This window comes from Podarcis cretensis, assembly GCF_951804945.1.
Source record: "Podarcis cretensis genome assembly, chromosome: 1".
In the NCBI taxonomy this organism is placed as follows: Eukaryota; Metazoa; Chordata; class Lepidosauria; order Squamata; family Lacertidae; genus Podarcis; species Podarcis cretensis.
Window position 1 is genome coordinate 35,559,865 of NC_137170.1, and position 72,089 is coordinate 35,631,953.

The 72,089-nt window shown below is 44.1% G+C and overlaps 1 protein-coding gene across 2 annotated transcripts; it reads left to right on the plus strand.

Annotated features, from left to right (window-relative positions):
- The first annotated feature begins 1,480 nt into the window (after positions 1-1,480).
- On the plus strand, positions 1,481-42,197 carry EGLN3 (egl-9 family hypoxia inducible factor 3). Of its 2 annotated transcripts, none has more exons than XM_079955202.1 (5): positions 1,481-2,160; positions 30,824-30,943; positions 34,090-34,226; positions 36,604-36,677; positions 38,443-42,197. In XM_079955202.1, the coding sequence occupies exons 1-5, from the start codon at positions 1,552-1,554 to the stop codon at positions 38,478-38,480; spliced, it is 978 nt and encodes a 325-aa protein (XP_079811328.1). In that variant the 5' UTR covers positions 1,481-1,551; the 3' UTR covers positions 38,481-42,197. The 2 variants fall into 2 exon arrangements, with proteins under 2 accessions (XP_079811328.1, XP_079811329.1); XM_079955203.1 differs by lacking the exon at positions 1,481-2,160 and adding an exon at positions 3,349-4,339.
- The last annotated feature ends 29,892 nt before the right edge of the window (positions 42,198-72,089 follow it).

Here is a 72,089-nt window from a genome sequence, read left to right on the forward strand (position 1 = left end):
ATAGAATGGGATTAACCGCACTGTACTAGACACAGTTGAATTCAAGGCTTGTATCAGAGGCAGATTTAGGGCAGGAAGAGTGGCTCCCTGCCCCCCTCCCGCCCCGGGCTCTGAACTGAGGCGTGTGCTGCAGTGCATTGCAACTATGATGTAGTGCACGTGCAGAAAGGAAGGCACACTGAATTTTGGCCTCACACAAGGTGCTGCTGAAATTTGAAAGACCCAAGTCTGCCTGTGCTTTTATCCTAACACTATGGGGTTTGCTTGTTTATTTGTTTGCTCTTGTACTGGGAGGTGTCAGGTTTGTTTCCAGTGAAACAGAATTGCTGTCAAGAGCAATTGTTGCTGCTGGTCTAAGCTTGAAAGCATAGCAGTGAACTCCTAGGGGCTGAGGTCCCTTTGTCCTCCTCCCTCATAAAATATTGGCGGCAGCTGCTCTCTCCCCCAAGTTGATGGGCATTGCCATTCAAATGGTGTGTGTGCTGCATCTTGTGATTGATTGTGAAGAGCGGGGCTTACCTGAGCCCCCTCAATATTTATTCAATTTGGCACTCCTGCTGGAAAGCCAAGAAAAGTCCAGGAATCTAATCAGGAGTACAGCTGATGCTATAAGGAAGAGAGTGACTCTGCCTGTGCAGAATGCAGTTCCATCTACTAGACTAGGGACACGATCAAGGTGAGCTCAGACCCTCCAAGTGTCCCTATTTTCCAGGGACAGTCCCGGATTTACAGAAGGTGTCCTGGTTTGATCCTGGAATGCCCTGCATTTCCTTAGGACGCCCCTATTTTCACCGGGGAAATGTTGGTGAGCATGTCTTAGCCTGATAACAGTCGCGCACCTTTCTTTTGAGAACCAGTGAGCCAGCCACCTATTTCCATTTAAGCAAAGTCACAGAGAAGAACCTAACAACCACCAAGCACTTCGTCCTGCGTTTAAAGTGCACTTTCTGTCCAAACAAACACATGGGGAACGATTCGTTGCAGCAGCAGCGGTGACCCCATTATCTTGATTTCCAGAACGGGACAGGCCAGGACTGGAAAAGCGGGAAAAGTCAGCACCAAGCCCAGGTGAATGAATGGAGCCAGCAGCCGCGGCCAGCGCTTGCGAGCTTCCTTTGTGGCTCCCGCCCCTCGTTCCAAGCCGGAGAGAGGGCACGTAACAATCCCAGATCCCAGTCTCTCCCTGCACGTCCGGCACTGCCCGGGAGCTTTTTCGTGCGCTGCGTTGGATCCCGCGTGTTCCCAGCGCGTGTCCTCGAGGGACGGCTGGATGAGGCGGCGGCGGCGGCGGCGGCGAGAGAGAGAGAGAGGAAGCCAGGAGGGCGGGAAGGAGGGAGGCGCTGGGCGGGGGCGGAGGCGCCGCTCGCTCCCCGTGGTACGTGTGCACGCTCCCGAGCGGCATGTCCTCGCTTCTCGTATCCGGCGGCGTGTGGCGCGAGCATGGCATTTCCCGCGTGGAGCTCGGGCCCGGCCAGAAGCGGCATGCCGCCGCCGTGGTGAGGCGATGCCGCCCCGCCGGCCGGGAGCGGGACCTGGTCTTGCGCGCAAACCATGGCCTCCTCCGGCGGGGAAGCGGCCCAGCAGCAGCCCCCGGCGGCCGCCCAGCTCCGCGGAGACTCAGTAGAAAGCATGAGGAGAATTTTCATCCGCCACCCGCCCGGGAGCCGCCAGGAGGGGGGCGGAGAGGAGCAGCCTGCCGGGCCGGCCGCAGGCCCCCTCGGAGGCCTCCTGGGCCCCGCTGCGAGCCCGGCGGAGGCCCCGGGCGTCGAGGGCGCTTCGCCCTCCGCCGGCTCTCCGCCTGGCAGCAAAGCTCCTCTCCGGGAGCCCCGCAGAGATGCGCAGAGGCTAGTCTTGCGCTACGTGGTGCCTTGCATGAACGCCTATGGCTTGTGCATAGTCGACCACTTCCTGGGGCACAGGATGGCCGAGAAAATCTTCCAAGAGGTCCTGGCTTTGCACCTGAGTGACAAATTCCAGGACGGCGCCCTGGCGAGCCAGAAGGCGGGCGGCGGCCGAGCCATTCGCGGGGACAAGATTTTGTGGGTTGAGGGCAGTGAGCCGGGCTGTGAAAATATAGGCTACCTCCTGAAAAGAATGGATAAGCTCATCATGTACGCAGATGGCAAGCTGGGGCGCTACAAAATTAGAGGAAGACACAAGGTTAGTAGTTTGCAAGCCCCGACCGAAGTTCACTCCGGGCTCCTCCGGAGTTTCTGATCTCCCTCTCTGCCATTTCATGTACTCTTCCGAGTCTTAACCACGCAATTCCTGGCCGCTCTGCTACCAGCTGCAAACTCGGGCTTGGCTTTTGGTCCATCCGCTCAGATCCTAACCCTAGTTCGATCGCTTTGTGAAACAACTTTAAACCGTGTAGCGTTCACAGTCTGGCAGCCCACGTGGGATTTCCTATATCCACGAACTGGAGAGGTAGTAGCGGGTGATTGTGTATGGCGGGGGGGGGGGTAACCTCACTACGCTTAAAGACACAGTTTCCTTTTTTTTTGCTTTTCCCGCCTTCATCAAAAGTTCCCTAGAGTTATTAACCAGGATTTGTGAGCTACAGTTTCAAGGAGAACAAATTTTCTGAAACACTCGTGCGTGTATATACATATATATATAACCCCGAACATCTTACTTTAACGTTTATACAGTACTGGTAGTTTCTGAAACGATAGTTATCTTGGCAGGCTAGGAGAGTGGCATATTTTCCTAGCTTTTAGGAGAAGAGGAATGAGGTTTAGAATCCAGGTGGTGACAAGTCAGTGAGTGCTTTTTAAACACATCATCTGTAACGAGAGGCTTTTGAAAGCCGGGAACTGGTATTCCGCACGCATGATCTTGTTTGCAAAGCGAATTCCAGCTCTGCAATATGTTTTGTCAGCAGATGATCAGGTGTGAAAAGGGGGGAGGATGTCTTGTAGTGGGAGAGGGAGAGAAAGAAAAGAGGGAGATAAGCACTTGTAACCTCGCTCCCCATCCCTATAGCATTAAGTTGCCAAGAGAAACTCAACTGGCACTTAACGCCCTTATACCCCCCCTCCGTTTGTTTACATTGGCTTGTAGTATGTGACCGTAGTAGAAGCGTACATGCTGGGGGAGAATTCCTCAATGGCGGAGACCACACCCACTCCGAGTTGTAGGCGGCGCATGACGAACCATAAGCCGCGCCTCCTCCAGACACGCGGCTTTTCCTCTCCGCCCTCTCCCCCACGCCTTGATTCCAGCCGTGAACCCTACGCGGGTTGGACGCTTCCGGCGAAGCCCCGCCCCGCCTCCCTTTTGATTGGCTGCCCTCACGTTCCACAGGGCTGCGGGTAGGCGCGGGGAGAGATTGTCCCCGGGACGGGGCTCCACCCACGTGGCGCTCGCCGCAGAAGTAGGAACACATTCTGCACGTAGCAGACGTATTAATCAGAGAGGGGCCATCTGCTGCCTCGGTGAAATAAATTGAAAGGAGTTTGCAGGACTCGGCACCAAAAAAAAAAAAAAAAAATATTAGGGGGAGTGATCACATCAGCAATTGCGGGGTGTTCACACACTGGTCACCCCCGGCCTTAAAACTGGTAGAAAAGAGCTGCTTCAGCTTACTTTTCCAGAAACTGCCTCTCTGCCAAGGCGCTGATCCCCCCCGGTATTGGGTGGAGGTCAGTCCGCGGAAGGCGTGCAGCCACCGTTCACTTCATTAGCAAGCCTTGTGTCGCCCAGGGGCTGGGAGAACCCGAGAAAGGTGGCTGCCGACTGCGCTGAAGACAAAAGTACGACTTTAGCCAAACTTTTGGGCACGCCGGTTTCTCTGACTAGCCGGACACTGATTTGCTCTGCTCGCTTCTCCCAAGAGTTAGGCATCGCTGCTGGCGCGTGTGGCGGATTCAGAGTGTTAGAATCGCTGATAGAAACCAGGTCTCCTGGCGCGCGCTCCGCCGCTTGGCTTGCGGCTCTTGACTTTCTGCTACAAGGGGCGAAATCAGTCGGGTTCATTAAAATGCCACTGGGACATATCATGAGATTAGACCTAGAGAGAATTGCCTTGGACTACATAGTGCCTTGTTTGCATGACATTGGTTTTTGCTACCTGGACAATTTTTTGGGCGACTTGGTAGGAGACTGTGTCCTGGAACGTGTGAAGCAGATGCATTATAACGGGGAGCTGCAGGATGGCCAGCTAGCCGGCAAGCGCAACGGCATCTCCAAAAGACACTTGAGGGGAGACCAGATAAAGTGGATCGCAGGCACTGAAGAGGGATGCGAGGCCATCAACTTTCTCTTGTCACTGATAGACAGACTGGTTATGTACTGTGGAAGTAGACTTGGCAAATACTATGTGAAAGAGAGGTCCAAGGTAAGAAATTCAAATGGGGGAAAATAGCTACTAACACTTCTGATGTAATGGGGACTTTTAATTTAGGAGCCATTCTTGAATGTTTGGGTTGTAAGGGGGTTAATATCCTTATTTGCTTTCATACTGATGCTGGGCTTAATCTTTCCATCATAAACTGCAAAACACAGGTAAGCGATACCAGGGATGGTTTTTATGATCCTCCACCCCAAGTTAAAATCCTAAAAAAGTTTATTGTGAATATGCTCCTTTGGAATCAACTGGATTTACTTACTGGTTTAAGAATTTTTCACTTTTTCAGTGCAGCATGTAAATGGCTATAATTCACACTGGGGCAGCCAATTTGGTTTAAGTGAGATTATAACAGTGTAACTGGCCCTCTTGTCTCCTCCTAGAAGTGGAAATGCAGGGTGTTGCATTTGTGAGGAATTTGTTTTTTAAAAAATATTACTAATAAGAATTGCAATATAGCATTGATTATACACCTTTAGAAGTTTCCTAGAACTACATTGGCAATTCAAAATGATTTTGAATGGTGCCAAAAGTTTGTATAAGTCCATTGCCTAATTAGATTATCCTTGCTTTCCTGTCACTTTCCACTAAGCTCCAGGTTGGGTTCTTGTGGTGGTCATATGCTGAGTGCTTGTCAGGCTCCTGAGCAGCTTAGCTTGTCTTTAGAAAGGTAATAAAGTTAATCCCTAATTTATGCACATATGTACCAGCAGAGGACACTGCACAGCTGAGTAAATAAACAAAATCCACAGCAATTAATAAATTAATTTATGCTGAAAAGTGACCGAAGTGTGGGCCCATGCATAAACTCCTTTTGGTTTGCATTGATCAAACTGATTGCACAGCTTCAACCTTCTGTTAGCAATCAGTTTCATACAATTTAAGCCTTTGCATGTCAGAAGTAAATCCTATTGAGCTCAGTGGAATTTCAACTTACTCCCTGGTTAGTGGAGTTAGGATTGCAGCTGTGGAATGCGAAACATATCTGGAAGTGACAACAAAAATCCTGATTAATGGCCATGAGAGGACGTTCTGTAACAGTAGTTAGATTGGTTTCCTTCTTCCTTAGTTTCAGACTTCATTGAAATCACTAGATAAATTATTTCATTGCTTTTCCTTCCTTCCCTACCACTCAAGAGGTAAAGAAGTAAAATAATGTCATGCATATGTTCAGTTGAACAAAAGCAGTTTTGACAAAAGCCAGCACATTAGCTAGTTTTTGAAAAGTTGTTTGGGACTTTCTTCCTCACTTCTGTGTTGCTTATTATTCCAGCATCCTTCATGCTAATGAATGAATAGTTTTACTAGAACTCAACTTTAGGTAGTGACTAAACCTAGCAGTTCGAAAGCACCTCCGGGTGCAAGTAGATAAATAGGGACCGCTTACCAGCGGGAAGGTAAACGGCGTTTCCGTGTGCGGCTCTGGCTCTGGCTCTGGCTCTGGCCAGAGCAGCGATGTCACGCTGGCCACGTGACCCGGAAGTGTCTCCGGACAGCGCTGGCCCCTGGCCTCTTAAGTGAGATGGGTGCACAACCCCAGAGTCTGTCAAGACTGGCCCGTACGGGCAGGGGTACCTTTACCTTTACCTAAGCCTACAGAAGTATATCTGTAACTCTGCTATAGGCTTAATTATTTACGGTGCAATCCTATGCCTGTATGAAGTAAGTCTCATTGATTCAAATGAGGCGTACTCCCAGGTAAGTGGGTATGGGATTAAAGTCTTTGGGTTGTGTGCAACTAACTTTGAATTAGAGTAGACCCAGTGAGCCATTGCTTTTAACATCAATGGGTCTACTCTGAGTCAAAGTTGACTACAACCCCATGAATCACAAATAGGACTTGCAACAGAATATTGCAGTGTGGACTGGGTGTATTCAGAGTTCCAGACAACAATGGCCTTTTGCAAGACACTTCATTTGCCCTGGTTTTGTCTTCCCAGTCAGCCAGTGTGCTATGGCTACCAAGCATGCTCAGTAGGCTAGTTGGTGGTTTCCCCTCCTCTTACTTTTTTGGGGTGATATTTTACATTTTTGTGTTTCAGCAAACCTTGGGACTCTTCTGAACCTCTTATGTATTGATGCATTTTGGCTACAGTCTAATGAGTTTGCTGTTAGCATATAGAATTCTTAGATTTGCTTATGTTTATCACAGAAGTAGAAGTTAAACTGAGTTAAAAGTGATCAACCATCACTCTGACTGCTAGTAAGCATAGCCACAATCTGTGTACAGTTTTAGCTATCTACGTAAAGCTGTCTTAAGGTGGTGATTGTACGCATGCTTACTAGGGAATAAATCCTGGCTGAATTAAATAGGACTTGTAAGCAAAGATGCTTAGAACCGTGGAGCACAGGAGATGGAACATCATGGGGGAATGAATATGGAAGAGAAATCATAACACACATTGCACACATTGGGAAGTTACATACTATATTCATGTTAGAAGCTGATTTAAGCCTCAGTCTTGAAAATAATCTATGGCCACAATGATTCACACACTTAACCTGGAGCCAAGTCCCATTGAACTCAGTTGGACCACTTCTGAGAAGATGTGCATAGGATGTCACTGTAAGTTTATTTACTTAATTGTATTTATATTCCACCACCTTCTCCAAGGAGCTCATGTTGACACACATTGTCCAAACTCTCCTCCTCTAATCCTTGCCAGATCCATGTGAGGTGGGTTAGGCTGAGAGGCAGTGACTGGCCAAGGTCACCCAGTGAGCTTCATGGCCAAGTGGGAATTTGAACCCTGGACTCTCGGGTCTTAGCCTGACACTCTAACCACTATAACACACAGGCTCTCAGTTTAAGATTGTTGCTTTAGGCTGTAAGCTGATAACATACTTGGTGTAAGTCCCATTGAACTCAAATGAGGAAGGGCTATAGCTGTACCTAGGGGTTGATGAAACCCCTGCAGGGTCACAGACCCCTGTGTGTGTGTGTGTGTGTGTGTGTGTGTGTACATACAATATTCAACTGTCTGGTGTTTGAGTCCTACCACACTACCTGGAGTGGGATGCGGGTGGCGCTGTGGATTAAACCACAGAGCCTAGGACTTGCTGATCAGAAGGATGGCGGTTCAAATCCCCACGACGGGGTGAGTTCCTGTTGCTCGGTCCCTGCTCCTGCCAACCTAGCAGTTCGAAAGCACGTCAATGCTGGCCACATGACCCGGAAGCTGTACGCCGCCTCCCTCAGCCAATAAAGCGAGATGAGCGCCGCAACCCCAGAGTCAGCCATGACTGGACCTAATGGTCAGGGGTCCCTTTACCTTTACACCACCTGGAGTGCCCCTGCCCAGCTCAGCACCTCTTTGTCCTGCAGAAGAAATCTGCCAGGATCTCCTGCATAAAAAGCTGCTGCTGCAGAAGGGACAGAATAATACTAGAATAAGGCTCTTCGTTGCCTTTCTGAATTTTTCTCACGTCAACTTGGTTTATAAAGTCTGGACTGACTCTGCTTCTGTATAGGGAGCAGTGCAAGCCTAGTCTGAAGTATGTCCCGCTTGGAATATAGGAAGTGGCTTTATACCTCGGCCCATCTAGCTCACTATTATTTGACTAACAACAGCTCTCAAAGATTTCAGGCAGGAGTCTCCCCCAGCACTACCTGAAGATGCAGACGTATGCATTAGTTTTCAGTAAGGTTGATGTCAACTTTCCCAGTTGCATTATGCGTTCGCGTTTTGCATGTCACACAGAGTCTTAGTAGTAGTAGAAGTGAAGAGGAAATCCCAGTCCGGTTGAAGGAAGTCCTCTTGGCTGCTTGAAATCATGACAAATCAAAGTGAGGTATTTATATAAAACTAGGACTAGCAACTAATCCTTATGGTAAATGTCTGCTACTCCCAAGTATTCAGGCCAAAGAAATATTTACATGCCGGCATCATTTCAGTCAGCAATTACATATGAAAGGCAGACAGTTTGAAACATCGTGCTGCTAAAAGTAAACACTACTGTAGTTCAGGGCTGCAGCCTAAAATGCGCAGTACCTCACAAGGTGGTAATTTCCACAAGCAGACTATCTAAAGTAGAATTTAACATGAGTGTGAATGTTTAATCTCCTGTTCTCACCAGTGACACAGTGGTCCTGCCTTCCAATGTGTGCTCCATGCTATCTATATCACAGTTAGGTTTACCTTCCCACCCCCTCCCCGGTACTACCATGCAATTTGTCATTGTTACTTTGAACTTTCAGAAACTCTGGACAATAATCCAAACCAGGCTTGGGTACTCCTCCCTGTCTCTCCCCTTTCCTTCTCATGCTCTCATTCTCTATCTATCTATTTATTTAATTTCTATGCTACTCTTCATCCAGGGAACACTGGGCAGTTTACAATATAAAAACACAAAAATACATAGCATAGTAACAAAAAACAGTAACACACACACACACACACACACACACACACACGTTTAAAGGGTCATAGATGGTTTAATTCAGGCATAGGCAAACTGGGCCCTCCAGATATTTTTTGGGACTACAACTCCCATCATCCCAAGCTAACAGGACCAGTCATCAGGGATGATGGGAATTGTAGTCTCAAAACATCTGGAGGGCTGAGTTTGCCTATGCCTGGTTTAATTTAATATGAAGAAGGGCTTCAGATGATAATTGCAGGGTCTGGGTCAGTTCATATCGGTTACTCTAACCATAGTTTGCCATGATATTCATATTGGAGAAATGATGGTTTATGTATTGTTTTATTTATCTATGACATTTAGAGTCTAATCTTTGCCAAATGGCCGCAGGGTGAAAATATATAACATCATTAACACACAATACAACAATAAAAAATCCACAGCTACTGCAAAAGTCTTTGGTTGTTATCAGAGTATCAGTAGTATTGGTGTTGATGCTAAGCACCAAACTATAATTTGAAGTCATGGTTTGAAGCAGGTTTGCAAACCATGGTTTGTTGGTTGATGCCATAGCTAAACATACTTGCCATAGTTCATTGGTGGAGCATCTGCTATGCATGCAGAAGGTCCCAGGTTATGTCTCTGGTTAAAGGTTTTCAGGTTGCAGGGCTGGGGAAGATCCCAAAGAGCTGCTGCTACGCAAAGTAAACAATATTGAGCTCGATGAGCCAGTGCTCTGAATCAGTACATGTCGCTTTTATGTGTTATGTGTCCATTATCCCATCATTACCATCAATTTCCGTGGAGCTGCTTTGGAAAACTTATTGGTTGATTCATAGTGGTTTATGTTCATGTCCACAAGTGTGTCTAAGGCTTGACCTGATAAGAAAACAATCTTTTTCAAGACTGTATCATTGTTGAGTATTGGGAGCTTAGCTTGGTGAGCTATATCTGTGCCTTTTCTAATTCCCAAGGCTTATTAACCCATTTTATAAACCTTTGCATTGCTCTTTTGGCATATTACAGCAGGAAAAACCTCATTGCACCTGTGATACTGCAACGGTCTTTGACACTGTACTGTGCAGCTGTTGCAGTACCCCAGCACATGTGTGTGTGGGTCCAGAGGTTGTCTCCAGTGATGTTTCTCCATTGACAGAAGGCACTTTGATCCAGCAGACGCTTCCCTCAGCTGCAGGAGGAGGCTGGTGATTTTCTCGAATTCCCCTAATCGCTGCCTGTGTTCCAAAAACATGGGATGCTTCAGAACAGCATGGGAGGTGGTGCTAGGGATTGTAGGGGAGCAGGGAATCGGCAAAAGTCATCTCCTTCTCTGTTCCACAGACGGAAGTCTTCACTGGTGTGAGGGGCAACATTGAATGCATACCTTGGAAATAGGCACTTAAGCACTTGTTTATTGCAAGTTTTTTTTGTACTGCCTTTCACTATAAAGATCCAAAGCATAGCAAGTCCTAGAGCTAAATGATCAGTGCATATTTCTGTGGACATAAATATATTTTGTCCAAAATCCGAGGTCAAAGCTTTCTGTAAATGGAAAGCACTTCCACCAAAATGAGATAATGATATAAAAAGGTAGAAAGTTTCCACCCCAGAGAATATTGAGCAGCAGCTTGTCTTCGTGCAAAAAAGCCACATATTTTTACTCAAAATCAGAGTGAGTTTGTTGGCACAGAGTGTGTAAGAAAAAAAGTGGGGGGGGGGGGCTGGCATGACTAAAAAGCAGGGTGTAAACTGTTACATTGATTTAATCACTTTGTATTTATTCTGCTCATTTTTAATCTAGGTATTTTTTCCTTAGGTCAGAATTGTTAAGTTGTTGTTCATTGGACCTCTTCATGTGACTTTACAATTTTTGTATAAATTTTTAATCTGTTTATTTCTATCATTTCATTCCCTGCTTGGGGACTGAACTTATCCATTGAAGAGCAGGCTATGAATACTGTCCAGTAAATAAATAAAGGTGATTGTCTCAAACAAGCAATCCTTCAATGCATATCTGATGGGGTACTGGCTGCTTCAGATGCCCTGCCGAACATTTGAATGAATTCTCAAGCGACATCTGTGTTACAAAGGCCTGCTTTGTTGGCAGTGCAGATGGACTTGAGGTGAGCATGATGCACACATTCTTGTTCAGATCTGTATCGGCATGTACCTGAAATGACTCTGGCATGTGAGAAACAACTAATGCAGCATTAAGTCCTGAAAGATCCCATAGCCTCTTTGCGGTAGTCTACTTCTAGTACTCCTCTTAATATTGTCTTGAAATGGTTCCTCTGCTGTCAGGGTACAGGAAAAGTAATGAATATGCACAGGGCTGGATCTGAGAAACCATGGCGTGATGAAGCAGAACAGCCTCTGCACAGCTAAAGTGGAAGATTGGAGGGGAGGCAAAACCTTGCTCCATACTATACTGCAGTAATTTTGTCTGCCTGCACTTTCAGCTGGTAGAGTAGGAAGGTCCACAGTGGAGAAGTGATGCTGGCCTCAAACCATTTAATTTAGTCAGGAGGATCTGCCCCATCACATTGTGGGTTTAGACTGCTGTTAGTTGCACTTGGGTCCCATTGAAATCAGTGAGACTTCACTTGCACATGACTAACTTTTCACGTTTGATGGTATCTAAGTGCGACTAAAGTGCATCTAAAGCTATGGTTTTCCCAGTAGTGATGTATGGAAGTGATGTATGGAAGTGAGAGCTGGACCATAAAGAAGGCTGATCGCCAAAGAATTGATGCTTTTGAATTATGGTGCTGGAGGAGACTCTTGAGAGTCCCATGGATTGCAAGAAGATCAAACCTATCCATTCTTAAGGAAATCAGCCCTGAGTGCTCACTGGAAGGACAGATCCTGAAGCTGAAGCTCCAATACTTTGGCCACTTCATGAGAAGAGAAGACTCTCTGGAAAAGACCCTGATGTTGGGAAAGATGGAGGGCACAAGGAGAAGGGGACGACAGAGGACGAGATGGTTGGACAGTGTTCTCGAAGCTACCAGCATGAGTTTGACCAAACTGCGGGAGGCAGTGGAAGACAGGAGTGCCTGGCATTCTCTGGTCCATGGGGTCACGAAGAGTCAGACACGACTAAATGACTAAACAACAACAAGTGCGACTAGCTTAGCCTGGTTCCAATACATAATGACTCTGTCTCACTGTTGCAGCTGTATTTATCTCAGTTAAGGAAGTCAGGAACTACTATTACTATACATGAAGTCACATAAAAAACATGAGTTCCAGAAGTGCAAACTTATTCCTGTTCTGGGCCTGAAGCATAAGAAGCAGCATGATTTATTACTGGGTTGTTGAAGAGCACCGCCTTTGGAACTATAATTGTTTATTATAGGTTACAAAGGATTTTGATGATACTTGCATAGCAGCATGCTTTGCAATTAGTTTACAATGGAACATCTGATGAAGACTGCCATCCTGGAGAAATATGCATAATTTGTCTTTCTTTTTTTCTAATGAAATGCACATGTTTTGGCATAATGGCCGGGCTCAAATCTCCTGGCTAACTGTCAGCATGCCCGGTGTTCATCAGACTGAGTCGAGAGCCACTGGAATTGTAAATACAACAGACAAGTCATTTTATGATTATCGGACAGAGGAATTCAGCTTTGGCAGAGATCCTGGAGCAGTTGCCATAGCTGTGTCTCAGAGCTGATCTTTAGATCTATGTTTATCAAGCAAGATTAGTTAGCCTGGTTGATTATATACAGGAATAGGGTTTTTGTCGTCTTCTTCTCCTTCTCCTTCTTCTCCTCCTCCTCCAAATATTTGAGGCATTAAAACTCTCTGCAATTTGACACACCTTTATTTTTTCCTCATTCCAACTGCATTCTCAGTTCTTTTATGCAACAGCACTCCTTTTATATGACTATATTCCACATACAACTTTCCAAAGTAGGTCTTGGGTTTCTGTAAGGTGATTTAGAAGGCAGGGCTGGCCTTCTCAGGGGCAGATGCTGAGGAGAGGTGCTGGAGGACTGGGTTGTGTGTGCCACAGGAACTGCCTTTCCCCCTAAGCTAGCCTGTTGCCTTCAGGTGTGGTGGAGGATGCTGTCCCATTGCCAATGTTGGAATAAGATTCTGCTGGTCCCATTGGTTTCTATACGTAGAATGTGGGAGGAAGGCGCCTTTGGGAAGCAAAATGCCATTAGCCAGTTTTGAAAGACTGTTTGATTTGGATACGGGAGACATATATTCAAAATTTTGAACTGCTATGAAGTTGTGTTCAGCACAATGCCAGTATGCATGGTATTTAATGTACATTGCATAAGCAGGTTTCCTGCTCCATAGGCTGGACAGATTAAAAGAAAATGGGAAGAGAAGGCAGGACAGTGAGAATAGCTCAGTTGGTAGAGCATGAGACTCTTAATCTCAGGGCTGTGGGTTTGAGCCCCGCATTGGGAAAAAGAGTCCTTCTTTGCAGGGGGTTGGGCTAGATGACCCTCATGGTCCCTTCGAATTCTACAATTCTATGATTCTAAGGGTAGCAGGAAAATACGTGCAAATCCACTTCGATGTACCCAGACTTGATTTCTGTAGGAGGCAAGGACTAAAAGGAGTAAGCCACAGGTTTCACAGAAAAGACAAGTTTTGAAGAGAAAGAGAGAGGTTGATTCTAAACCAGGCTTCCTCAACTTCGGCCCTCCAGATGTTTTGAGACTACAATTCCCATCATCTCTGACCACTGGTCCTGCTAGCTAGGGATCATGGGAGTTGTAGGCCAAAAACATCTGGAGGGCCGAGGTTGAGGAAGCCTGTTCTATATTCATGACCTAGGAGTGAATTTCCATCATAAGAATGAGTCTTGGACAAATGTGCTCCTCTCATCTTGGCCTTTCTCACAGGTTATTGTGGAAGATGTATTCAGTTATAATTGTACAAGGATCTGTACATTTGCAATAGAAACGATGAATGGATATAATCCACATACATTGTCTGTATACTAATTTTAAGGATAATTTGTTCTCTTTAGATTTTGTTCCATGGGCACAGAACTACTTGGAGGGCACACAGTGAAGTTGTTGTTGTTTATTGAATTTAGTTAGTATCTGAACAATCAGATTTGGTTAATGAAGAATGTCGTTCCAGAAACATTTGTGTGAACCATGATAGTACATGAGCCTGTCACCCACTTAATGTGAATGAATGAGGGCAGTGGTGTAGAAGAATCCATTTGCCCAAATATAACCATCTAATTTCGGGGTGTGGTGTCCCCAACTTGCTCCATGCCCACCAGAATGTTCCTTGAGGATAACTAAGTCACCAAGAGTCGGACACGACTAAACAACTAAACAACAACAACAACAACAACAAGTCACCAATTGTCCCAGCATTCTTGGTACCTACTCCCACCAAACCATGCTTGGACCTTTTATTACCATTCCATCTTACTCTACTCAAAAACATATGGCCCTCCCTCCACTCTGATCTAGGATATGGAGCAGTTTAAACATACTCACTGCTCTTTCTTTCTGTTCCTATTGGGTCCAAGCTATAGGTTGCCTAAGTTGCTTCAGCTGAAGCATGAAGTCACTGGACTATTTCTATCTGCTTCACTGCTTTGTTTTAAAATCAGGTTGTTAATCAGGTCCCCTAATCGGTCACATTGTCATTGACGTTGCCAATTCTTCTTTTCTGCTTCCTGTAGAAAGGTATTGTGTAAATTGCTTAAACTGTATGTGACCTTTTCCTGTGAACTAAACAGAGAATATGCCTTTTGCTCATAGTCATCATAGACTCCTGAATACTTGCAGGAACTGAATTTTCATATGTCCAGGAGAACTTCATTATGAAAATATAATGACAGTATGTTTCTAAATCCACAAGGAAATGCAAATGCAAGGGGGTAGATTTGCAGGGCAGAATTTTCAGGGTGAGTGCATCTGCATTTCTTCCTTCACTCCCTTTCCCCAAGCCATTCCCTTAGCCACGGTCTTGGTAGTCTTGTTTCTAGTTTTGGAGCTCAGCTGGTGGGGGGCTGGTTCTTCCAAGATCTGTGTTTGATACACTGCACAGCCCTTCCCAACAGTCATTGGCGGAAGGAGGTTGAGGACTCTCATTCACTGGAGGTTTTTAAGCAGAGCTTGGATGGCCATCTGTCTTGGATGCTTTAGTTGAGATTCCTGCATTGCAGGGGGTTGGACCAGATGATGGTTTGGGTCCCTTCCAACTCTACAATTCTATGAAGGGCTATCAAGTACCGTATTTTTCGCCCTATAGGACGCACTTTTTCCCCTCCAAAAATGAAGGGGAAATGTGGGTGCGTCCTATGGGGCGAATACAGGCTCTCGCTCTCCAGGCTTCAGGAAGCTCTGCGCAACCCTCCGGAGCCCGGCGCCAAGATGTGAGGAAGCCTCAGCGCGCCCGGGCTTCGCACAGCTGTCCACAATCCTGGGTAGACGGGCGCGGCTCCCTAGGCTTGCGGCTAGCAGGCTCTTCTGGGGGTTGGGGTCGGGGGAAGCTCGGGCTTCCCCTGCACCAGCCCCGTGCCTGGGGGGGAAATAATTTTTTTTCTTTATTTCCCCCCCCAAAAAAAAACTAGGTGCGTCCTATAGGGCGGTGCGTCCTATGGGGCGAAAAATACGGTATTTATTTTCATGCAAACTGTCCCTGGTATTCAGCCTTGGCAACTCCAGACAGACCTGGGAGAAGTTCATTGTCTGAAACCTTGGACAGTTTCCGAGTGTACAGAGTAGCACAACTTACATGTTAGTAGAATATGATTGTCATGCACTTTTACCCTCAACCATGACATTGCTCCTATCTGTGTCATGCACTGTGTCTGTAAAGAAACCCTGATGTGTGTGAGCTGCTTCTCAGTTGAGGCTCCACACCACTGGGGCATCTTCACAACCAGGTGCTCTGATCATGTGGAGCCCCCTACTCCCAGGGAGCTCATATTTTGGTTTTTGGTTGTTGCAGGAAGCAGGGCTGATGTCAGGGGTGTGGCTAAAATGTGGCTCTGCTCCAAGTCAACATGCCATTGAAATCCACACAAGCAATCTGTGGATAGGTCTAATATTGCTCTAGGTGGACTAGTGGCCTGATTTGGTATAAGGCAACTCCCTATCCCTGTGTTCCAAAACCAGTATAATTTGCTTATGTGTTTTAATGCAATTATTTTCACCCCCAGAAATGTGTGTTTTTTAAAAAATGAATAATGCATTAAAATGTCCCTAATGAATGGAAAGGCACGGATGTTCATTACACTGATTGATGCAGGCAAGTGCGTCTGCTGAAAGGCAAACCTGTTTGTTTGCAGAAGGAATTCCAGGTGTCTAATTGAGTTAACAATTTACTTTGGTATCTTTATTTCCTTCTAGAATCAGCTGCTTCAGTAAATGTCATTCTTCAAAAGCTTATGGGCAAGAGGGAATGAAAACGCCGGTCTTGCTAGGGGCTCCAGTTTATGCATAGATCTTCCATCTTGGGTCAGACAGAAAATTAATCGTATGTTAGCAGGAAGTTAAATTAATGAATAGTTCTGCTATTATAGGTTCTGATTTTGCAGTCTGTGTTAAAAGTATGGATGCTGTTGGCAGCTTGAATGGAAAGCTGTGCCAACCCTGCTTGCATTGCTTTGCATTGGTGTTCCTGTGCCTATTGCCTGTATTTTGCTTCCTAAGCAGGGGTGCCAACTTATAAAAAATATTGGGGGGGGGCGGGGGCCCATACCGACTTATAAAAAATATTGGGGGGGCCCAAGACCTCCAAACCGCTGCTGCTGGGGGAACGAAAGGGGCGAGCCCCGGGCTGCCCCAACCTTAAGTGAACCTGTGAGGGCCCGCCCTTTGCGGCAGCCGATTGGCTGCCGCCGTGGGCGGTGAATATTAATGAGCTAGGGGGAATCCCCGCTTCTCGCGGGGCTGACGCCAGCCCCGCGAGATTGTTGATGGGTCGAGAGCCCGCAACCCCACCCCCTCTCTAGATCGGGAGTGGCTTTGTTTTAACTCATTACTGAATGTATTTTAAAAGGTAACTATCGTCAAACAAGGAAAATAAAAAATACCAACATAATTTTGTGATTTTACAAAGCATAATACAACTAATAATTTTCTTAAATTATTGGGGGGGCAGAGCCCCCCCAAACGAATTTTTGAGGGGGCTTGGGCCCCCTCAGGCCCCATGGAGTCGGCGCCTATGTTCCTAAGCTCTCTGTCCCTGATCCACTTCTTGCCCCACAGCCACTTCTTGTCCTGGAACCCCTGCAGAGAACACCCACTCCCTGTCTGAGACCCTGGAGAGCTACTGCCAGTCAGTGTCAGCAGTACAGTGGTACCTTGGTTCTCAAACTTAAACCGTTCTGGAATTCCTTTGCAAAACCAAAATGTTCCAAAACCAAGGCGCGCTTTCCCATAGAAAGTAATGCAAAATGGATTAATCCGTTCCAGACTTTTAAAAACAACCCCTAAAACAGTAATTCAACATGAAATCTTCTGTGTAACAAGACCATTGATCCATAAAATGAAAGCGATAATTAATGTACTGCAGTCACACAATAATCAATCAGTCAGTCATTGCCTGAACTGGGTTCCACACAGTCACAAAAACAAAAGAGACACAAAAACACAAAATAAATAGCAAAACCAGACAGACCTCATCGTAACACTCAAAATGGAAGTTTGGAACTCAAAACGGAAGCGTAGCACTCAAAATGGAACACATTCGGCTTCTGCAAAAAGTTCACAAACCGGAACACTTACTTCCGGGTTCCAAGTTGTTTGAGTACCAATGCGCTTGAGAACCAAGGTACCACTGTACTGAACTAAATGGACTAATGGCCTGACTTAGCTTCCTATGACACCTTTTTTTTTTTTAGCAACAAAAATAATTCTTTAGTTTCGTTAATTAAAATTAGATATTATACAAACTAGTAGTGAACATGCATGCATTGTAGTTTGCATAAGTGGATGTAGGCACACCCTTAGCTCACTGACTTTGATCCAGAGAAATGCTCTATTTGGTTCCCCATTACTTTTGCCTTTGTTTTTCAAACAGTGATATCTTATGGGCGGTGCTGCTGCTGCTGTTTGGAAAACAAAATCTGCACCCCCTTCCCATTTGGGCCAACTCTTCTTCTTGCTCTCACGGACGTGCTGGAACACAGGCGTTATTTCGTAACAGGTTTCGTTGAAACTGCTGCGACTTCCTCCCATGTAAATGGGACTTAATTCCACTTAATACGTGCTGGATCAAGGTCTGGTGCAAGCACTCATTTGTAGCAACGAAAGCAATTTTTTGGCTATAAAAACCGATTACTGCCAGCTAATATTTTCATCAAAATAATCGCTTCGCTGATTGCAGTGTTTAGTTATGACTGTGTGCTTGGCGGCATTCGACTTAAGACTAGAGTCTGCTTTATTGCCTGAGATACATATAGGTAATGCTGCTAATTGTATTTGCAATAGCGCCCGGGATGTTGTATAGATGAGGGACAGCATTGTACGAAGCACTTCACAAAGAGATTGGGAGATAGATAGGCAAGCCGGCATGCTTTGTGCTCACGGTCTGATTCTGTGAGCATTTAAACAATTGTCAGACACTTAAGTATGAAGCAAGGCCTTGATGTGATAAGCTCTACCTCGCCTGGGGGGGAACTTCTGCTTGTTGAGACCTTGGCTGATAGCAGAGCTTCTTGAAAGTTCCCGTAGGCCTTCAGGGGACTCTCCTGTGAAGTGTGGGCTTACGTGGCCCATGGAAACAAAAGGTGAATGTCGTAAGTAGGAGCTTCATTCCTTCTTACCCACATAGTGTAGTCTAGTCCATTTTGAAGGTTCAGTTTGCTTGGGAGGATGAGGCATATTAGTCCTTTTGGTGCCATCGTGAAAACCCACCCCCAGTTTACAGGCCAAGAAGCAATGGTTCAGAAGAAGCATCAGTGAGCACAGAGTGTGCTGTTCTAAAGCAGACTTAGTGCAGGCTCCAGAGTTCAGTGAGCTATAATAACTGCTGGCAGTTTCTACCGTGCTTCTTGTACCAGCACCCAACCAGCACTATTTCAGAGCAATTGGCTTCTTTAAAAGAGGATTAGACAAAAGGATAAGGCTATTAATGGCTGCTAGACACAATGTTCAGCTTCCATTGTCAGAAGCAGGATGCTTCTTCTGAATGGTAGTTCCTGGGAATCACAAGTGCGGACAGCACTGTTGCAGGCAGCGTTCAAAATTCACCAGGTGCCAGGCACATTTTGCACTTGGCTGCTGGCCACTTGTGACCAAGTGAAGATGCCCAGACACCAAGGATGATGCCATATGGAGGTCCGTGCCTGGGGATCCTTGGATCTTACACCTCCTGTATAATTATATCTGCACAATCAGAATGAATTTCAGGAGCCCCAAAGTCTTATTGAAGAATGCATACAACTTTCAAGCCATCAGGCTCAAAAATGGCAACTAGGCATTCCGTTTTGGCAATTGTAACCCTGGTTGGCTGTTGCGAGAACAGGATTCTGGAGTTAATGGGCCATTGGCCTGATTCAGCAGGCTCTTATGGTGTTTCTTCAGACTTATCCCCCTTTGCATCCCATATCACGGGTCAGTCAAGCTGGCCTTGGGCACTCATTTGAATTGCCACAGTTCCATTTTCTTCCGAACTCAAAGGGGAGAATGGGAGCCTTTTCCACTGGACTCACCTTGTAATATTAGGAATGTGTGGGAGAGATGTTCTCTCCACCCAAAAGAAGAGCTGCTGGATCAGGCCACTGGCCCCTCTGGTCTAGCATCCTGTGGGAAGTCTTGTGGATGCTTTGCTTGACTGCTGCTTGTTCTAATGTGATATCTCTTTTTTTAACCTGAGTATGGCCTGTTCTCAAGTGCACATGTAGCGTGAGCACATAAAACATAGTCATCTTTGCTGTCAGATGGTGGCAGCATCTCTCCAGGGTCACTGTCCAAAGGACAAAATGTGTGTGTGTGTGTGTGTGTCCATTGGCAGGGGGAAACTATGTTCCTTCTTGGGTTGAGAGATTAATCCTCTTGCTTTCTTCGTGTAGCAGTTTCCGACATGATCGATGAACTAGGAAATAATCAGGATTCCTCCATGGTAGGTTATACATCTTAAGACATTTATTTCCCATTGATTACACAGGTAACACCAATGTGCCATTGATATAAATCTCATTGCATTAGCAACAGACTTGACCCCCTATCTAGTCTAGAGCTGGATTTTATAGCATGGCTCGAACGCAATCACTTTTCAAGTGAGGTAGGAGAGGTTTATTATTAACAACAAGCAATATGCCCGTCATTATGACGTGTAAAAAGGTCTTGTTTAGTTCACAGAGGTGACTTTCACCCATTTGCATTGTTTTCCCCCTTTATAGGGGAGAAAGTAAAGGGGTGTCCTTGAGAATGATCCCAAGCCTGTTTCTAACTGCATGGCCACAAACATACCTTTATCCTAGGTTCTGCATGGCCACAAACATACCTTTATCCTAGGTTCTGTTTTGTGGTCACACTAGACTCTATAATAAGCCTCATAATCAGAGACCAGTATCACACTCTAGAGACTAGACAGTAATGCTTGGGCTCTTGATAGTCCTCTGTTAACCTAACCTACCTCACAGGGTTGGTGTAAGATAAAATGGATTGGGGGGGGGGGAACCATGTATTCCTCCTTAATTTCCTTGAAGGTGGGATATAAATGTAATTGATGATGATGATAGGTGGCTGGTAGATCATTTTTGTTCTTTCTAACATTCATGGAGCTGCAGAAATGTGCAGTGTGTGTCATACAGAGATCAGATGTTATTTGGATCCTTCCCATGTAAAGATATAACTGGTAAAGTAAATCCCATTGAAATCAGTATGACGTATTTTCAAAAGAGGCTTATGGGTTGGACCTTAAGAACATGGATGGAAAAAAGGCAAATAATGATGTCGGGGCTGGAATATGAGGGCTGTGGAACCTGTGGTCTTTCAGGTAATTTTAGACCCCCCCCCAACTGTCATCAGCTCCAGCAAGGGATGGCGGGAGGCAGTCGAACAATGCCTGGAAGGCTGCAGGTTCCCTATTTTTGACTGTTTGGAAGACTAGCAAGAATGACGATGTGGTGGCAGAAAGTACTAGTGGACCAATATACGACTCTCAAAAACCAGATGGGTTTTTGTGGAAGAAACTGAATTTTAAGGAAAAAAAACTTTTAAGGAAAGTGAGTTAGAGTTGATTAATGTTTGTTTATGTAAACTCATGTACTTTTCGTACCTAAGCTTAGAAAGAAAAAAGCACACATCACCTCAATTGTGCCCATTGCCTGTACAATGAAACAGTTCGATTACTTTACGCAGAGAAGGGAGGCCCAGTCCTTTCCCAGCAGCTTCTTCTGTGGTGGCCATTCTCAACTGCACAGGTACATACGTTTTGCCATTTAAAGCTCAGGAACTTGGATCCACCTTTAAAAATAAAATACAAATTAACTGTTAGCCATGTGCATCATGCAATTGTTGGATGGAGCATTTTCCTAGAATAATTGCGGAGGCTGTGCAAATATGAACTTCTGTGGTTTCTTGTGTGCACTTTACTATGTGCAGAATTTGGTGTCGGATTTTGGTATGTTCAGTAATCTTGGCCTGTGGCTAAAGTACTGTTTCAGGTATCATCCAATCTTGATTTGCTTTTGAACTCTTGCCACTAGCTTGTTGAAAAATCGCTTACTTTCCCTGGGTTTTCACCTCTGAAGTGATTAATGATAATCAATCACAAGAAGCCCTTGGGAATTACTTTGTACTTATATTGCTTCCTGAATCTGAATATTTCAAAGTCGAGCAATTGGATTGTCATTTTGTTCTTGCGGGTTTGTTTTTTCCCTTTGCATTTTTGTATTTTTCCCCTCCAAGTTTCTGCTTTGCTGAATTAAGACTCTGTGCATGTTCCATGATCCTACACATCTGGAGAGTGATTGGCATGGGGTCAACAGAGACCTCTTTTCTTCACTCTCTTCCTCACCTGGCTGTTAACTGTGTGCCCTGAGCCTTCTAGTGATTTACTTCCATGGCATCCACAGGTGAATCAGGCATGACTTCATTTCTTAAAACAAAACATAAGAAATCTTTGATAATTTGTATTAACTGGGGAATATTCTGTAACAAAAAAATTGCCATCATTTAGTCACTTTCAGACCAATTGTTTCCACCCACCCCATATATTAATCTGTACTGTTACCTGCGAGCATCTGTCTCATGGAGAACTACCTGGTGGAGTTCTCCTATGGAAAATGACCTAATGGAAGATACTCTAGTGATGTTTCAATGACATCAGGACATGGGGCCCCTTCCAGGCCTGCAGTTCTACTCAGAAGCAAAATGAAGCATGGAAATCTGCTTGCAATGGCTATCCCCTTCTTCCTAAGTAGAAATGCTGCCAGGGAATGGACCAGACATCACAAAGCATCTTCTTCCTCCTCCTCCTGGGTGCATCTGCTGGTGGGAATGGACCCAGCTACAGTCTGCCAGTGGAGCTATACCTCTGACCTACCAGCAGATCCACCTTCAAGGAAGCACTGTTGCTATAGTATCCCCAGGTAGGGCTGGGAGACTGTCCTGTCTGGCTATAGCAGCAGCTCTCCAGGATTCCAGCGTAGGCTACACTGATGAGCTATTGATCTGACTCAGTATAAGGCAGATTCTTAGGTTCCTGTGACTGGAGCTGCAAATGAAATAATTGGCTGGGACCCTCCTCAGGGTAGCACTTAAATGCAAACAATTCCTGTGCTGGTTTTTGTTGTTGTTGTTGTTTTGTTTTGTTTTTTGGTGTGGGGTTTTTTGGGGTTTTTTGCATTTGTGGATTGCATAGATTCAAAGAGGTGCAGGAAAGCTTATAGGATCAAAGGGACAGTGCATACTTACCCTTTTTAAAACCAGACTGAAAATCTCTGATGCTTTAGTTTCAGTTTAGTGATATTTCTGATAAAACACACTTTTCCTACTTCTTACAGATGTATAGCACCATCTTCTATGTCCCTTACACTTTACAAAAAACAGGCAGGACAGGTCCTTGTCAAGTGGGACTTTTATCAATTAATTACTGTATTAATGTTACTAGAACCAGATCAGGTCCAGTGGTTTTTAAACATAGAACCTCACGTTGCCATCTCTAGGTATGCATATTTACTTTAAATGGCACCCCAGAAGGCATTAATTAATTGATACATCAGCTGTGCCAGTATTCTGTTGGGTGATTAATAAAACAGAATTATAAAGTTCTAAATGCTTGCAGGGACTGCTGAAAAATTCAGCAACCACACATTTCCCTGCTGCTGTATAGATATAACTTACACATATATAGATATACTTAAAATAACCTGAAGCAGATTCCTTTTAAGGTTCTGACTCTATTCCGTGTTGAAACAGGGAGAAGATCACATACCTTTTAAGCATTCTTATACCACCTTAACATCCACGGCTTCCCTCAGAGAATTCTGGGCAGCATAATTTTGTAAGGGTGCTGAGAGTTGTTAAGAGATGCCCTCACAGAGCTACTGTTCCCAGCACCCTTAAACTACAGCTCCCAGGAAGCCATGACTGTGGGTGATATAAGAATGCCTTTTAGATGTTTGGTGAGGATGTGACTCTTGGAAGTGAGGAATTGGCAAACAGTCCTTAGAGAAACACCAACCCCCACTTAAATAGACTGCTTCCTGGTACAGTGGTACCTCAGGTTACAGACACTTCAGGTTACAGACTCTGCTAACCCAGAAGTAGTACCTCGGGTTAAGAACTTTGCTTCGGGATGAGAACAGAAATTGCGCCGTGGCGGTGCGGCGGCCGCAGGAGACCCCCATTAGCTAAAGTGGCACTTCAGGTTAAGAATGGACCTCCGGAATGAATTAAGTTCTTAACCCAAGGTACAACAGTATTAGGGAAGGCCCGTCACAAGTTTTCCTTATACAGTGAATATTCTTTCCAAACCCATAAAGCACTGCAAACAAGGTATAATGCACTAAGGTGTCTTCAGAGCAGATGACTCAGGCAAGTGAATGCGCTGCAGCTCAGAAGGCCATCATTCTGGGGTCGCTAGTTGATCTCGTTGGCTCAGGGGCAGGATAGAAGCACTATTCATGCAAGACACCATTCTCTCAACCTCAACCACCCACCTGTGACGTTAGGAAAACGACACTGGCCAACACCACAAGGTTGTTGTAAGCACTGCTGAGGTTAAGGGGTTCCACAGAGGATGCTCTGAGGGCAGTCCAAATCCAATTGCTGGATTTATCTTTTAAACCAGGACTGAGGAAACTGTGGCATTTCAGTTCGTACTGGACTCTCATCCACCCCAGTTAACATGGCCACTGGTCAGAATTCTGCCCACTCTCTGGGCCACTCTTCCATGTGCTGTTCATGATGTAGAATGAATGGAAAGCTTTAAACACCTCCTGAAGACCCACCCATCTCTTTATGCAGGTGTTTTCTGGCTCATAAGATTCTTCACACTGTTCTGTTTTATTATTTATTGACATTGAACTGAATGTTTTCTTGATGGCTTTTCTGGATTCATGGATTGGTTGAATTTATATACCACCTTATACCTGGGGGTCTCAGGGCTGTTTACAGAATAAAATCAAGATATAAAACCACAAAATACATAATAAAAATAAAAATAACAAAACACATTTTAAAAGGGCATAGGATGTTTTTACCAGTGCATTTCTTTGTATTTTGAGTTTTAAGTGTTGTATCCATTTTTCTTTTCTGCTTAATTGTCTTACTTTGTTGTATGTTAACCGCTTTGGGATTTTGCATATTAAGTGGTATATAAATTAATAATAATTAAAAAAAAACTATATCAACTCACTGTATGTATCTCCTTGTATTCAGCTCTGGAAGAATGCGAGAGGCAAGGGAATGAAAGGGTTTTTTGTGTGTACGTTCTTGTCTGGGGATAGTAGGGTGGGGAGGGGGGAGCTTTCAGCAAGAATCAGAACTGAGAAGCGCTGTATGTTTTCTATGTGCTTTTCCTTCCCTCGACCGCTTCTCTGTGAAGTGTACTCTAGAGTGAAGTTTGTGTTTGATTGCTGATAGCCTCACGCTCTGCACGTAGCACTGTCATTAAGCCATCATCTAGCTGGCAAGGAGCCAGATCACACACACAGCAGTTTGAGGAAGTCTCCCTGAACCGAAAGAGCTTCCACTGAAACATGTGTGTGTATATAGACATACATATATATTATATATCTATATACACTGATGCACCCGGAGTGTTTGCTCTTGCTAATTGGAGGCTGGCTCCTGACTCCCCTCCCTCTCGCACCCTGCGCAGGAAAATAATTAGTTTTCAACAGCCTCTTGCATTGTCGGCTTGTGATGGCATGGCTGCTTTCTGTGTCCAGTTGATCAGTTCTTTAAAAAGGGAAAACAAGAAGTTTGAATGTTCAGGAACCTAGGAAGGAGCCTAATGAGAGGACAGGAGGAGTTAGGAGGCTTGCAGATAAATATCCATCACAATATAAGTTGAAGGGTGGAGGGGCAGGAAGGGGCTAAAGAGTAAGACAACACCCTTCTCACAAAAGAAAGATTAATTGTTTTGATAATTAGAGCAGACTGTGAGCAAAAATCACAATTCTGTGGCCTGAGCATTTCTCTCAGCCTTTATCTCCCCCCCCCCAAAAAAAAAGCCTTCAGACTTTTGCTCTGTGATGAAAATGCAAAGTGAGAATACACAGCCAGGTTGAGGGGGCAAACTTTTAATTTTTTATCCATTTATTTTATTCATTTCTAACCCCTGAAATTACATCCCACCCACCCCCAAGCTCGGGACAGGATCCTGCCACCAAGTTAAGAGATGGAGAAGATCTCTGCCCCCTACCCCACCCCTGCCCTTAAATTCACCTGGAAATGAACCAACTTTTCTCAAGAAAGCCAGTGAGAAAACAGGTCATTTCTCCAGTCAATCCTGAGGCCTAAAAAATGGGGGGGGGGGCATTCTTTCAGTTTAAACAAAAGCAACAGGGGAAAGTGGAGAAAGTGCTTTGGGTTGTTTTTGGGCAGGACAGGGTCTTTCTCAGACACAGATGAGCTTACATTGTTCCATTAACTTTTGTGGTGTTCCATCAGCCTCAAAATGTGTCTTCCGAGGAACGGACGCCCTAGGAAAGTGGTGGACTCTCATTCATTGGAGGTTTTATAACACAGGTTGGATGGCCCTTTTGTCATGGATACATGAGATTCCTGCATGGCAGGGCATTGGGCTAGATGACTCTCTGGGTTCCTTCCAACTATACAATTCTATGATTGTTTAAGCCTTCATCTAGGGGTTGGTGGAAAGTATATAATGTTTCAGCCCTTCTCCACTCACATTATGCTGCCTGAGCTGTCACTTTTTAACATAAGGATTTTTGGGGGTGCGTTATTCTAATCATTTATTCATATACATTTATATATTTAAATATATAGCCTACCTCTTGGTTTTGGATCAGAAAATAGTTATAGTTTCCCATTAAAGTCCCATTGCAAATTCAACAGGAAGTTGTTTTTTAAAAACCCAGTGTAATAGGTGCAAAACCCTACCCCTTAAATGACATAAATCCAAAGCCATTTGGAATAGTGTCTTGCAACATTTTTCTAGCTGTGCTGATACAGTTGATTGATAACTCCTAGTAAAAACAGGAAATGTGTGCTTCCCTCTTAAAATCTCAGGGTAGGATGCGTGCCTCCTCCAATTTTATTCCTGCTACAACCCTGTGAGGTAAATTAAACTGAAGAGATAGTGATTGGACCAAAGTTACCCATTGAGCTTCATAAACTTCACAAATATATTTATGGCATAAGCTTTTGAACGCTAGAGTTTGTGTCTGTGGCTTAGTAAGGTTTTGAACCTGTGTCTCTCAAGGTCCTCTCTAACCACTACACCACCTTGACTCTATGAGGTTTCCAGCTGCTCATCATTAACTGGGCTGCATGTATTATTATTATTATTATTATTATTATTATTATTATTATTATTATTAAGAACCTGATCTCTTGAGAGCAAACAACATGCAAACCATGTTCCAGTAAGGCTAATCCATGCCTCTTAACAGACTCTCACGCATGTATTCCCTTCCTGATTGGCTCCTACACAGGGTTAAAAATGGTTCACGCACTTTACGATGATCCTTGCAGATTTGGATCTCAGTGTGCAATCGCCACACCAGCTGGTTCACTTTGAATGCACCTGTCATCTGTTCGGGGGAACTGAACTTGAGGCCCTCCTCCAACGTGTAATCAGCACAGCCAAGGTTTAGAGTGCCAAACATCTGTTCAGCTAGCAACCTATGCAGAAACATGTGAACTGGATTTATTATAAACCTATAATTGCTGGTGATTTTATCTTGCTTTTGATTAAAAGCAACATACTGTCTGTTCCATGTTGCAAAACGGCCAGTGTTTCTGTTTTTATGTATATGTGTCTAGAACAAATAAAGCAAGGCATCCACTACCAATTAATTGCCAGTATCTTTTTTATCATTATTTTGCTTTGCTCTCTGTGTTGCAAGCATTCTTCGATGAATTTCGACCAGAATTGGAGAGAGAGGCTTGTGTAACTAAACCACCAATTGAGTTTTTATGTGGCGGTGGGGACGAAAAGAAGGGTGGAAGAGTAGTTTTGCCTGCTGTTTCCTTTCTTGTATTCTAAATCCAAGGGTTTAGAATATGAATCCAATAATATCTCTCTGGGCAGGATTGTATGAAGTATCGTTGAATGGACATGGCACTATGCCAAGATAGTTTCCTTTGTATAGCCGGTGAGCTGTATGCTGCCCTATATTGGCCCAAGATATCCAATGGTACATATATCAATTTATTCATATTTTCACCAATCAGTACAAGCAGATGAAAACCACTGGGTAAGACAGCTTTTAATATTTGATGTATTACTGTATTTTAATATTTTGTTGGAAGTCGCCCAGAGTGGCTGGGGAAACCCAGCCATATGGGCGGGATTTATTTATTTATGTTTTTAACCTGTTACCAAACTACTGACAATCAAGTCCTCCAATCTACAAATCTATATTATCTGGTGAGAGAACATTTGGGGTAATGGTTTAGATGGAAATATCATGTGTTTGAAGAAGATAGAGAATACATAACAAGTTGCCTTATGCCAGGTCAGGTTAATTGTATACTAGCTCAGTTTTACCTATGCTGACTGGCAGTGGCCCTTTAGAGGCTCAGGCAAAGGTCTTTCACATCACCTGCCACCTCCGTCTTTTAACTGCAGATGCAAGGCATATCATAGAATCGTAGAGTTTGAAAGTGTACCAAGGGTCAACTAGTCCAATCCCCTGCAATGCAGGAATCTCAACTAAAGCATCCATGACATATGGCCATCCAACCTCTGCTTAAAAACCTCCAAGGAAGGAGAGTCCACTGCCTCTCGCGGGAGTCTGTTCCACTGTCGAACAGCTCTTACTGTCAGAAAGCTCTTCCTGATGTTTAGTCCGAATCTTCATTCTTGTAACTTGAAGCCATTAGTTCAAGTCCTACACTCTGTAGCTGGAGAAAACAAGCTTGCTCAACCTTCCATATAGTAGCTCTTAAGATATTTGAAGATGCCTATCCTGTCTCCCCTCAGTTCCCATTTCCATCAGCCGTTCCTCATATGGCTAGGTTTCCAGACCCTTGATCATCTTGGTTGCCCTCCTCTGCACACATTCCAGCTAGTCAATATCCTTCTTAAATGGCAGCACCCTGAACTGGACACTGTATTCCAGGTGTGGTCTGACTGACGCAGAATAGAGCAAAACTATAGAACCTGGGAGCACCTTCATGCAGTGCATGCACTCTTCCACTGAGCTATGGTTACTCCCATTGCATCTTACTTCAAAGCTTCCTCACCAGGTTGTGGCACCACCTGCCTCCGACCCAGTGGCTTCCAGGTGAGCGGTGGTGCCCATTCCCCCACAGAGAGGTGAGGTGAGAATTTCCCCTTGTAACTATGGACACCTGCCTCTCCAGATTAGGAGACACTTGGCCTCCAGCAAGTGGTGGTAATTAAGATAATCAGGAATGACAGCCTCCGGCCTCCGATATTGTTCCAGTTGTAAAAGCAGACTGAATGAGTACGTGCTGTGAAGAACCTCCTTTTCCTGCCCACCTGGAACGCAACATGCATTCTCCCTTGTTGTCTTCAGTTGCGCTTTATGGTGGGTGTTTCAACTTTGTTGGTCTGGTAAACTAAGCAAAATGAGGACTAACGGTGTATTAAAAATATTCAGAACAAGAAGTGTAATACAGTATGTTTTGGCCAGTTCTGCAGCTCAGCCTCAGATAGCAGACACATAGACCATGTCAGTGCAGTCTGATAGATTTGGAAAGCTCAGCAAAAGAGCCAAGAGCAACCTCAGGCTGTGGAGTTTTGCTCCCTTCAAGGCGTTTAGATATAAAGCATCCTGAAAAAAGGATACTGTATCACTTGAGCACTTTAAAAGAAAATGAGAGTATATGAGAGAACAGTATGTGATTAAGGTACCTGTAATAAGTGGCTGTGGGGAAGCATTTAGAAACGCTTCTTCGGATAAGGGACATATGCCAAACTTGGGGGCAGATAATGAAAATGGAGATAATCTTTAGAGCATCACCATTCAAGCCTGTTTCCTCACAAGAAAACATGGCCTGTTGTTATCCACACCTGGCCAACTCTCAGTCCTGTACTCTCAACTTAAAAGTTCTCCTTGGAAAGTCCCAGTAAAATGAAAGTGAACTATGCAAGTGCTTCTGCACACCTGCCATTCATTTCAATGGGATTTGTTCAGGAGAACTTCCTAGTGGATTGTGTCGTTTGAAAATCACTTGAATAACTTAGGGCTGAGAACTTGACATTAACACAGAAATATATATACTAAACCCTCTAGTTTCTGTTATCCCCAGTAAAAGCAGCTTTGGAGTAATTTTTGGAGGATAGAGCTATTGGCAGTTACTAGCCTTGAGGGTTGCATTCTACCTCTACTTTGGAGGCAACCTGCCTCTGAATTGCTGGGAATTTCAAGTGGGGAGAGTACTGTTGGACATGAGTCCTGCTTTTGGGCTTCCCATAGGCATCTAGTTAGCCACTGTGAGAACAGGAAGCTAGACCAGATTGGTCCTTGGCCTGGTCCAGCAGGACTCTTTATTATGTTCTAATGTGAGTAAGAAAAACTGTATGCATGATAGGCTTCTGCTGCACATTGCCCCTTCATGCCACTTCCCTCCTCTTGCTCTCCTTTAAATGCATCACAATTTTGGCGGTGATGGAAAGGTAGTTGCCGCTGTCAGTACAAGCATTTTCATGGCATGTCTACTTTGGCCCCTTGAACCCTAGCACTGTAGCACCAGAATGGACTAGAAAGTGACCATACACCAACAACCTGTGCTTACATGGTGCTTGCTCGAATTTTGGGTGGGGTGGGTGTACATGTGCAGCATTGGGGCAACCATTCCTACACTAATTTCTGCAGAATTTTTAAAATGTATTTTTAAGGTCTCTGCCGGCACTTGATTGACTATTCCTCAGTTTCACCTGCTTCTAATCTCCAGCTTAAAATTATTAACAAATCAGTTGAAATGAGAATGAGTTTCACATTCTTCATCCAGGAGCATTGCTTCTTAAGAGCCTTGATTTTACAGGAGAATGGGGTGTGTGCAAATAATCTTGTTAGCACCTACAGAAATCAGTCTGTGATCAGTGGGTGAAAAGCTTGGCATTGTTGTTTGGGTCATGGCAAAAAAGAGTAAATAGAAAGTTTAAGAAAAAAGCGGAAACATTATTTGGGGGGGGGTTGTTTATTCATTTTTTAATTTAAAAAATCTGCACTTAATTCTATTGGTATCTGCAAATATTTTATCCATTTCTCTTCTACATTATCCCCTTATTGCCATTTTATCTCGTTCATATTGGTTTTCTCATCTCAGTTTGGTATCCTCTTGATTTCAGTTTGTGTTACGCGCTTTGCTTGCTTCTGTGTCAATTATCATTGATTCCCAGGGTGGGGTATATGTTCCTCTCAACAGTTTTATGGAGAGTGCTCTATTGATGTTTGCTGTTTATGCATTTTAAGTATTTTCTTCAAAAAACAAACAATAAAACATCCATGAAGAAAAATCTAACCAATGTTCATTCTCTTTGCATTTCATCGCTTAGGCAATGGTAGCCTGCTACCCTGGAAATGGAACTGGCTATGTGCGTCATGTAGACAATCCCAATGGCGATGGGCGCTGTATCACCTGTATTTACTACCTGAACAAGAACTGGGATTCGAAGGTAAGAAGACAGTGATATTTTGAGAGGCCCTCAAAGTTTGCCTTCTGCATTGTACTGCTTTCTTACTCTTTAACACTGTATTGAACTGTGTAGAATGTCTTCAGCCAGGAGTAGCAGGTGAGATGGGCAGTGCTGTGGACAGCATTTTTGTTGCCAGGTGGATTCTGTGGTGCAACTTAAGTGCTCTGACATCGCTGATGCACTGCTCCACCCCACCCCAGAATGTGGCAGTGCCACCATTGCCATGAGGTGATGCCAGCTGTGATGCTTCCCCTGCCATCCACTCCTGGCCTAAGCCAGACTTCCCCAATTTAGCACATCCAGATGTTTCAGATGACAACTGCTCTCAGCCTCATCTGGCACACCTAATGGGAGTTGTAGTCAAAAACACCAGGAGGGCACTAGGTTGGGAAGCAACTGAACCATAACACCATTTTGTTACTGGATACATAACCACTGTTTACAGTGAGCACAGGGAAAACTAAAATTCATTTCCTTGTTGCATTATTTTTATTTCCATTTGACACACAATTTTTGGAAGGCAAGTAGTTATTTGGAGGTTCTGGGCTGAGGGTTTATAGAGATGGATAATGAAGGTTTTAGCCTGATGAAAACAAAACAACACCGCAAAGAAACAAATGTGCTTTTGGCAGCTGAAGCAGATTACATAAAGAATCACAGGATAGTTTGTAGTCCTCTCATCCTTTGAACTTTCCCTCCCTCCCATGAAACAACCTTTAAAGAATGCTAAAGGAACAATTGTGCTTATGAGGGATTTTTTTTTTGGTCTTGCGTTATGCAGAAGGAGGTTGTGCAAACTTGTATTTTTTCATTATTGGGTAAACCTCGCCCTCCCGTGCCTTAGCCTAAACCTCATAAATAGCAGTGTATTTGCTAACATACCTGTTCAGGGCTTGGAAGCAGTTTGCCATGATGTACCTGAAGAGAAATGAGTTGGCATTGTTCCCTTAAAGGTAAAGGTAAAGGTACCCCTGCCCGTACGGGCCAGTCTTGACAGACTCTGGGGTTGTGCGCCCATCTCACTCAAGAGGCCGGGGGCCAGCGCTGTCCGGAGACACTTCCGGGTCACGTGGCCACCATGACCTCGCTGCTCTGGCGAGCCAGAGCCGCACACAGAAACGCTGTTTACCTTCCCGCTGGTAAGCGGTCCCTATTTATCTACTTGCACCCGGGGGTGCTTTCGAACTGCTAGGTTGGCAGGCGCTGGGACCGAGCAGCGGGAGCGCACCCCGCCGCGGGGATTCAAACTGCCGACCTTTCGATCGGCAAGCCCTAGGCGCTGAGGCTTTTACCCACAGCGCCACCCGCGTTCCCTTAGGATCTGTCAAAAACATCAATTTTCAAAGCCCTGAATCTGGAAAAAAAATGTCTTCTACAGTCAATAGCAGTGCCCAGCCCTCGTGACTGACAAGGAAATATTGACAGAATGGCCCAGCTTGCACATCGTGGTAAAACATTGCTGACTTCTATTCTCTTGTCCCGGGAAGAAGCAAAGCACAATCCCTGGCTTAGTTTTGCAGCTGAACTGGGGATTGTGGTTTGTTTGCTGCAAAACTCCAGCTCACTAATCCAAGAACAAACTCAGCTACTGATTGTGGTTTCTTGGGAACAAAACAAGCCATGATCCCTGATTCGGACATAACACAAAGCCAGGCATTCGTGGCTTCAAGGAGTGAAATAGATCATAAAGGTGCGATCGTGGTAAAACATTGATGTGCAAACCAAGCCAGTAAGATCCCAAACCCTCTGAGCAGGGAAAAGAAGAACCCGGACTACATTTTCTTAGAACTCTTTTCTGCTTAGATTTTAGTTTAAAATAAGTAGTATATAAATTGCCCGAGCGAGTGAAATGAGTTGCTACCTCCTGGGGGACTCATTATAACTTGCAAGCTGCCATATTATTAGGACCAATTCCCTAAAATGTTTTTTTTTAAGTATACACAAAAGTGTCTACAAGTGGCAAACACAAGTATCGCATATCAGGAGCTATAATTGGCTGCAATCCCCTATTGAAATGTGTCAACCTGGACTTATTCTGGGAGCTCAGAGGCGACTGGAAAATGCTTCCAAACTCCACCATGGTTTTAAAAGGCCTTAAGGCAGCACAGGTTGGCTGGCAGATTGTGGGACCAGAGACGGCTTTGATGTCTGCGTGGTTAGACTCTTCATCCAAGTGTTGGCATTTCCCAGGAGGAAAATGTACCTGCCGTTTCCATTGATGCTTCCCACACTCCTTGTGAAATAAAACTCTCAACCAAAGTGACAGTCCTGTGGGTGTGCCCCATGGCTTACAGTTGGGCTGCTGTGTAAGTGCCAGTAACAAGCCTGAGAGCAATAAATAAACAGAGGGGAGTGGGGTAAATAAAGTCCCCAGGTTTGGCGTACCAGAGACAAAACAGTGAGGAAACTCTTGCCCCATCTGTGCGATGCATTTAAAGCCGTGTCACATCACTTCAAACAGCCATGGCTCCCCCCGGAGAAAACTGGGAACTGTACTTTGTTAAGGGTGCTGAGAGTTGTTAGGAGATGTTGCTTCGCCTCAGAGAGCTACAGTTATCAGAGTGGTTTTGCAACCAATCTCTCTTCTCAGGGAACTCTGTGAATTGTTGCTCTGTGAGGGTCGTAGGAGCCTCCTTGGCACTTTTAACAAACTAGATTTTACTTTTACAACAGTGTCCCACGCGGAAGTTTATGGGGATGGGTGGGATCCGAAGAGAAACAACCGTATATGCAAGTGTACACTTTGAAATATTCTCAAGAATCACACCTCGCTTGCAAGTTACAATGAACCCGCCAGGAAGCAGCAACCTTTTTTAAGAAAAGAAAAGAAAACCAAACAACACCACAAATGATAAGACAAGCATTCTATAAAAAGAAAGAATAAATAAAGCTGTTTCTTTTCTATCATGTGCCTAAACAGAGGTATACTTCTGTATTTATCCTGTTGACAGTCAGTCATCATTCCTAAGCCCATTAACGGTGCTTCTCCTCCCAGTAATATTTTTCCTTTTACTTTGCATTGAATCTCCCCCTCTGTTTCTCAAACACTTATGATTCACAACCATACCTTAAATTTTCTTAAGTTTAAAAATGAATCCTCTTCCTTTCTCTCTCTCTCTCTCAAGCTACATGGTGGAATTCTACGAATATTCCCGGAAGGCAAGTCCTACGTAGCAGACGTTGAACCTCTGTTCGACAGATTACTTTTTTTCTGGTCAGATCGAAGGAACCCACATGAAGTGCAACCCTCCTATGCAACAAGGTAAAGAAGATGTGAGTTAAAAAACAAAAACAAAACCATTAGATGATACCCAGTTGTGGCATCTGTGAGTGGAATGGACTTCAATTCTGCCTCTCCCTGTTTCATGTGTGCTCCCCAAATCTGCCCTGGAGGATTGAGGACCCTCCAGAGCAGATTTGGACACAACGTGGAAGAGGAGGAATAGAAAGAGAACATTTGCTCATGTGACAGTGGATTTCATCCATGGATATTTTGCATTTTTATGTCCTTGCTCCCAAGATAGACAGCAGCTGATTGGTTTTAGTTGTTGGATGGGTGCTCTGTTGATGGTGAATTGGTTGCCCCACTGCGTTGATTTTATGACTGAATTGTGGTTCAGTGGGCTTTATTGGTTTTGTTTATTTTGAATAGTGTTTTAATTGTGTATTCTTTTGCACATCACCTAGAGAAACATTGTTATTCAAGTAATAAATAGTAAATGGGTTCATCTGAGTCATTAGAGGAAGCCCTGATAAGGACTTCCTCTTGCACAACAGGGCTTCCCCCCTTCTCTCCCCCCCCCCCACCTGCAGATGGGCTCAGGCAAGGAGGAGAAGAGGAATCATTCCATCTGGCAAGCCAAAATGCTTGCCCTAATGCAACAATGCCTTAGTGCAACACTGAGATGTTAGAAGACATCTGAAGGCAGCCCTGTTTAGGGAAGCTTTTAATGTTTAATAGACTATTGTATTTTAATATTCTGTTGAAAGTTGCCCAGGCTTAGCTATTAAAGCTGAATTTTGCTGAAGAAATTAGCAGGGACAAAAATCTGTATCATTTGTTTGCTTGTTTATTACTAAGAGCATTTGTATGTCACTCTACAATCCCAATTCTCTGGGTGGCATACAGTAAATAAGTGTATAAACAACTTAAATACAACATAAAACATAAGACCATCAAATCAAAAGCAACATAAATTTTTAAAAAGAACAAAATTCACCAGAAACCCAAAATCAAAATAGATTAAAATGGGATTATACTATGAGTTATTTAAAAACCATCAAGAAACTGCCTATGAACCATCATAAACACAGTTTTGATTCATTATCTTTATTTTTCACCATAGCTTCTTCTAATGCCATATTTTATGATTGTGAGGAAATGACTTAATGATTTTTCACATTTAGAGTAAATAAAAGCCCTGAATGATGGTGATTTGCATATGCATGGTTTTGTTTAAAGCACTATGCAAATTAATGTTGACCTCTTGGCTCAACATATGATTCCTATTGTGCTTCTGGATGCTGAACATGTTGTCCAACCCTGTTCAAAAAAGAACCTCCAGCTGGCAGATTTTTCTAACCCACCTAGGTCTGGTGCATGTAAGCAAGCCCTTATTTCAAAACAGCCCCATAAAGGTTGAGGTATATAGCAAATACTTTGTTGACAGTGGCTTTCCATGTAAATCCTGGCTTGGAGGATTTAGACCTAAGTTTAATGAGCCAAAATAAGCACAAACTTCAGGCACCTGCATACACCTGTTTTGTTCCCCACTTTGCGCAAGCAAGCAAGCAAACCAACCAACCAACCAACCAACCAACCAACCAAGAGCCACAATTTGCTGTAGTTTCTGGTTCTGCCCAAACCAGGAAACTCTGGTTAATAGTTTTCATACAAGCCAGGATTTGGAAGCCAACTTTAGACCATATGACTTCATATTCTAGCTTGTTTGGAAGCTATCAACCATAGTTTCCTGATTCCGACGTAAAAGGAAACTATGGCTAGCTGTGGTCCCTGGCTCATTTCATCACTTGTGCAAAAGGAGGGGTGAAGTGGCTGCAGTTAGTTGTCTGAAGCTCCTGTTGACTTGAACCTTTGCCTGCCACCTTTATTTCCCACATCCCTTTGCCACTGTTTATGCTGCTGCTGCCATGATTGCTCACTGATCTGGGCATGTGTAAAATATTTTTGCTCATGTGGTTCTTTCTGATGGCATTTTTACGTTAGTGACACCTGATGATATTTGCTTTAGACAGTGTACTAGGTAGCTATAGTCCATTATTTTCATATTTCATAATATTGCCATAAAGAACTTCGAGACAACTTAGGTTACCTGTTGTATGCTGTGTTACTCTCTAGATGTGTCTATAACCGGATGGAGATGAAGGCATAAAAAACAGCTGTATTTGTCTGCCTATTTATATCTGTGTGCCTTGCATGCAAATGAACAGAGTTGTGATGTGCATGCCTAGACTGTCACCTACAGACCAATTTGGCTGCTTATTAATATATTTCTAACATTGAAGTGAATCACTGTTTCTGTATTATTATTATTATTATTTATATGAGAGAAAAGTGTAGTTTTCTCTTCTCTCAGGGTAGCATTTAGAGACTTAAATCGATTTCCTCTCCTTTACAGGTATGCCATGACTGTGTGGTATTTTGATGCTGAAGAAAGAGCAGAAGCCAAAAAGAAATTCAGGAATTTAGTTGGTATGTTCATTTATTTACGACATCATCAAATCTGCCACCCATCATATTGTGATATTACAAGCTCCCTAGAATTAATTACATGGAACTCACCTTAGGCCTGATCCAGGAATTCAATTCATATGTGAAAATAGGTTTCTGCCAGAAGATGTACTGTATAGTATGCAGCAGCCTGTCTGCATTCCACAATTTGGGCAATGCAGTCAGAGTATTTATCCCCCATGCAGAAGCGCCTCTGAAACTGTTGCATCTTCAGAATGAGCAGTTTGCTCACAATCTTCGACTTTCCCTTGATTGGCCACTGGACTTTAAATCAGATAATATAAGTTGTTTATAAGTGAGCTTCAAAATATGTAATGGCCCAGTTCACACGTCACACCAGTCCATAATTTAGAACAAACTATGGTTTAGTGTGAGCAAGCAGCATCTGGCTCATGCCTTATTCCTGCTGCCACAGCTAAACCACACAGAGTTTGGCTTCTCATGTTGCCTGAACTGGGGGTTGTTGGTTTGTTTCCTTCAAACAAACCATGAGTGGAAAGCCAAGAAACCTTGGTTACCACTTGTGGTTTGTTTGGATGAAACAACCCACGAGTCAAGTTCAGATGACACCAACCAAACTCTGGTTTGTTTCTTCTCTAGCAAAGCAGAAGCAGGAGTATGGGAAGGAATGACTCTGGTATGTTTGAGCAAGGTGCACCAGGATCCCACTCCTTCACTTTAAACCAGTGTTTCCCAACCTTGGGCCTCCAGCTGTTTTTGAACTACAACTCCCATCATCCCTGACTAGCAAGACCAGTGACAAGGGATGATGGGAATTGTAGTCCAAAAACAGCTGGAGGCCCAAGGTTGGGAAACACTGCTTTAAACCATGGGTAGGCAAACTAAGGCCCAGGGGCCGGATCTGGCCCAATTGCCTTCTAAATCTGGTCCACGGACAGTCCAGGAATCAGCCTGTTTTTACATGAGTAGAATGTACCCTTTTATTTTAAATGCATCTCTGGGTTATTTGTGGGGCTGCCTGGTGTTTTTACATGAGTAGAAGGTGTGCTTTTATTTAAAATGCATCTCTGGGTTATTTGTGGGGCATAGGAATTCGTTCGTCCCCCCTCCAAATAAATATAGTCCAGCCCCCCCACAAGATCTGAGGGACAGTGGACTGGCCCCCTGCTGAAAAAGTTTGCTGACCCCTGCTATAAACCATAGTTTGTTTTAAAATATGGCTTGATATGATGCGGGAACCAGACCAAGATAAGGGAAGTGTAGCTGCTGCTGCTGCTGCTGCTGCTGCTGTTCTGGATGATGTGATCTCATTGTGCCAATGATGTGGAGGGTGGGTGGGAAAATTTGAACCGCAATGACATCACATCACAAATCATCTTAGAATGAAACATTTGTTGTGAAGGTAGGAAAGAGATGCAGAGAGGGGCAACCATACGTTCCCCAAAACATTTAGTTTCAACCTACTCGGATTTCTTGTGTTCTCATTGCTGATTTAGCATTTGAGAGATCTTTTTTTTAAAAAAAAAAAAATAGTACAGTTGTGATAAGCAGCAAGACCAGGGTTTGGTTTTCAAGCATGTGGTGGTGTAGTTAAGACCACGAAATTCTGGGTTCAGATTCCTGCTACTACAAACCCGAACAGTAAGAATGTTGCCATTTTCTCTAGGAAGGATATATAAACTCAGATATTCAGTATGAGTACTGTGTTGGCCTGCCTGCAACATGTATTCTGGCATTTAATCATATATTTGGTCTTTCATTGTAGATGCAGGGAAGACAGAAGCAGTTCTCAACGAAGACTGAACAGAGGGATACCCAGCGTAATTCCTTTTAATAATGATTACGGGACTGTTTTGCAAGCAATAAGATCCAAAGATGTGGTCTGTTTCCGGTGATTACTGGACTCTCTTCTTGCAGAAATGCACTAATTTTTTGGGCACTGTCTAGCATTTGCGTATTACAGTGATGGTACTCCTGGCAGCTTCCTACCACATCCATTTGGCATAAAGCACCCCTCTTTTCTACCTGCCTTTTAAGTGAAGAACGCCACCAGGTGTTGTTTTTTAGAAAGTGAAGAATATCGCCAAGCCTGGTGCCAATGACAAGACCAAGTTGGCAATACTGGTAATAAAGATCCTAAGCATTCGAAACTGTTGGGGAAACCTGAGTCTTGATTTGCACTTTATGTACGTTTTTCTAGTTCAATGGGAAGGATCCCTCTCTGGCAGACTGCATCTGGGCAGCAACAGAAGCAACCAGGGATGCAAAACGGAACTACAGTACACGTCTGTCAGGAGCCAACTTCATTATGTTCAACGTGGGGCCTTTGATGGGCCGCCTTGTCACTTTGCTGCACAGGCTATTGGCTTCACCAGCCTATATAGTTAATCCCCCCTAAAAGGATAAGCCTCCCACTTCCCATAAAATTGCCTGGATTTTATTCATGTTGCTAAAGCCAAGCAGCAGCAGCAGCAGCGTTCCATTTCTCTGCCTTTTAGAGCCCCAGGACAGAGGTGGAAGCAGTTGAGCAGCTGTCCACTGTTTCCTTTTTCCCCCTCTTCTTTTTCTGAAGTATGAATGATCTGTCTATACACATTTTACGAAGCAGCCACCTCCTACCCAAATTTGTAAACCTTTTTTAAATAAAAAAAAAGTTGATGATAAACTGAATGCATATATGCCAAGAATTCACCTAGTCAAGCTTTATTTTTATTCTTTTAAAACTGATCTTCCAACTGCCACAATTTGAATGATGGAAATGGAACTCTGTCTGGGTTTTTTTTGACCTGGCAATTGCATGGCAGGATAGCTGTGGTCAGATACAGAATGCCATCCTGAGTCACTTTACATCTCTGATTTAATTTCTCCTCTAACATTAATGGAGCTCGGATTGTACAATTGAATCTCAAACCTAATCTCTGTCGTTTGTGAGTCTATGAGGAAGTGTGTTCGATACTTCAACCTTTACAGCTCAATCCTAAAATTTGTTGTGCCAGCAAAAAGTGTCAGATGGGACGTATGATACTGTCTGTACCTACGCAATATCATAGCACATTACCTTGTAGGCAGACATGCTATAAAAACGTTTTGGACTAAGGTTCATAGTCTCTGTGGTGCCAAGTCATATCCCCACTGCAGGTCAGATGTTTGTGTATTTTTATTTCAGGGTATGTTGTGATTTGTGTGGGGAGAAATTACTTGGTCCCAGGTTTTACATTACTGCAGGAAAATATTTCCTTCCTGCATTTGAGCCATGAATTGTGCTGAGGCAGGATTAGTAATTACCAAGCACAAGTTTTCTTACCCTAGTTTCACTCTTTTTAAGGAGAGAGAAAAGGAAACTTTTTTATTCTCAGTAACAGAAACCTAGACATTCAGCACTTACCATAGATCATGCGTAGTATGGGAGCAATACAATGGTTATTTCCCTCAAAATCAAATTGTTTTCACCAAAGTATGTAACACAAACAACACATGAGTATAAATTCACTCATTTCATTGATACCTATAGCAGTGATGTGAACCTTGCTTTGTTCTTCCATATGTATATATTTTCTTCCATGTTCCATATATTTCCACAAACTTAATTGACACAGGCAGTTTGCTTTTTTCTTGTTCATACAAACCAACATTTTCTTCAGTGTTTTCATTTTGTGCTATTACTCTTTATACATTTAAATAAGGAATGACCATTATCATATTCCCAGACAAGCACAATGCTCTCCCAGAACTAAAGCCCATGAACAAGACTAATATTTAAGCATTGCTTAGTCTTAGCACATACCTGTGTGTGTGTGATAAATATTAAGCCACTTAACAACACAGCATGTAAAGGCAATATGTTTTGTAGCAAATTAATAGTTGTTTCTTTAAGGGGAAAAAGGACTCTCTTGCTGCCATATTTGAAGTCTGAATTTTAAGATGCTTCTGAATGAGTCCATGTCCTCAGGTTCCTGTGTGATCAAGATGGTTTTACGCATTTTGGTGGGATTGCTGTGTGACTTCAACACAAAGAGCCTGCTTAATTTCAGAAAGAATTGATCAGCTCAAATTAGACTTCAATAGATAAAGCGTAGAAGCTGATTCATCCCATCTGTGCTAGTGAGTGATAAAACCTCCCCCCTCACAGATAACATAAATAGCTCACATCAGTTGAAAAAGAACTATATTACCACACACTTTTATAAAGCTACTGTCAGTTTCGTTGTTCTGTATGGGACAATGACAAATAAAGATTATCGTATTGTCCTCACCACTCATAGATAAGTAACAGTCTGCGTGCTCATCTTTCTTAACTCCTAAGCATCTAAAAACTTGAAAATGCAGGAATACTCAGAACTATGCTTGTAAGCGTGGTTAAGTATTTGAATGTTTTAGTGATGTTATATTTATGCAAAATTTTGGATACTTTTCAGATTATTACAAAAATGGGTGAACTGTTTTGAATGGTTCTGAATTCTGTTTCAGCAAACAGTCTAAGTGGTCTATTAAGAAATGGTGGCAGCAGATCAATGAAATAATTGGATCAAGCTAAAAAGTATTGATGGTTGAGTTTTATATGAGTGAAATATTCACTGCTGGTATCTCAACCAAACGGCGTCAATTGGACAGAGGGAACTGGAAGGGGTGTGAAATAATTCCAGTGCCTTTAGTAATAATGAAGTATGATTACTAGACATTTGAGTTTCACCTCAGATGCTCTTACCTGAGGTCAAATACTGCAATTCAGCATTGCGTGGAGTGACAGCATAATACTCCTTATATGAATACATGGTGTGTGCACCATTAAGAGCACAGGATTCCAACCTTCATTGATTAGTCTAATGGTTGACTCAATTAAAAGCATGCAGCCCAATAATTACCTTTCCAAATCTGTTTCCTTTGCACATCAAACACACCAGGAAAAGTTGCTGTTCAAAGCAATTGTGTTTGCTGTGGAATAAACATTGGGCAAAAATGCCAACTTTCTTAAAAAAACAAAAGAACTATTCCTATGAGTAGGCTATTTGTATTTTAAACCTGGATGCCCATTTGTAGACTTCCTGTGCTGAAAGACTTGTGGTAATCTCATATTCCTCCAGAGTTTCCTTTGCTCCTACGAGGTAGCAACTTCAGGGGAGTGGGGTGGAGAGTCCAGAAAGTGTAGTCTTTAATTTGCATCTCGTACGAATGTTTTGTTCCATACCCACTGATTAGGTAATTTTTGGTATTTTCATAATAATTGATTCCTAATTTTGCTTGCATGAAAATTGTACAGTATCCATTTGCTGGCAAATCTCTCTCTCTCTGGTTTTCACTTTTTACACCTGTGACTCACTCCCCAACAATCTCTGGGAGTGCATTTTGGACATACTTTTTGCCAGGCTACATGCTGGTCATCGTTGCTGGCAGGTGGGCCGATTACTGAAACATTCTGTGGTATTTTGCTGTTCTCCCCACATTTTGTGTTCATGTTAATTTAAAAAAGAAAAATGTGGAAAAAATGTTTCAGGAGTCAATAAACACTGGGTCATACCATCATACTCTGTACTGACTCAATAATTCATTTCCATATATTCTTATTTTCTACCGAAAATCTGGGAGCATACCTTGGTTTATAATGCTGCAGATTTTATCAGCGTGTGAAGTCTATCATGAATCGTTGTGGCTGGACTTGGGCGCTGAGTCAATAGGGGGCTGCAACAATGATGTAGAATGGAAGGCGAGAGGCCGGAGTGTGTGTGTGTGTGTGTGTGTGTGTGTGTGTCCCAGTTTTTAATGTTGCACAGGGTGCCGCTGGAATTTGAGACCCCAAGGTCTGCCGCTGGTCCCATCTTGCCATTATTAATTCTTTCCAACACATTATCAGGCTCTGGCTCCTTCCATTCTGCAATTCAACTACACGTCTCCTTCGTTCCAAAATAAAAATACAAACTCCACTTCACAGAATCACAGACTTGTAGGATTAGAGGGAACTATGAGGATCATTCTAGTCCAGGCTTCTTCAGCCTCGGCCCTCTAGATACTTTTGGCCTACAACTCCCATGATCCCTAGCCAGCAGGACCAGTGATCAGGGATGATGGGAATTGTAGTCTCAAAACATCTGGAGGGCCGAGGTTGAGGAAGCCTGTTCTAGTCCAACCACCCGCAATGCAGGAATCTGTCACCCAACACGAGGCTCAAACCCATGACCCTTGGATTAAGAGTCTCATGCTCTACTAACTGAGCTATCCCTTGAACCATTGATTTATGGGCAGTACAATCCAAAAAGGTATATGAGGCAGTGGAACTACTAAATCCAAGGCCTTGCCTCACTCACCCCAGTAGAGAAGATGGGGAAAAGGTTTTCCTTCCAAATGGTCTGTTGGAAAAGTAAATATGCATGTCATTAATAAGGCCAGCATATTCCTCCCCACCTTCTGGTTTCATTCTGCAGGCATAGCAGGGCTTTGGAGCTAGCAGATTCAAAGCCTTTTGCAATTTGTCCACAGAATGCCACCTTTTTGCCATTCACTTTCAAAGCACTGAGGGTGGAGGCACAGCGCAATGAGGAAATCTCCACAGACTGATCTGCTCTGCCCACAAAGAGGGAGATCTACAAAAATCCAGGGGCCCCGGGATCTCCTCCCTGGGACAATAGGCTTGCACCCTCACAACAACAACAACAACAACAACAACAACAACAACAACAACATATCTCCTTCGATGCACTCCTGCTGTCGCTGCAATTTCTGTAATCACTGTGTGTAAATCAGGCGTGTGCCTACACTTTTCTGTGCATCTCCTGTATTTAGCAATGATTGCAAGAGATCGACTGGAGACTGTTCTGAAGCAAAACACTCCCCACTGTAAATATTTGCACTTCCTCAGTATTAAGTGCCAGATTAAGAAGTTCTGAATATGCTCAGGGAAGAAGAAGTCCTCTTGGCGTTGAGGAAATCTGTGCTTTTCAATATTGATTAACATTTTCCATCCACTCAAGTTTTAAACCAGGTTGGGCATTTTCCATGTAAGCATCTTCTAAGCTTTGGGGCAGTTCCATACCTTAAATTGCTTTTAGGTTGTCTTGTCTTGCCTGTTTGTATGACAAACATCACAGTAGTAAACTGTGGCTTCATACCTCTTTCCTGTTGCTTCCCCCTAAATATTCTCACACTGAAAGTGTAAGGGTGAGAGGAAAAACCTCAACACTTACTGAGTTCTAGTAAGGCAAGTCTTTTCTCATATATTTAAAAGTCTACGGGATTTCTTCCCCTTTTTATTCAACTGCACCCCAACCCCATGCTCTGTCCCCCTCAATTTTATACAGTGGCACCTCAGGTTAAGTACTTAATTTGTTCTGGAGCTCCGTACTTGACCTGAAACTGTTCTTAACCTGAAGCACCACTTTAGCTAATGGGGCCTCCTGCTGCTGCCGCGCCACCAGAGCACAATTTCTGTTCTCATCCTGAAGCAAAGTTCTTAACCTGAAGCACTATTTCTGGGTCAGCGGAGTCTGTAACCTGAAGCGTATGTACAGTAACCTGAAGCATATGTAACCCGAGGTACCACTGTACTGCCCTGGAGGAATTCCAAATGCCCATTGTTTGTAGCCCTTTCCTGTCCATTTCCAGGTGTGTCTGAAGCCCACCCAAAATGATAAAAAATGAAGGTGAGGGTGGAAATATTTCTGTGTCACAACCTTCTTGTATTTATAGGCACACAGTAAAGTTGGCAACCTATGGCAATCAATATCCTTGCTGGACATCCAACTTGTATCCTATTTTCTCACTATAGGAATTTCAGACACAGATAAGACAGGAACATAGTGAGGGAGAGCAATTTAAGGGAAAATAATTGGGGAACTAAGGACATTTAGAACAACCTGTGGTGGGGCAGAGAAGATGAGGGGGGATGCCATGGGATGCACAAATAAAAGGGGACAACCGTGATGGATAGACAGAGCTGGCCCAAGACATTTTGCAACGGAAGGTGAACTAGAAAATGCCCCCCCCCCTGCCAGGAAAGAAGGGGTGAGTGAAGATCTACATTGGGAACAAGGGTGGGAGGAGACTAGTAGTGCCTCCTTGTTCACCAAGAGTCTACTGTAGAAGTGGCATTGGGAGAGGCTGCAGAGAAGACAACAGAACTGGCCTCCAATGAGTGGTGGCAGCAGTAGGCAATGTATTTCTTGGAGGCCAGATTTGCTACCCCTGTGGATCCTGACGCCCAAGGTAGTCACCTCACATTGTCTCATGGGCTGGCCAGCCCTGTGTATAGAGGAACATAGTACTCTGCCTCATACTGCTTCAGCTGCTTGGCCCATCAAGTTCAGTGATGGCTATGGCAAGTAATAGCAGCTCTTCAGGTTTTAGTTGGAGCACTTTGGATAGCTAAAAAAAAGAAAAGAAAAAAGAAAAAGGTTACATTCATGCCATACATTTAAAGCACTATGATACTACTTAAAATAGCCACAACTTCCCCCAAAGAATCCTGAGAGTCATAGTTTGTTAAGGATACTGAACGTTGTTGGGAGACCCCTATTCCCCTCACAGAGCTATGCTTTCCAGATTGGTTTAACAGGGAGCTCTGGAAACTGACTATTTAAAGCTGTATCATAGTGTGGTGAATGTGGCCAAAGAGAGGCTATTCCCTGGTGCAGGGGAAGAAAGAGAAGTTGGAAATGGAGAGAAAGAACAGAGTCTGTGCTGTGGGGTTCAGAGAGAGGAGACAGTGTAATGGAGTGCAGATGGAAAATGAGAAAGATTGGGGGGGGGGTTGGGGGTAAGGGAGGTGTCAGATGGCAGCCTGTGGTGCTGCATTGTGAAGGAAGGATATATTCTGCCCCTGGATCACAAAGAGGGAAAAGGGTCAACAAAGAATAGACTGAAAAGAGCACACTGAGTGACAGAAAAGCTCTTCTGTGCTTGATCTAGAATTATGGTCCTGCTGAGTTAGTTTAAAATATATATAAAAGTGGTCATCTGGCGGACTTGAGTTGCACACTCCTGTAGGAAAGAATGCCTTTCACTGCTCTCTTGTAGAAACACTCTGTGAAAAGACAGAACATGACTTCTTTTAAAAGGTAGGCACTATATAAAAAAAATACTATAGGAGCCGAACTAAGGATCTCAGTGCAGCAATTCTCCCATGCTGACAACCCTGGTTAATGCCAACATCTTATTCAGTTCCTCTGCTGGACTCCCACAGCGGTAAATCCTCCCACTACAGCTAAAAGATAAGAGAGTTTGGTCCTTGATCTCAGCCAAGGGGCCTTTACACAGTGGAATCTGCTTGCTCTGGAGGGTTATGAGAAATGAGAGAGCGAATGGTTTGTCTCAGAGCTGCTGTGGTGGCAAGAAGTTGCATCTGGAACGATCGACGTGCGGCTCACGATTAAGGATGGAGATCCTCAGCCTGTGGAGAGGATTAGCCCAGGCTGAAGCAGCATTTCAACAACCACTGAAATATTGCTCTTGTGGTCTGCTGCTAGGCCACATACACACCACCTACTGTTATACCACTTTATGGTAACTATTCTTTGTTAAGGGTGCTGAGACTTCTATTCCCCTTGCAGAGATACAATTCCCAGAGTTCCCTCGGAAAAGGGATTTATCAGCAAACCACTCTATTCTTGAGATCTTCGGCTCTGAAAATTCCTGGGCGGGGGGTGGGGCTAGCCCTCCAGCTACAACTCCACACCCACATGAAATGGGATCCTGCACATGTACCAATTCAAGGGGGGTCTCGATCGGACCAGGAATTCCCCTCAAATGAAGGAGGTCTTCCTTTGGTAGGCCCATGGAACCCCTTGTGATGCATGTTAAGTGCAGGAGAGCTAGCCTGTGCAATCTCAGGAGTGAGTGAGCTGTCTTTTTGTTCTCTTCTCAATGCACCCAATGTAGCAATTGCCAAATTTGGGGCATGGTGAGGGGAAGGGGGATTAAAAAGGCTGCCTACCCGCTAGCTTAGGATAGCCACATGGCTGAGAAACAAACTCAACTAACAGCGAAAATCCCAACTTTTTATGACCCCGCAATGCCCCTGATGTATCATTGCTATGTTGGGAACAAGTGCTGCGTTAACAAATAGCTTGCTCACTGCAACCACCTCTGAGCTTTCTCTTGCCGCCGCTTGTTACGCCCTGTTGCCAAGTAAGCTGAGCAAGACCCACACATATGGGGATGGAGCACTGAGCCCAGAGTCCCCTCTGACCTGGAAGCGGCCCAACAGTTCTGTGGGAAATGGGTTTCACCTGTTAAGTTGAGCAAGAAACTCCACTGCTTCTGTTTAGGAATTGCTGCCAGGCAGTACTGAGATAAAAGGGTCCAAGGATGTGACAGCATCAGAAGGTTCTCTCCCCCCCCCCCCGACGTCTGCATGGGAGTTTCACAGGGTAGCGAGAGAGAAGAATGCGCTCCTGTGGGAATTCATTTCAGAAAGATGAACTTCCCTTCCTCTGTTTTCGGAGAGGAATGCTAATGGTAAAAAATGCTGCCACCACAAAAGCTGTTTTCTTTCACAACAACCACGTTTTCTAGGCAGGGCTGAGATGGCTACAATAGTACGGAACATAAAGGCTTTCTCTGGGCATGGTCTTTTTGCAGGCTGAATATTCAGTGCTAAGAATAAATCCTGTGCTGATCTTCCAATTACATTCATTCATTCATTCATTCATTCATTCATTCATTCATTCATTGCGTTTATATCCCACCTTTTGCCAATGGAGCTCAAGACTGCAATTCCCAGGTTATCTTCCATTCAGACACTAACCAGACCTAGACCTAAGCAAGGTTGCTGCATCCTATGCCATCAGACCATGAGAACATCCCCCGCCCCCAGCCTGAACGTTTTGCCCTCCACCACCTTGTCCACATTAAGGTAGGGTGATTTGTTGCATTTATATCCCAACTTTCCTCCCAATGAGCTCAAGCTGGTGTGCACAGTTGTGCTGTTCCTCATTTAATCCCCACAACAACCCTTTTGAGGTAGGTTAGTCTGAGAGGAAGTAACCAGCGCGGGGTCAGCCAATGAGCTTCATGGCCAAAGGGGGACTTCAACCCTGGTCTCCCAGCTCCTAGTCCAACCACTACCTCCATACTGGAAAAATTAGTTTTGAACACTCACCCTGAGCATTAATTATCACTGAACAATCATCCTGATTTGCTTGCACAAAGCTGATGCTGAGATTAGGTTATGCCATCTTTATTGAGCATTTGCTCTGATTTCTTTGCAGGGAGCTGATACACCAATGAGCATCCATCCTGATCTGCATGTGCCATGTTTACAACTCTTACCTTTAATCATTTTGTTATTCCCATCGCTTTCCTAACTGCAAAAAGTCCAGGTGTTTTTTGTTTTTTTTTAATGAATTCGCGGTGCCAAGGCTTTAATCTGCTTTAATTGCACAAACGTAAAGAGGTGGTAGGGACGCAGGTGGCGCTGTGGGTTAAAGCCTCAGCGCCTAGGGCTTGCCGATCGAAAGGTCGGCGGTTCGAATCCCTGCAGCGGGGTGCGCTCCCGCTGCTCGGTCCCAGCGCCTGCCAACCTAGCAGTTCGAAAGCACCTCCGGGTGCAAGTAGATAAATAGGGACCGCTTACCAGCGGGAAGGTAAACGGCGTTTCCGTGTGCGGCTCTGGCTCTGGCTCTGGCCAGAGCAGCGATGTCACGCTGGCCACGTGACCCGGAAGTGTCTCCGGACAGCGCTGGCCCCTGGCCTCTTAAGTGAGATGAGCGCACAACCCCAGAGTCTGTCAAGACTGGCCCGTACGGGCAGGGGTACCTTTACCTTTACCTTTAAAGAGGTGGTATGCAACTGAATCCCTCCAGCAAGATATTGACAGACAAGCCACCTCTGATTTGTTTCATCATCACCATCATCATTATTATTGTTCTCTTGCCACGTCCTTCCCTGCCTTTCAAGTTTACAAGGAACAGTGAAATCCTGCGCAAGTTGCTTCTGGGGAGCATTGACCTGCGTGCAAAGGAAGAAAGCAGAAAATAATGCATGCAAGGCATAAACAAATACTTCCTTATGTAATCAGCCTTGAAACGTGATATGTACAGACTTGCCCAATCCACCTGATGCCGTTTTTCCATGGCAATAGCATTATGTTATAGTGTGTCACTGGATAGAGATTAAGAAGTAAATTGCTCACATTTCAGAGGCACCAGCAGCTTCTATCATAATTTTTTAAAAGACAGTTCAAAAGCTGTCTAATTGGCAAAGGGAAAGGCTTAACTGACTTAAGCTCCTCAGTCTTTAGAGAGTTTTCCAAAGCTCACTGCAAACACTTCTGCTTCAAAGCTTATGCTGCTTTATCTATGAGAAGCTAAACACTGGATAATTCTTTAATTAGTTCCCAACAAGATGCTTTCTCTGCAGCACAGGCTTGCAACAGGGTAATTATGTCCTTAGTTTTAAAACAAGTGTCAATACAAATGGTTTTCTGGCTTTCTTGTCTCTCCTCCCCTACTTCCCGCCCAACATCTTATTTCTACCATTTGATTTAACTATTGCACTGCCAGCCAGGAAACTGCAGCAGCGCCTTAGGGCTTGATACACCTTATGGGTGAGTGAGTGTGCAAAGGAAACAAGCACAACATGGCTCCTTCCTGGAAAGTATTTGTGTGTACACTGGGAAACCTGCAGGCAGGAAGGTGAGTATCAGAGGGGAAATTGCAGGGGTGGAGGGAATGCCACTTTCTCATGGCAAACTGCCACATCCCAATGTGCTGAGAAGTTTTCATTATGCACAACACATGCAGCTAGATGCTTAGGCATCTATATATAATGGGAAAACATTGTTTTCCACTACAAGAACGGGTTACGAGCAAGCCTCAGAGTCACATACACTCCCTCCCCTCCTCCTTTGGTGGAAATTTAAAGCTTCTCTTTTTGCTTTAAAACTAACAGTAGTTGTCTGTGATGTCAGAACTGTGGTTTGTATAACCCAGGGATGAAGCATTAGATCTGGCTGGAGGGTGGTTTGCTTAAACCATAGGTGGGGAATTAGATGCTTATCTCCCCACACACCTGTGGGCCAAATCTGACAGGAGGGCAGGCCTGCCCACCTGTCATCCACCTGACTATCAATCGATATAAGTTTATTGTTCTAGCCGAGTACCGTGACAAACCTGCATCAACAGTACCAGTAAAACAACACAGATCATGCATCCATAATATGAGCCAGCATTCATGGTGTAAGGGAAAGGTTATCAGAGACACCAGCAAGCTCAAAACTAGCTTGATTTCACATTAAACCTTTGAATCAACACAACAATTTATAGTGATTTTATCTAACTCCTTTTTACTGATTTATTTATTTATTTAAGCCAGTGCATAGAGGGCCACTCTGGGTGTTACAAAGCTATTATTGTCACTCAAAAGAAACCGGACCATTTCTGCTGGAGTGTACCTGCTTGCTTGCGTGAACAAAGGTTTTGGAAAACAATCTTATATAAAGGGGCAGGATAACATATTAAGAGTGATGTCTTCCACCTCAAGTTGATCACAAATACAAAGTGTGTCTATTGCAGCAGCTATTCAATGGGCATCACTTGGAAATGCAGCTCAATTAAGGCATTTCTTAAGGAAATTGGTGAGAGTTTGGTCAGATAACTAGCTACAAGATGTTCTGTTCTCAAGAGTGGATTCCAAGGGGAAAATTTGATGTTTCTGATTAGTTGCAGGTCCCTTCTGGATTTCATCTAGAAGAGCCATTCCCTTAGTTGACACCTCCTCAAGGTCAGAGCAGAGCTCAGTTCTAGAAAATAATATTGTAATAGTCTAAAACATATGGACAAACTACTTTCCAGAGTTGGTTATCATTCAGTTCCATATAGCACAGAGCAGGAAAACACTCAATCTTTCCTCTCAGAAGTCCACCCATTGGCATTTCTAAGTCGTGTACAGAACAACAAACCATGCAGAAAATGAAATGCCAAAACAATAAAGTATCTAGCATGAAACACCACCATAAAATCTCTGCCAAAAGAGGGCAGTCTTCGTCACTGTGGTTCAGCAAGGAAGGTGCTTATTTAATCTTAATTGGGAGGGAGTTCCACAGACTTAGGCCCACTACACCATATGCATGGCATCTACTATGTAATTTGATGCAGTGTTTCACAAATGAAGCCATCAGCAATGCTAAAACACGACCTGAATTAGGAGCACAAGTTATGCTGCTGTTGATGGCAAAGAGAATAGAGATCAATATTAGCTTAGGAGGAGAGACACAGAGGAGCAAAGCTGCTTTAGAGAAATGCTCCTGCTCAAACTTGTGACTGAATATGTAGGAAATACAACTAAAGGTGTTGTACAGCAGTTCTTCCAACACATTGCTTTGTGAACAATTCCATGCAAAGTTTGCAGCGTTTGAAAATCTAGATCATGTATTAAGTTATTCAGCAGTTTTACTTTGTTGCAGTGTGTGTCCTGAGAAAGAAATTAAATTCACTGAAAATATTTCCGGGATCCTATTTATGATGAGATGACAGCGTAACAAGCCTTTTAATGATGCTTCTGTGGCATGTAAAAATTCTTATTAAAATACTCCAGGCAGCATAGCATTATAACACATTATTTACTGCTCTTGGTGAATGGGGGGTGGGTAAGCCTTATGGTTCAAGGTGGGAGGGGGATACTGGTAGTGGTGATGGGATTGATATCTGCTATAATTAGTTGTACAGTATTCTGGTCTAGGGACCACACTTATTTTTTCAATTATCAGAACAGCAGCAATACTGACAAGATTCAATAAATCAAATATGGAAGTGTTGCCACCAAGTGGTGCAAGATGGGTTAGTCACTTTTAATTTAGTGATTAAAAACATCTTTGGGGAGGGAAAAAAACCCCATCACAATTCCTTTAGTTGCTAGACAGACATTTCTTTGTACATCTTGCTTTATGCTGGTACCAGTGCCAGCATCTACATATTCAAACGCTGCCAATTTTAAAGTGCTCTTTCAGCTGCAAAGAAAGGCAGAAATAGTGCATTCCACCTCCGAAATGTCTATGGCAGCCCCCAAGTGGGTGTGTAGGAGGGAAGAAATTGTTTTCTGTTAATGTTATATGGATGGTGGGAAGAAAGGGAGAAGCTATCTTTTCCCTGCGTTCTGCAGCCATTGATGAGAAGGATGAAGCTGTTGAGTTAGTCATACCATTCTGCAGGGTCTATGTCAACACTGGTTCTGTGTCAGTTGTGTGCATGACTAAGATAAAGACCACCTCCTATGGTCTATGTGTGAATTTAAAAAAAATGAAACCCACAAAATCCGGTTGTTTTTCTTAAATTTACTTAAATTTTACTATACAATTGTATAGTATTTTTGGCAGAAGGTAACTGAAACCATCAAAAGAACTGTACGGAACAACCTTACATTTACAGAGCAAAATATCCTCTTGAATTATATACCCAGCACATAAAAGGTAAAGGTACCCCTGCCCATACGGGCCAGTCTTGACAGACTCTGGGGTTGTGCGCCCATCTCACTCAAGAGGCCAGGGGCCAGCGCTGTCCGGAGACACTTCCGGGTCACGTGGCCAGCGTGACATCACTGCTCTGGCGAGCCAGAGCTGCACACGGAAACGCCGTTTACCTTCCCGCTGGTAAGCGGTCCCTATTTATCTACTTGCACCCGGAGGTGCTTTCGAACTGCTAGGTTGGCAGGCGCTGGGACCGAGCAGCGGGAGCGCACCCCGCCGCAGGGATTCGAACCGCCGACCTTTTGATCGGCAAGTCCTAGGCGCTGAGGCTTTAACCCACAGCGCCACCTGCGTACCCAGCACATGGAACCTTACAAAAGGACAATATGAGTGGACTCTCCGTGCCCTTACTGCAGCACGAAGACTGATACTGATGAATGGGAAAAATAAAAATGCGGCTCCCTTCTATGATTGGATTGAAGACTTATACAAACTCGCAACATATGAACAACCTGCACATAAACACAGACTTGCCATGGACAAATTCAACGATACTTGGAATCCATTCTTTCAAATACTGTAAAAGGTTAAGATATGGTGAAGTATAATAGCAATCTTCTAAAATATACAGTTTTGGGGTCTTTTCCCCTCCCCCCCTTTGTTTTCCCTTCTGCACCTTTTTTATTTTTATTTTTCTCTTTTTTGTTTGTGTCTCACCATGTTTGGTGCACATATAAGTATGTACTTTTTGAACTTTTAATAAAGATGTGTTTTTTTAAAAAAAATAATTTTTACAAGGTGGTTCTGAGGGGGTGACTTTCAACCTTAACCCCCCCCCCCTGACTCTAGTCACTTGGAAAATGACACAACTGTCACACACTTTGCAAATCAGTCTACAAAAGCCCCTGTGAAGATGGAATGGGATGAGATTCCGTTCCTCCCTCAAACTTTGTACAGAAAAAAATTGCTGCCCCTTGTACCCATTTGAGATAGCCGTCTTTTTCACCATACAGTAGATGCCTGCATTTTTAAAACTCTCTTTGGAGGTGTGACTAGGACTTGGCCGTGTGTGACTGAGGTATCTCCTTTGAGGGATGACCTCCTGCACCTCAACAAGTTCCACTGGCTTGGAGGGGCTTCACACACAGGCCTGTTTGGGACTGTGAGAGCCTAATTAGGCACAACCTGTGCACAGGTAAGTGGGGAGGTGGCAAAAGGCAGCCTTCAAGTCATTTTGCTGTTCCTTCTTCTTCCTCACCATGCCTCCCTCTGCCCCATAATTTTTGCAGTGGTTTCCCTTTAAATTCCTCAGGTGGTTCAGTCACAGAACACCTCCATATCCAGTTAATAGGTGTGCTGGTAGCTCTCTGCAATGGTCATATATTCAATTTAATGTGACTGGGGAGTATGTCACAATTGCAATATTTTTGTGCACATGCTGTTCTTAAACTAAGAAAATGCCAAAGGGAACCAGTGAAGGCGGTGAAGGTCCTGTGTGAGTGTCTGGAGGCGGTTGGAGGATGGATGGCGGCTAACAGATTGAGGTTGAATCCTGACAAGACAGAAGTACTGTTTTTGGGGGACAGGAGGCGGGCAGGTGTGGAGGATTCCCTGGTCCTGAATGGGGTAACTGTGCCCCTGAAGGACCAGGTGCGCAGCCTGGGAGTCATTTTGGACTCACAGCTGTCCATGGAGGCGCAGGTTAACTCTGTGTCCAGGGCAGCTGTCTACCAGCTCCACCTGGTACGCAGGCTAAGACCCTACCTCCCCGCGGACTGTCTCGCCAGAGTGGTGCATGCTCTGGTTATCTCACGCTTGGACTACTGCAACGCGCTCTACATGGGGCTACCTTTGAAGGTGACCCAGAAACTGCAATTAATCCAGAATGCGGCAGCTAGACTGGTGACTGGGAGTGGCCGCCGGGACCACATAACACCGGTTCTGAGAGATCTGCACTGGCTCCCAGTACATTTCCGAGCATGATTCAAAGTGTTGGTGCTGACCTTTAAAGCCCTAAACGGCCTCGGTCCTGTATACCTGAAGGAGCATCTCCACCCCCATCGTTCAGCCCGGACACTGAGATCCAGCGCCGAGGGCCTTCTGGCGGTTCCCTCACTGCAAGAGGCCAAGTTACAGGGAACCAGGCAGAGGGCCTTCTCGGTAGTGGCGCCCGCCCTGTGGAACGCCCTCCCATCAGATGTCAAAGCGATAAACAACTACCTGACATTCAGAAGACATCTGAAGGCAGCCCTGTTCAGGGAAGTTTTTAATATGTGACATTTTAGTGTATTTTTCATCTTTGTTGGAAGCCGCCCAGAGTGGCTGGGGAAACCCAGCCAGATGGGCGGGGTACAAATAATATATTATTATTATACTGAAATTTTTATCACACATCTGGTCCAGAAAGTTAAAATGATTTGGGGGGGGGGGATATTGGTTGCTAATTTAGCAAAGTCTTAAATCAAGCAAAACAGTTCATCTACTCTCAGCCCTCAATTTGAAAATAGATTAAAGGATTATGAAACAAATATCATGATTAGAATTACATGGAATGAACATAAGTATAAATACTTGCTGCATCTCTCTTTGTGCACCTGGAATGAGCCCTTCTCATCTTAAGCACTCATCATTCACGCCTTTGGACTCTCATGTCAAAACTAGTATGCCACACATCACAAAGGTTGATGACCATTTGAAAGCTGCAGAATTCAACCATCTGCCTCCTTACAGAGCAGGAGCTCACTCATTACACCACATGCCCAATCTGCCAGGTCACAGTTGACTCCTAGCGTTCAAACCCTAACTAATTACACCTCCAAAAGCCTCATACTGCTCCCAAATTTGCTTGTCTATAATTATATCATAGCATCATTCCATTTAAATTGTGTTTTTGGGGCAGTGAGAGGTGAGCATGTCACTTAACTTTGAAAGGTGAGGCATCAATGCAGAGGAAATGGGCTGGGACCTAAGAGGTTTGGACACAGAGCAGACCCTCCCCGTTGTGCGCAATGGTGCCAAGCAGCTCGTCAGAATGTGTAAATGAGAACCTGAAGTAGATTGCTGCTTCTCTCTTTCCCTGGCCAGGAAATGGAAGGAGCAATGAATGAAATGGTGGAGAAAGATTTGAGGTGTTTTTTGTTTGTTTTGTTTTGGTTTTTGGAAGAGGGAATCTGGGACTCTGCAGGATATAGTGAGAAGCCATGATGGCTTAAGGTTTTTCATGATGGTCCTGGCATTTTGTGGGCAGTTGGAGACTATGGAGTACAACAGTATATGGTTCCCTGACCCTTCTTTATGGAGTATTGGGCCTCTACTCCTGGATGCAGTCTCCCTGACATAGCATAACTTTTGTGTTCCTGATACAGAAGATTTGCCTGGTAAAACTTCTTGCCATAGATTGCAATTGCTGAATTTGGATGTGCTTATCCTGGACACATACATATTTTGTATTGCTCCTTATATAAAAGTTTGCTGCAGTGCATGGATACATGCACGAACTATTCCACTAGGTGAAACATTCTGACATCCTGACTAATTTTTAATCAAAGAACATGGAATGTCACTGAGTATTCCAGAAATTGTTTGTAAGGTGCTCCATGAGATAACACACTGCAGTTTTTGCCCCCGAGAGATGACTCCCATATTGACAAGTATAAAATTATGTGATTCCTGCTTTTCATTTGCACTAATCAATTTCCTTGTTCTCTCTTTGCCCAAGAATTTTCTCTTTGGGAGGAGGGGGAGGAAGACACATACATCATTAGCTGAGATGTTTAAAGTCTTACTACCAGAGATTCTATTTTTCCTTTCCTCCAGTAATGTAGCAGTATATTTGAAATGTCTTCAGGGTTTAGTACTAATCAGCTTTGCAGATGATCTGGCTAACTGCATCACAAGACTGCTTCTTGTAAGACGAATCGCTATGAGCACTAACTGACCTTGGCTGGAAGTCTTTCAGAGGCAGCATCCCCCTAATGTTATACAAGGAGGCGGAGGGAATGATGAACAAATCTAACCACAAATTCAATGACCTCTCAATTCAGATTAAAGTGGAGAGACAAGCCTTAAGACACTTACACGATCTTCAAAAAATATGTAATACTTCCTCACCATTTGCAAGTCACATAATCCATCCCTGGGGACAAATGCGGGCACCTAGTTTCTTAGCTAATGCCGTACCAGGATGACTAGGGGGTATTCCCAATTAAATTTCTCCTTGATACTTTGAAGCATTTTCCATAATATGTATAAAGTTGGAATACTGTGAAACAACGCAAAAGAGCCCCCCCCCCAAATGTATCCTCCTCTCTCTATTAAATCTATAAAATAAAAGGTGAGTAATGCCTCCCAAGTAAAACTGTTAACATTTCTAGGTGTGCCCTTATGCTGAGTTTGTCCATCGGTCCATATAGCTCAATATTAACTGCACCTTTTGTATGCAGGGATTGAATTCTGCATGCAAGGGAAACACTCTACCACCAAGCTATGGATTTTACCACTCCTAAACTCTTCCAGCCTACTTCCTGCCACTGTCCAACCCTATCAGTGCAGGCTGCTTTCAACCCCTTCTTATTCTACAGTTCCAACTACCATTCTCTTTGAAACAAGACTACTTCCTGAACTCCTCGAGGCATACAGGAGGGGCTAGCAAACTCATTGTTATAAGGCTGATTGCTGCAAAGGAGCCTGGAGTTCTGACAGGAGAGAGTTAATGGGCCCAGAATGACTGGAAGTGTTCCTTATTGGTCAGCAGGCCAAGCTGCCAGGTGCAACTGTAGTTTATGTAATTGTAGGTCAGTGACCTACAAGGAATGGTAAACAGCTGGAGTCACCTCTTGAAGGTAAGAGACATTTTGGCAAAAGGCATAGATTTCTCTTTCACCAGCTCACCATGGGTCATGTAAGCCAAGATCTCTAGTCTTTTCAGAGGGAATGGGAAACAGACTGAGATAGCTTCGAGCTCTGGAAAAAGCCTTTTAGTGAGCTACCTTTCTCTGAAGATCTGATGTGGGGCAAATCTATTTCTCAGTCTGGAAAAACTGTGGTGTGGTAACAAATCCCATGCACATAAATAGTTGTGTGTGCTGGTGGTCTACATCAGTATATGAACTGATGAGAAAGACCATCACTTGAGAGAAGTTTTTACAGTATTTCACAGAAAGAAAGACACAGGTGAAAGACATGATTTTTCCACTAGGTGGCTGAAGCAGAGGGTCACATGACTCCATCTCAAGGGAAGACTCCTCTCAGCTTTGCCGAGGGGTTCATCTGCCATTCTTATTGCCAACTACCATGAGGAGGCACGGCTTACACAAGAGGGGAAAGAGGGAGCCCCCAGAGGTGAGGATAAGATGAAGTCACTTAGTACATAACTACCGTATTTTTCGGGGGACGCAGGTGGCGCTGTGGGTTAAAGCCTCAGCGCCTAGGGCTTGCCGATCGAAAGGTCGGCGGTTCGAATCCCTGCGGCGGGGTGCGCTCCCGCTGCTTGGTCCCAGCGCCTGCCAACCTAGCAGTTCGAAAGCACCTCCGGGTGCAAGTAGATAAATAGGGACCGCTTACCAGCGGGAAGGTAAACGGCGTTTCCGTGTGCGGCTCTGGCTCTGGCTCTGGCTCTGGCCAGAGCAGCGATGTCACGCTGGCCACGTGACCCGGAAGTGTCTCCGGACAGCGCTGGCCCCTGGCCTCTTAAGTGAGATGGGCGCACAACCCCAGAGTCTGTCAAGACTGGCCCGTATGGGCAGGGGTATCTTTACCTTTTTTTACCGTATTTTTCGCTCTATAACACGCACCTGACCATGACACGCACGTAGTTTTTAGAGGAGGAAAATCGGTAGGCATGCCACCCATAGGCATTTCCTTCATAACACGCACAGACATTTCCCCTTACTTTCTAGGAGGAAAAAAGTGAGTGTTATGGTGCAAAAAATACGGTAAGTTGAGGGAGTTGGGTATGTTTTACTGTAAATAGAGAGGCCCTCTTGCGTGGCGCTCTAGCACTGCCACCCTCTATATCATCTTATTTCTCTCCTCCTGCCTTAGCTCTGCAGTGACTTTGACACCAGCAGGCAGGGGCACTTGGCGCTGCACAGCTGCCTCCTTGTGAGAAGAGGAGGGTGCGAGGCCAAATGCCGCCACTGCAGAGCTAAGGCTGTCTCACGGGCCTCTGTTGCTTCAGGGAAATGGGGGGGGGGAGCCACAGCCACAGCCCTTGCTGGCCACCATCCATCCACCATGAGGGTGAAGCTGAGCGGCAGAGCCTCTTAAAGCTGCTCTCACAAGGCTTCATTTTCCTCCTTTACCTGAGGTGATGGAGCGGCAGGACCAGAGGCCGTGGAGGTCCCCCTTACACTCCTCTTTCTCCTCTACAGGTGGCCAGTCTGGCTGCCTGCCTTCCTCTTCCTGGTGGGTGAGGGGACAGAGAAGTAACCCCTGAGGAGGGGGGGGGGGAGTTTGTCACAAAAGATGCACGAGTCAGCCAGCTCATGTGGCACCACTGCAAACACTGGCTCATCCCCCAAGCTTGGTGGCAGCATTGAAGGACGAAAATGGGAATCCTGGGATCAAATCAGAAACTGGGATGGCTTCTGCGATTCTGGGATGTCCTGCAAAATGGGGACAGTTAGAAGGTATGCAACAGGCCAGCAGAGGGTGAGCTACATGCCGCACATCTGCCGCCTGATGTGGTTGCCTCACTCTGCCTAACGACAGGGCCTTCCCCGTGATGCACCGAGAACACAGCCAAGGGCTGCTGCCAAATCATTGTCAGCCACTTTTTCTCTAGGAAAAACAACAACTTTCTCCTTCAACCCCCTCACACCCCATGCGTTCCACAAAGTTAAGAGCCAGAGAAGGAAAGAATGTGTGTTTGTGTGCGTACAGGGGGCAGGGGAGCAATGAAAAGTAACACGGAGGACTCAAGTCATTTGTACATTCAAATTTGAAGATGACTTAGATTTTAAGATACCGTCTGTCGCAAGGATTATGCTGCTAATCATCTAAATTTGACTCCCCTTTCCCCCTCCCTCCCTCTCAGACACTACCTGCAAAGCCTCTCTCAAAATTATCTGGTAAGCCCTTCTCATGAAAGGCTTTCCTGCGAGGTTTCTTTTGGAAGGCTCCGGAAAAGGTAAATAAAAACGAATTAATACAGCATTTCCCTTTTGTAGGGAAAATATGCAAATAGCGGCTTGACAGAGCTTTAGCAGCATTAAAGGCTTTCCTGTGGTATCCTCAGAGGCTTTGCTCCCAGAATCAGAAGCCTTTAGGCAACCTTTAGCTTCATTTATGTGTAATACACCCTCTCTGGCTAATGTCCTTCTGGCCCAATTCCCCACAGCACTGTTTCCTCTCTCTCTCTTGGCTTCACACTTCATGAATTTTATTTGCAATCAATAAATAAGCCCATTAACATCAAGGTTTTGTATTTTTATCATATATCATAATTTCTCATAAACGGTTTCACTGTACAGGTCAGGTTCACTGAGCATGGCCCACTCATCTTTATTTCTCGGCAGATAACGCAGAAACACACAGGAAATATGCACAGGAGAAATTATGCACAAGAGATGAAAGTCCTTATTATACAACAAAATTCCTCACCTTAATATTTTTATTTCCTTTGAAAATGATGCCCAACACTGCATTTGCTTTACACAAGCTCTCTGCAATTTCCCAAACCAGATTGGGAAAATCCTTTTGATACCCAAAGGGCAGGGGGGGGCACTATTCTGAAAAAGAAAAACGAGGGGATACTAAGAAGTATCCTCCACAAAATTAATGGTTTTATAGGAAAATGGAACTTTTAGTCAAGAAATTAGGAGGTCTGCCTTTTTCCTCAACATGTTTGAGCAAGGACAAATTAGCAGTCTGTATAAAACAGACACGGGTGGCACCGTGGGTAAAACCTCAGTGCCTAGGACTTGCCAATCGTGTGGTCGGTGGTTCGAATCCCCGCGGCGGGGTGAGCTCCCATCTTTCGGTCCCAGCTCCTGCCCACCTAGCAGTTCGAAAGCACCCCTAAGTGCAAGTTGATAAATAGGTACCGCTTTATAGCGGGAAGGTAAACAGCATTTCCGTGTGCTGTGCTGGGGCTGGTTCAGTGGCGTAGCGTGGGTTATCAGCACCCGGGGCAAGGCGAGTAATTTGCGCCCCCTAACCCATGGATTTGCGCCCCCTAACCTGTGGATTTGCGCCCCCTAACCCGTGGATTTCTCTAACCCCCAGATGTTGCACCCGGTGCGGCCGGCCCCCCCTGCACCCCCCACGCTACGCCACTGGGCTGGTTCGCCAGAGCAGCTTCGTCACGCTGGCCACGTGACCCGGAAGTGTCTCCGGACAGCGCTGGCCCCTGGCCTCTTAAGTGAGATGGGCGCACAACCCCAGAGTCTGTCAAGACTGGCCCGTACGGGCAGGGGTACCTTTACCTTTACCTTTAAGCTGATTTTTAATGTGCTTGCTGAGTTTATGTGTTCATCCCAAGCCAAAGATTCTGTCTATCTCTCATCCCTTTTCTTACATTAGCTACATGGAAAAATAATACATGGCTGAGGAGGGGCTGGAGTAGGCATCTTGCTGTCCCTCCTGAAAAACTGGTTGTAGTTATGTAGGTGATGGGATCTTTAAAAACACAGGATTCCTGAGTGCATAAAGAAGCCTCCACAAGTGTGTGTATGCGCACGTGCATGCACGCGCGCGCGCGCACACACACACACACACACACACATAGTGGTACCTCGGTTTAAGAACAGTCCTGTTTTAATAATTATTCAGTTTACGAACTCCACAAAACCAAAAGTAATGTTCCTGTTAGCGAACTTTACCTCGGTCTAAGAACGGAATCCAAGTGGTGGAAGGGCACTGGCGGCAGGAGGCCTCGTTAGGGAAAGCGCACCCTGGTTTAAGAACGGTTTCTGTTTAAGAACGGACTTCCGGAATGGATTAAGTTCATAAACTGAGGTACCACTGTACACAGACACACAGACACACTTGTTGTTTATACATTTTCCGATAGAAATGTTGCTTACATTTTCCAACTTATCAACAGTCTTACAATACTTCCCAACCTACCCTTCCCTGACTTCCTAGATCTTTTCTTTATTAGCTGCATCTCCGTTGTCCATCCACCCTATTTTCATCCTAGGTTTCGCTTAGCTTGTCTACTGCTGGTCATAAATTTATCAATGCTTGTAAGCCGACCTCAACACCACCTCTCTTCAAGTACTGTACTAAAAAGGTCCCACTCACTTCTTGGGGGGTTTTTTGTCCCAGTTTCTGATTTTAGCTGTCATACTTGCCAATTCTACAAATTCTATTAATTTGTGTAACCATTCTTCTTTTGTTGGAGTTGTTTTCTCTTTCCAATATTTTGCACACACTATTCTTGTAGTGGTTATTGCATATAAGAATACAGTTCGGTTTTTCCTAGGTGTCTCTACTCCTATAATTGTTAATAAGAAAGCTTCTGGTTTCTTTGGAAAGTTGAGCTTAAATTTTTTTTGGGAGTTCATTATATACCATCTCTCCACCCCCCTTTGGTGTATTTACAGAACCACCACATATGAATTAGTGAACATTCTGTTTCTGAACACTTCCAACACAGATTGGATCTTTTCTTGAACATACTAGCAATTTTACTGGGCATCTGATACCATCTGTAGATCATTTTTTTTGGATAACCCAGCTCCCCCTACGTAATCCTCTTGGCTATGAGTTCTGGAAGACCTGCTCCCTGCCTTGCAGGCCTTTTTTCACCAGGCCTGGAAGCTCGGACTGACTCAAGCTACAAAAGCTGAGGTAGACCAGAGACCATCTTGGCTGCGAGTCCTGGGGGACCCGTACGATGCCTTGCAGGGATTGTGTCCAGGGCGGTTGTCTACCAGCTCCATCTGGTGCACCAGCTGAAACCTTACCTGCTTGCACATTGTCTCACCTGTTACTATAAAGAAGCAATGCAGAAGAAAGAAGCAGCAGCTAAGCTAGCTGCTGGTGGCTGGAAAGCCAGACAGGATGTTTGTGACTGTTACCATGGCATTAAAGGGGCAGTCCATTCTCTGTATTGAGCACCGGATGTGAGCTCAGTGTGTGACTTATGACCTGTACAGGATGTACATGGGTGGAGTTATGATCCTCTCTGTTGTTTGTGAAGAGTGCAGACATGTTTATCTGTATGGCTGCTAGAGACAGAAATAAAGACATGTAAATACGTTTCTGTCTGAGTCTGATTCCCCTCCCTGGGGAGCAGGGAGAGGGAGAAGCAGTGGTGTGTTTTTCTCACAGTCTGGGAAAAATCGCCGACACAGACCTCGCCTGTTTGCTGCCGGGAGTCGCACGAGGGAGGTCAAAGGAATTCAGCCGGTGCCTGAAAAGGTAGGCACATTCCTCTGACCGAGGCAGAATTCCAACATCACCAGAGCGGTACATGCTCTGGTTATCTCCCACTTGGACTACTGCAATGCACTCTACATGAGGCTACCTTTGAAGGTGATTCTGAAACTTAAAATTAATCCATGCTGCAGCTGCCTGAATGGTGACTGGAAACAGCCTTTGGGACCATATAACACCAGTCCTAAAAGACCTACATTGGCTCCCAGTATGCTTCCAAGCATAGGGACGCAGGTGGCGCTGTGGGTTAAAGCCTCAGCGCCTAGGGCTTGCCGATCGAAAGGTTGGCGGTTCGAATCCCTGCGGCGGGGTGCGCTCCCGCTGCTCGGTCCCAGCGCCTGCCAACCTAGCAGTTCGAAAGCACCTCCGGGTGCAAGTAGATAAATAGGGACCGCTTACCAGCGGGAAGGTAAACGGCGTTTCCGTGTGCGGCTCTGGCTCTGGCTCTGGCCAGAGCAGCGAAGTCACGCTGGCCACGTGACCCGGAAGTGTCTCCGGACAGCGCTGGCCCCTGGCCTCTTAAGTGAGATGGGCGCACAACCCCAGAGTCTGTCAAGACTGGCCCGTACGGGCAGGGGTACCTTTACCTTTACCTATGCTTCCAAGCACAATTCACAGTGTCGGTGTTGATCTTTAAGGCCCTTAATAGCTTGGGCCCTCCTATGCCTGAAGGAGAGTCTCCACCCCCATTGTTCAGCCTGGACACTGAGGTCCAGTACCAAGGTCCTTCTGGGGGTTCCATAATTGTGAGAAGTGAAGTTACAAGGGACCAGGCAGAGGGCCTTCTTGGTAGTGGTGCCCACCCTGTGGAATGCCCTCTCAACACAAAGTGAGAACCAATTATGCAACCTTCCATAGAAATCTGAAGGCAGCCTTATATGGGAATGCTTTTAATGTGTGATGTTCTGTTGTTGTTTTTGTTGTAGTATACCCTGTAGGAAACCACCCAGAGTGTCTGGGGAATTATTATTATTATTATTATTATTATTATTATTATTATTATTATTCCACCAGGCATGGGAGGGCCAGGCTCTGACTGGCTCCAGCTACAAAAGCTGAGACTTCTGAAGAGGTCAGAGGCCATCTGGCTGTCTCTTAGTGCAGACCGAGGTCACCGAGTCTGAGTTTCCACAGCCACCACCTACCATGAAGCACCGTTGGCAGCAATGGCAACAACAATGGCAGATAAGTTCTATGCTTATGATAATATTTTATCCTCTTGCTTCTGCTATTTTAAACATGCATTTGACTTCCTTTAGTAATATTTTATTTTGAAATGGTTAAGGTAATTTTGGTTAACTTTGCTGTGCTAAATGTGCATTCTGTAGTTGACCTTTGTAATGTTTTATTTTGATATCTTTACGATAATATTTTCCTGTTAAGTACAGTGCTTTGAATGTATACTTTATATTTGACTTTCTTCAGTAATGTTCAGTAATATTCCGGATGGTTTGATGTTTTAATGTGTTGCAAACTGCTTTGAGATCTTTCCCTCCTTAAAAACATAAAGCAGTATAGAAATGAAATTAATAATAACAATAATAATATGTAGGCTGCCCCAGTTATTTCAATGTAAGGACCCAACCTGTCTGGACACTCTGCTGCTCCTAGAATCCATTTGTTGAGATTAGCAAGAAGATCTGGTGGGTTGGAGAGCTCTCTGCATGTACACCAGGGACTGTGTGCCACTAACTAATTGTGGGAGGAAATATTATGTTCAGAAACCTCATATCAAAACTGATTCAAGCCATGTGGCAGCTCCACCAGTGGGCATCCCTATAGATTAAATAACTAGATGAAGTACATGAACTGGATCTGCCCATGTTCCTGGTTATACATGATTGCTGTGTTTCTATTTCCTCCAAAATGTTTCGCTGCAGTTGTGTGCCTCTGGGTACAAAGACACTTCTCGGCTTCACGTTCAACTTCTTTTCTTAGCTAGATGTCAGACATCACAAAATTGACAACCACATTCTAAGTGGACGTGAAACCATTTGATTCTTACTAAATGGGAATTGTCATCTTGCTGAGCACTGAGCAGATCTCCTGTTGTGGTTTCTCAAGGAATGTTTTTAAGCATCACAGATTTAGTCCAACTAGGAGAGCCCATAATTTTCCTTAGGACTGTTCACAGAAAGGGATATATGTTCTTGACAATGGTGTTGAAGGCAACAGTGTAAGAAGTTTCATATCAATATATGTTACATATTCCTTTAATGGTCTCTCTCAGTGGGTCTGTGCTTTTTTTCTGATTCATTGGTTTTCTTTGTGTAATTGATTAATACATCCATGTTAGGCTAACCAAACCTCCACATCTCCATTTCATTATTTAAAAAAGATACTGAGATCAATACACAATAAGGCAGGCTTATGGGTTTTTGTATCCTTATTCAACTTAAATTATGCATTTCTAGACTCATCTATTGTTTTTCATTTTATTTTCTGGGCACATAATTGCCTCTCGTCAAAAGGTTCAGATCCTTGCATTCAGGTCAAACTGATTTGGGACCTCTTTAAATTGTTCCAGTGGGTCATTTCCTGTTTTCCAGTGGCTGTGATGGCAGACTCATTAAAACGGCCAGCTCGTCTGATTTCGTTATCTTTCAAAGCAACATATGTCAGGAATACATTCACTTCTTTATTTCTGAATACAAAGCAGAAGGGAAATTTAAACTTTGATTCTTGCAGTAAGCCACAACAGCTTGGCCATTAGTAAGCTGCCGGTGTGCATTGAGAGCGTACCGTGAACTGTGAGGTCAAAGGCTGTTATTGCCCAAAGAATTCTTGAACTACTCTGTGTCTCAGATAACTCAATTTATATGTCACAGAAGAAGGTGAAGATAGCATATTTTGGATAAATTATATTCCACTTGCACTTAGAGAGTTCTTGACGATGCTTAAAAGAGAAAAGGGTTACACCCCAATCACAAATGTCAAGAAGCTAGCTAGCAGAGTACTACAACCGACTGCAGAACGAAACCATTATTGCAAGAGAGAAAGCTTCCAGACAGAACTTCTGCAATGCTGCTTTCTCTCCTGGGAACTGGGTTAAATTTTCAGGCAAGAAAACAGGGCAACTTGGCCACAACAAGCAAGCCCATCCACATCTATCTCATTTGTGGTTCTCTTAGCCGGGCCGGGTTTGCCCATGAAACTAAATTGTTCAAAGTCATTAAAACAAAAAAGAGGTGGTGAAGAGTTTCAAAAGGACCTCTCCAAACTGAGTGAATGGGTGGTGAAATGGCAGATGCAATTCAATGTAAGCAAGTGTGAAGTGATGCACGTTGGGGCAAAAAAGAAGTTAATTTCACATATACGTTCATGGGGTCTGAACTGGAGGTGGCTAACGGGGAATGAGTCCTAGTAGATAGCTTAGTGAAGATATTGACCATTCCATGGATCATTGGGAAAGGAATCATTGGGAAAGGAATTGAAAATAAAACTGCCCATATCATAATGCTGTTATACAAATGTGTGGTTGCGACCACATTTGGAATACTGTGTACAGTTCTGGCTGTCTCACCTCAGAATGGATATTATAGATTTGGAAAAGGTTCAGAAAAAGGCAACCAAAAGAATGATCATGGGGATAGAGTGATTCCCCTGTGAAGAATGGTTGCAGCATTTGGGACTTTTTAGCTTAGAGAAAGAGCAAGGAAGAGGTGGCATGATAGAAGTTTATAAAATAATGCATGACATGGAGAAAGTGGAGAGGAAAGTTTCTTTCTCTCTCATAACACTAGAACTCATGGACGCCCAATGAAGCCAAGTGCTGGATGATTCAGGACGGAGAAAAGAAAGTACTTATTCACACAACACATAGTTAACCTATGGATCTCGCTCCCACAGGACGCAATGTTAGCCACCAACCTACATGGCTTTAAAAGGGGATTGGACAAATTCACCACAATGTAAGGAACTGAAAGTCTCAAATGTTATCAATTGCTCTTATAGATGAGAAAGTTTCACATTTAATGTTTTCTTTTTCATCCCCCAACACAGCGACACACGACCAACAAATCAGCTTTTTAAAAATGCAATGCACCCTTAACGTTGTGCCCCACTGATGGAAATTGGCCCCATAAGCTATGGTTGATTAATCTACCAATCAAACTGATTGAAGCTTACAACCCTAGATAATATAAAAGGTTACCGAGAGCCAAACTCGGATGGTTTGGGCTGTGTTTCACATGTTCCAGCTGCTTGTGAAGCATCCTCAGGACACATTTATGTAGCAAGTCCCCTCTGAGCCTAGACTTAATACCAATCTAATATAGATTGGTTAGAGGTAGTCAGCATGGATTTACCAAAGAGATGTCATGCTTAACAAACTTGATTCACTTCTTTGAGGAAGTAGCAATGAGAGTGGACAAGAGTGAAGAACTAGACATAATTCACTTGGACTTGAAAGGGCTTTCAATATGGTACCATATAACAGATTCATTTATAAGGTTAGCAGGTAGAGCATTGATGGTGAAATAGTCAATTGGATATCAAATTGACTCAGTAACAAGCATTGGAGATGGTGGTAATGGTGACAGATCACACTGGAGTGTGTAAATATGCACCATGGGGTGCACAAGTGAAGATTTCATGAATCTAGTATTGATAGGCAATCAATGACCAAAGAGAATCAGAAGAAAATTAAAAACACTTTAGAAAAGCATATAAGGGAAAAGAAAACACACACACCCCTCTTATTTGAAGCCCTACCAAATGAAGAGCTATGTAATTCATCATATAGTGTTAAGGGTCTGTGATGTACTTCACCAAAATTACTCCTTCAACCTTCAACTTCATAAAAGTTATCCTAGTCTTCACTGAGGCAGTCCCGTTTCTAGATAGCATTATTCCAGAGTGCAGATGGAGCACACATGACTAAATGCTCATGTCTATCTATCATCTACCTACCTACCTACCTACCTACCTACCTACCTATCCAAATGTTAATAATAATAATAATAATAATAACTTTGTATTTACGTGCACTTGCAGTCTGAAGTGATTTAGGTCAGACATAGCTTTATCATATCAACGAAAACGAGGCTGCAGCCAGACTGTTTACAGTGAATATCCTCTTCCAAGGTTGAAGTGTTCACCTAGGCTAGATCTAGACACACCAAAGAAGCATTGTAAACTTTGTATGAGAAATCGCGTTGGCAAAAACGGAACTCCACAGTGTCATCTGGTGTCACAGTGTTATAATGCATATACAGTGGTACCTCAGTTTACGAACTTAATCCTTTCCGGAAGTCCGTTCTTAAACCGAAACCGTTCTTAAACCGAGGCACACTTTCCCTAATGAGGCCTCCCGCCGCCAGTGCCCTTCCACCATTCGGATTCCATTCTTAGACCGAGGTAAAGTTTGCTAACTGGGACACTACTTCCGGTTTTGCAGAGTTTGTAAACCGAATTGTTCTTATATTGGACTGTTCTTAAACTGAGATACCACTGTACAACACTTTTAAAACACTTTTTCTTTACCAATTTTTTCTTTGAGTCCCTAAACTTCTAAACGTGCATATTTGAGCTGGTTCATTAGGTGGGAAACTGTTGTGGCCTGGTGAAGAAGAGGGCAGGGCTCTTGTGCCTTTTATAGTTGGGTGGAAGGGGGAACTTCAGCAGGAGCAGAAATTCCCTCTTCTGCTCAACTGCTAAAGGGAGAAAACCCCTGTTGTTGTTTTCAGCTGGCACTTCTGCTAAAGAAAAGCATGCATAGCATATTATTGATTTCTCAATAGTGAAAGGGTGGGGTGAGGGGACAAAGCAAACTAGGATGGACCTGAAGCTGAATCGGGCAATCTAAAAGTGCCTCAGAGAAGGTGGGCTGTTTTCCAAAATATCAAATACCAGTATACCAGTAGCTACGCTGTTTAAAATATTAATCCTGGTTGCATGGAAGGTCAGTGCTGATACTACTTATAATGATATTATAAAGCCAACACTTCTCTCAGTCTATACAACTTGGCAGACCTTACCAGGTTTTGGGGCACCCAGGAAAGAGACTATCTATTGCCCCCCTGTAGTAATGAAGAGTAGAGCACACTAACATCTATTATACAAAATCATACATATTCTGGTTTAATCCAGAAAAACAACGTGGAGCCATGTAGTTACTGATGGAGAGTAGAATCCCCAGTTCACCCACAGGTATGCACTTAAACTAGTCATCCTCACTGTAAGTTACCAGCAGGGTAGCTAACAGTTAATGGAACCTGATTAGTTTTGTCACGGTGTGATGATTATCAATTTGTGGCAACACAGAGTTGGGTGGGATTTTAATGTTATTTTGTTATTTTCATTATGCCTTGATTTCAGAGTTGTAAACCATTTAGAAGCCATTTTGCCATGTAAGTGGTATACAAATGTATTAATCATAAGAAGAATAAGAATAGCAAGCCTAGTTAAGACAAAGAGAAAAGCAAAGACCATGCGGTAGGAAGGTTCTATCAAATTTCATTGGCGGACCCCTCTGTTCAACTGACATTCCCACCCACACCCACCCCATGCTCCCTCTGAGTTTGTTGCGTACTTTGAGCACAGTGAGGATAGCACTGCTATTGGAAGAAGAAGAAGAAGAAGAGTTTGGATTTGATGTCCTGCCTTTCACTCCCTTTAAGGAGTCTCAAAGCAGCTAACATTCTCCTTTCCCTTCCTCCCCCACAACAAACACTCTGTGAGGTGAGTGAGGCTGAGAGACTTCAGAGAAGTGTGACTGGCCCAAGGTCACCCAGCAGCTGCATGTGGAGGAGCGGAGACGCGAACCCGGTTCCCCTGATTACGAGATTACCGTTCTTAACCACTACACCACACTGGAGTTGGAGAGGTCCTTTTACCAGCAACTTGGACCATCTTTGGAGCCTGCCCAGCCTCTGTGCCCTGGCATCAAACCCATCCCACTATTTTTCAGATGCTCCTAGATGGCACAATTAACTGACGTGGCTGTGAAAGAGAAAAATTGTGCTTAGGAAATAAGGCAAATATGAAACTTGCAATACTATATGGAATCTGTTTCTTGAAACCTTTGGAGATTAGTTGTCTCAAGGCCTTGTTACCAATCTATTCCCTCTCCTATATTCATGTCCTTCCTATCCAATTACAAATTTCCATCACTCTCTTCTTGTTATCCATCTTTCCTCTACAATTATATGCTGTCTCCTGCTTTAGGCATAGGGAAGCTGTGGCCCTCCAGATGTTGTACTGACCATTGGCCATGCTGGCTTGTCCTGGTGGGAATGCAACAACATCTGGAGGGGGCCACAGTTTCCCAGGTTTTTTCCATATGGAACTTGCTACCAATTTAGAGGGCGGGAGACCCAGCTCATAGAAAACATATTGTGCTTTGCAATCTCTTTAATATTGATCTGCATTCACCTTAAAGCATAGCAGATATGTTTAGAGGCAAAAGGAAGTGATCTGAAACCCTATTTACTTTAGTGAACCTCACAATGGCCTATCCTTCTGACAATCATCTTGATAATGACATTCACGAGAGAGTTTGGGCCTCTGGAATTTAATTGTGCAAGAAAAATGTAAAGAAAAATGTTTAAACTTTTTTGCAAAGGCTAGGGCCCATTAATGTCAGCATTTAGGATGGTGTTGATTGATTTTAATAGGCCCAGGATTTGAACTTTTGTTATTATGCAGAGCATAAGGATAAACACATACATCAATAATCCATCAAGAGAATGCTAATTCTGGTGGGGGGGGGAATGTTGCTCCTGCAATTTGATCCTGTCATTTCCACCACAATCTACGTCTTCAAGAATAAAAGCAAAAGCTTCTCTCTACCTTCTTTCTACAAGCTAATGTGTAGCTGTGCGCTACATTTGGCTGTCATGAGCTTCTGGTATCCTAAGCTTTCCTTTCCTTTCCCTGTATGAGAAGAGAATGGATCACATACATGCTACTGTTAAATTCTCATGTGGAAAGAAATCATTATTAAGGACCAGCAACTGGTAGTGCACTCTACCTCTCTCCACATTGCAGATTTACTTTTTTAGTTCCCTCTGGGCTTTGGGGAGCTGTTAGGTCAGCAGCTAGAGATGCTAGGCTATGCGCACAGACAGCCCTATGGATCAACTATTCTCCTAAAGCTGTCGGAAACAAATTCACACTTTCCTATAAGCTTCTCACGTTTCGAAATGAAAATGAAAACGACAGGGAATTAGTAAGACTATGAAGCTATGTGATTAAGTGTGGGCTTGACCTCGTATTTATTGCGGTGCCTTGTATAATATAATGTGCCCAAGTAACATTCAATGTCTTCGCTTCTTAGGCTGCCTCTAGACTGTCACTATTTGTGTGGGGTGTGGGGGGAGAGGATTCAGTTGCACACCTGAAAACTCAGGTTTTTCAAATGGGTTTGGTGCTCATGCACAACAAACTTGCTTCCCAACCGCAAAGGAATCAGGAAAGTGACAGAAAAATGTTGTGTGGAATAACAATTGCTTGCTATAACATTGTATAACTCCCCCCCCCAAAAAAAATCTGAATGAATGCTTCATAAGCAGCTGACATTGTACAATCTCTCTGAAAACTTTGTGCAAACAAATCAGGATGAAGGCTCAATAAACGTGTTGTCTGGAAGCAACCTTAGCATTTTTTGAGCTCTTGCCTAGAACTCTGAGGTTCCTTTGGCATGCAGTTCCTTTGCAAGATTCAGGTTCATACAAGAAGCTCATTATCTGGGTGACAGCTAATTACATGATGCTGAATGCCAGCCACCCTCTACTTTTCACCTTTTGAAAACAACAACACAGCATTAATGGAAATACTATGCAAATTGCATAGGAAGCTGTGACAAGGAAGAGAACAATCCCAATAAGCTCACTGTCAGTTTGTGGTGTTTCACAATCACAGCTGATACCATCACCTTGCAGTGGATGCGGCAAAAGACTGCATTTTTAATCTTCCTGAAGCTTTCACCCAGTTCAATTTTTCAAAGATGCCAAGACTGCCCTGTCTAGTTTCTTTTGCAACCACTTCAGCCTGGTCTTAGAAGATAGTATATCAGTGCCATCGCTGAGCAGCTATTCAAAATCACGCCTCAGATAGTAGGAGATAGGAACTGTCAACAAAAGTGGATTGTGGGCCGAAGGTCTGGATTTATTTCATTTCTCTATTTTCCTTTGCGAGAGTGACTTCTCACAGTACTGGGTAGCTTTTAACAACAACAACAACAAGTCATAGTGCCAGTTGTCAGACTTTCACATTATCAGCCTGATCCTATGGCTTCTTACATGCATGAAAGCATCAATGTGCAAATCAGAGGTGGGGGGGGCTGTGGTCTCCTGAATATTCCTGGACTACAGTTTCCATCATCCGAGACCATTGGTTGTATTAGTTTGGGGCTGGTGGGGGCTGGTGGGACTCCAGCAACATCTGGAGGGCCCCGCACTTCCTATCCTTGATGTAAATGAAGAGTCCAAGAGGACAGACTTTCCTTAACCTGACCACCAACTTGCCTTGGAACATCTTGTTCAATCTGGCACTTAGGGCCATTGTCTGCCTGCAGAAACATGTTTGCTGGACTGTTTTGTCTATGCCGTTTGTCTCAGATCCTCACAGGGCCCTGACAAACTCTGACATTGTGTTTAGATGAGTCACTTTGAGCCTTTCTCATGCAGTATGAAAGTGTT

Bases quoted from the DNA above. Each gene is read 5' to 3' on its own strand.
- EGLN3 (XM_079955202.1), top strand. From the start codon at position 1,552: ATGGCCTCCTCCGGCGGGGAAGCGGCCCAGCAGCAGCCCCCGGCGGCC. The intron at 34,227-36,603 runs GTAAAGAAGATG...TCTCCTTTACAG, and splicing joins CAACCCTCCTATGCAACAAG to GTATGCCATGACTGTGTGGT. The intron at 36,678-38,442 runs GTATGTTCATTT...CTTTCATTGTAG, and splicing joins GAAATTCAGGAATTTAGTTG to ATGCAGGGAAGACAGAAGCA.